Genomic DNA, 61,197 nt, shown 5'->3' with positions numbered 1-61,197 from the left:
TTAATGAAGATAAACGCTATAGTCTAATCCTGGGAGGTTGCATGTCAAAAGATCCGATCGCACCGAGTTATACACTCTGGGAGGCACGAATCAACCTTTAAGGACAACACTCTTGCGTGATTCTATAGCACATTGTGAGATATTTTCATACTCTATTTTCATCTCTTGTATTTTATTTATTTTATTGTTAATATTCATATTGTAATTATTTTATATCAATGAGAATTTGTGCACCATCCAAAATTATTTCCAACAGGCTCAACTCTAAATAGCAGGTCATATAGAAAAGGAGGTTCGAGCATATATATATGCTACAACATTTATGGATATACTTTGGTGTTGATTAGTTATGCAAATGAGTGGAAAGGAAAGGATGCAACACAGGAATTTGTGAGCATGTTACAACACATAATAATAAACAATTTTTTGTTTAAAAAAAAAAAAATTAAGAAAAGAAAAAGAGAAAGAAATCCTTCCATATTCCATGGGCAATATGGGAATTGAAGCCTGCTTTATATATATATATATATATAAGGAAAAAAAAAAAAAGGCTATAGGGAAGGATCTTTACCACTCTTGATCCAAATGGAAGAGAGAATGGGAGATCCTGTGGACATGCTTCCAAAAACAAGATTGAAAGCGACCCATTTAGCTAAAACATGTGCATGTCAATTGGCATATCTAAACACTTTCAAAGCAAACCAACTTTGAAAGGATGATAAATTCAGCCTAATATCATAAGCAATTGAAGCAAAGTTCCAAGACTCAAAAAGCGAAGGATTGTTAATAGCCAAGGTAACCAGAAAAGCATCCCCCTCAAGATGGAATCTATCACAACCTGAAAAAATGGCCAGTCTAGTTGCAAGAAGGGCTGCAGTAGCTTCACCTTTTAAGACATCCAAATTAGAAAGCTTCTGAGAAGCTGCAAAGACAATATTACCGGAGGAGTCACTAATGGTTGCAGTTGCCACAGCAAATGTGTCCTTTATGGCCACATCAAAATTGCCCTTAAGACAACCAGGCTTAGGAGGAACCCAAAGAGAAGATAGAGCAGCATCTTGGCATGCAGAGAGATGAAGATTTAAGGAAGAGAAAACAAGCTTGATCACTTTGGCTGGAACAGGTTGTAAAGCTTCATGAACCAATTTATTCCTGGAAAACCAAATATGATTCAAAGTGAGTGCAGCAAATAATTGAAAACTTCTAACTTCATCCTTAGGAATAGCCAGCCAATCAATTGGATAAATGATAGCAAGAATCCAATCTGAAATAGGCCTAGAAGAAAAAACAGTAGTGTTAAGAGGCTACGGAGAGGACCTCCATAAAATCCTTGCCAAGTCACAATCCAAAAAAATGTGGGACAAGGTCTCTTAAGGACCTTTACAAAAGGGACAAACCCAAGCATCCACAGCAGCCATGGTCACAAAACGACCAATATTGCCCCGAGAAGGAAGAATATTCCAAGCAATCTTCCAAAGAAGATGCTTCAGCCTAACTTGCAGCTTCAAACCCCAAAGGGCATGCCAAGCTTCTGAAGATAAAGGGGACAACCTACCACCAGAAGAAAAAGAGAGCTCATGGGCAGATTTAACAGAGAAGAGCCTAGCTGAGGAAGGAGCCCAAATCCACTTATCAAAAGAGCTGTTCTGCGGCAAATGAATGGATAGAATGCATTGAACAGAAGCCGAGTCAAAAAGATCCTGCAGAAGATGTTTGTTCCAAGACCTTTCTTCAGAGGAAATCAAATCTGCAACACGAAAATCAGGAAGCTCAACCAAGTTAGGATTCGGCTTGGGCTTAAAACTAGGCTGCAAAGGAATCCATGCCGAGTCCCAAATGCCAACATTCACACCATTGGTAATAGAAATACAAGCCCCTTTAGAAACCACCTCCCTATTTTTCAGCAACCCTTTCCAAAGCCAAGAAGACAGGATTAGAAGGGGCATTTAAAAAGGATACACCATTAGCAAGATACTTGCCCCTGAGGGCTTCAACCCAAAAAGAGGTTGATTAATAGTCATCTTCCAACCTAATCTAGCCAGCAAGGAATTATTCAAAAACTCCATAGAGCGAATCCCAAGCCCACCCAGAACCTTGGGCTTGCAAATATTCTCCCAAGAAAGAAATGAGAGATTATGTTTCTTATCTTGGGGAAAACCCCACCAAAATTTTCTCAAACCTGCATTGATGTCAGAACAAAGGGACTTCGGCAAGAGAAAAAGAGACATAATATAAGTGGGAATGGCATTGGCAACCAATTTCAACAGAGTAGTTCGAGCAACTTGAGAAAGAAGTCTAGCTTTCCATCATGAGATCTTAGCAAAAAACCTATCTTTAAGCTCAATAGAAGTATCTTTCTTCTTACGATTCATGAAAAGAGGAATACCAAGGTATTTGGCCCTTGCTAGAATAGGAGCAAGATGAAGCACACCATTAATAGAAGCTCTAGAGGCTAGCCGACAATTCTTGCTAAAAAACACTGTTGATTTAGCCAAGTTAATACACTGACCAGACCACCGAGAATAAGTAGAAAGACAATTAAGAATCACATTAGCTTCGCGAACATTGGCTCGAGAAAAGATCATCACATCATCCGCAAACAAAAGATGTGAGATAGGAGGGCTCAATCTAGCCATTTTGATACCATGTAAGTGACCCAAGTGCTCTTCCTGTAAAATTAACCTAGAAAGAATCTCAGAGCCCAAGATCTCCTTGCCTTAAGCCACGGGAGGGAAAGAATTTCCCATAAGGAGCACCATCCAAAAGAATAGAGAATGAGGAAGTGGAAATACATTGTCTAATCCAGTGGATCCATGTACTATGAAACCCAAGTAAGGAAAGGATTTTCAGCAAGAATTCTCATTCCATCGAATCAAAAGCTTTCTTCATATCTAATTTCAAAGCCATCAGCCCACCATTCCCCTTCTTCTTCTTCATAGTATGAAATATCCCATGAGGTAAAATAGTATTATCATGGATGGACCTTCCCTTGAGAAAAGCTGACTGAGTAGGAGACACAATCTTGTGTAAGAGAGGTTTGAGTCTATTGGACAAGATTTTAGAGATAATCTTGTAGTTAAAGTTGGTGAGACTAATAGGCCAGAAATGGTACACCAAGGAAGGATTATCAACCTTAGAGATGAGAGCGATGTTAGTATGATTGAATTCCTTAAGCATATAACCACCCCTAAAAAAGGATTAGACCGAAGAGATCACACTCAATTTCACAATCGGCCAGTAGGACTTATAGAAAAGCCCAGTCATCCCATCTGGACCCGGGGCCTTATTGAGACCAAGATCAATGATAGCAGAGAAAATCTCAAATTCATCCGGGATTAAACACAACAAAACATTCTCTTCCTCAGTAATAACTTCTTCCACCAGCTCTGTTACGTGCTAAAATATTCATATTTTTAGCCCTTAACTTACATGTTTTAATCCTTTAGTTTTAGTTAATTAAGTCATTTTAGCTCTTTATTGTATTTTCCTTTATTTTGTAGGTCATTGGAAGAAAAAGAAGAAATTTCAGAAGTTTTGGACTTAAAAAGAGCTATTTTGAAAATTGGAAGGCTCTGGTAAAGCGATTGATCGCATGGGAGCTGCGATCGAGCGCACAACAGGCGATGACCACAATGCACAAGGCAACCACGATCGAGCGCAAGCACAAGGAGGATCGATCGTAGACCTGCGATCGATCGCACACGGGCTGCGATCGACCGCACCCGTGCGTGATGGCCAAGTCAGCCACCAACCTTAATAAGGAAATAGTAACTTTTAAGGTTTTGTAGCTTAGTGCGAACTAGGGCTCAAACCCTACGATTTTTAGGGGTTCTACAGTATTCCTAAAGGCCTATAAGTAGACCCTTAAGCCTCTAGAATAGACACACTTTCCAAGGAGAAGAATTGGAGCTCTTCAAGTTCAAGTTTCAGGTTTATTCTTTTCCTTTCTCTTATTTTATTTATGAAGATGTTTAACATCAAACTTATGTGTAACTAATTTATTTAGTAGGGCTAGATTGAAGCCCTAGTTATGTTTAGTTGATATTCAATATTAGCGCCTTTGTGATGATCTTGTTGTGATATCTAAATTGATTAATTCCTGTTTTTATGAATTTCTCATATGTGTGTGCCTGATCAACATATGCATGTGATATTGACTAGTTAATTAAATCAATTTGGATGACTGAGTCCAGAGTTTAACATAAGTAACAAAAAATATCCACACCGGATTCTTGGGTTAATTAACATGGGGAACCGGGAGTAGACACCCATGCCCTAGGCCTCATGTGTTTGTCGATTTCCACAGTTTTATGCTTTCTTAAAAAATAACTTAGTAGACAACCATGCTAAATCCTTTAAGAAATCAAAGAATTAGAGTAGACACCCATGCCTAATTCGTTGCTTAGGAAAATCAATAGCTTAAGGAGTAGACACCAATGCCCTTAGTTGACAAACATTAGATATTCATAACATGATCAAAACATTGCCATATTGATATATTAGCTAAATATAATTAGTGGTGGATATCAAAGCCCTACCTTTTTATCATTATCAACTCAAATACAATCTTTGTTTTATTTTACTTTTGGAATTAATTTTAAGCAAAATTTAGCAATCCTCATGGGAATGACCCCGTACTTGCACCCTATACTACTGTGTTGACCTTGTGCACTTGCGGGTAAAACATCCAATTATTTGCCTATTAATTTAGGTAGGTAATTGTGACAACAAGTTTTTGGCGCCGTTGCCGGGGATTACAGCGAATTTTGTTTAAGATTATTTTCCTTTAGTTGTGTTGTTTTAATTTTCAATTTTAAATTTTGTTGTTATAAAAAAAAAAAAAAAAAAAAAATCAAAAAGATTTTTCGTTTTTCTTAACTTTTATGTTTTCTGTTTCAGGTTGCGAACTTGCAATTCTGTTACTACAATCGAACATCAGCTAAGTGCGATCGAGTGCATTGCGATCAAGCGCACCAACCTATGATCGAGCACAGTTCCAGGGAGCATCCGAACAAGCAGCACTGAAGCTGCTTTAACTAAAGAGGCAATTCAATTGATGCAAGGTCGTCAATCTCAAGATTCAACCGTCATTCCACTCGATCCTGAAATTGAGCGGACAATTCAACAAAGACCTAGAAACAAAGAAGAAGAGGAAGAAATTGAGATGGAAGATTTATAAGAGAATCCACTAATAGTGCCGAGACCACTAGAGGCAAATCCACCACCAGTACGGAGACCGATGAAGCAGGCGTTAGTCCCAACGAACCTCAATCAACCCTCATGCATGGCATATCAACCGGAGGTGGAAGGCAACTATTATATTTCCCCTCAAATCCTCAATGCATTGACTCACTTCAGGGGCACAGCTACTGAGGATCCTAACTTGCATCTTAAGGAGTTCTTTGATCTATGCAAGTTGTAGCACATCCAAGGCTTAACTCCAGAGAGGCTCAGGTTTGTCCTCTTTTCCTTCTCTTTGAAAGATAATGCTAAACTGTGGTATAATTCTTTGCCTGTAGATTCTATCCATACTTGGGGAGAATTAGCCACCAAGTTTCTGAAGAAGTTTTTCCCAGCCCAAAAGACAAGACAGCTTAAAAGGGAACTTCAAATGTTCCAGCAGAGAGATGGAAATCTTTTCTTTGAGGCATGGGATCACTTCAATTTATTGCTTCTAAAGTGCCCACATCACAACATCCCTCAAGATGATCAGGTACAAATTTTCTATGAAGGTTTAGATGATACTAACAAAGGGATGGTTGATTCAGCTTGTGAGGAGCACTTATGGAAAAGAGTAGTGAGAAAGCAATGGAGCTTATTGAAACATTAAGTGAGCATTCCTAACAATTCTGCTCTAGAGGAAGGCGAGGAGTAAAGAGCAAGGGTATGTATAAAGTGAATTTCAATGGGGGATCTCCAAATCAGATGGCTGCTGTGGAAAAGAAGTTGGATATGATTGTCAAAGCCATGACTGCTCAGAACGTCTCACATGTTCAAAAGGACACACCAATTCAGGTATGTGCTATATGTTCCCATTTAGATCACACTATTGAAATATGTCCTTTATCTCCATTTGTAGAGCAAGAAGAGGTGAATTATGTGGGACAAAACAATTATCCCCACAAGAACAATCCGTACTCCAACACCTACAATCCAGGGTGGCGCAACCATCCAAATTTCTCATGGAGTAACAATCAAGGACAGCAGAAGGGTCCCCAACAAGCAAGCCAGCTGACCCAAGTGTCAAAGATGAACCAATTAGAGAATATGATACACAACCTGGTGACTTCACAACAGCAATTTATGACTGACCAAAAATAGTTCAATACAAGGACCGATCAAGCCATCCAAAGACTGGAAGTGCAAATGGGGCAGATGGCAAAGGAGCTGAGTGAAAGAAAGAAGAAAAAGTTTCCAGCCCAAACAATACCTAATCCAGGGGGTCATTACCAGCTGAAAGCAGTCACAGTTCTCAGAAATGGCAAGGTCATTGGAACTGAAGAGCCACCTCAAGCATCTCCAGATGAAGCATCAACTTCCAAGGTAAACAAAATGGAGAAGGTAAATGCACCACCCTTCCCTCAAAGGTTAGTTAAACCAAAGAAAAAAAAAAAGCAGCTTATGGATATTTTTGACATGTTAAGGAAAGTAGAAATCAATATTCCTTTATTAGATGCAATTAAACAGATTCCTTCATATGCTAAATTTTTAAAGGATTGTTGCACTAACAAAAGGAGGTTTCAGGAGCATGAGACAATGGCCCTAACAGAAGAGGTAAGTGCAGTTTTTTTGAGAAAATTACCACCAAAGCTAACAGATCCAGGTAGTTTTACCATTCCTTGTAGGATAGGAGATCATCTATTTGAGCATGCATTGCTAGATCTGGGAGCAGGGGTCAATTTGCTACCTTACACCGTATATGAAAAGCTGGGTTTGGGGGAGCTTCAACTAACCTCAATCACCTTTCAATTGGCAGACCGAAGCATCAAAAGACCAAGAGATATACTTGAAGATGTGTTGGTAAAGGTAGGTACATTTATTTTACCTGCGGATTTCATTGTGTTGGGTGTGGAAGAATCCCCTATGCCATCACCCTTGCCTATCATCTTAGGAAGACCCTTTATGAGAATTGCTGATACTATAATAGGTGTGAAAAAGGGTACTGTAAGTATGAAGGTGAATGGTGAGACAATAGAATTCAAAATATTTGATGCAATGCAAATACCTCTAGATGATTTTAAATGTTTTGATGCATGTATGATCCAACGTGTTAGTGAGCCAATTTTGTACGATTCACAAAAAGATCCAGTAAAAACCCCCTTCACTCACAAGTTCACAAGGCAGGACATTAGGCCAGTCTATGCAGCTGTTACTAATGACATCTGTAGAGCAAGGCACCCTCTTCAAGCCAAGAGAAAGCGGCAGTTGCATGAACGGGATGAATTGAGGTATGAAGCAAATAAGGGCACCAAGTTCCACAAGAAAAGACCAAAGGACCATCATCACAGAAAGCATGTCAAGAAGGAGTTCTATGTGGGACCGAAATTGTTGACCTATAAAGAAAGTCCTGTCCCTGCACCACCTAGGGCACTTGAGCCACATTCTGTGGAACTCAAGTGTAGCTCTCAACACTAGTAGCACTACAGCCACAAGTAGAAGCGTTTGAGCAGGCCAGGGGCTCAAGTGCGTCTACTTAGAACAGTGGTACTGAGGCCACTAGAGACGGTACACTTTTCCATCTTTGTTTCCCATCATATCAATTTCCTTACTTTACATTATGCACTAAAAAAAAAAAAAAAACTTTTTACATTTTGTTACTACGATCGATCGCAACCTGTATGCAATCGAGCGCAGCAATCAATTTTTGGCATGGTAAATTCTGTTACCACGATTGAACGCACCTTGTGTGCGCTCGAACGCACATCACCCACTCATGCATATCCTTGCGCGAGTGCAATCGAGCGCACCATGTGTGTGATCGAGCGCACTCGGGCAGCAAGCCACGTGACCTATTTTAGGTCACTTTTTTCCCATTCCCCTTCGCACTCTCATTGCGCCGTACAGTCCCCATCACCTGCACCCACACTTTCACCGGCGCACCACCACTTTTCCTCATCTCCACCGGCTTTCAACCACCACCATCGCACCGCATCTGCACTTGCACGACCCCATTCTCCCCTGCAGCCACCACCATCATCAAATATCACACACACGTCACCCATCAATACCCCAACTCCGTTTAACCCCCATCCTCCATTTTTTTCATCATTTTCTGCAATTGTGGGTGTTCATCCACCCACATTGCCTCTCTGTGTTGGGTTTTATTGTTTTACAGGGAGTTTTGGGCAGTTGTTGCCGTGTCTTGGCAACCTTGGTCGTCACAAGTGCACACCAGGTGTTTGATAAAAGTTCCCAATCAAGCTCATCATGCCAAGAACTCGAGCTTCATCTTCCCGGGGCTCAGATAACCAAGCCATTTCTCCCCTGCCCACTTTTAAGGAGCAGGAGCTGCTGTTTGAGACCACTTTCGCCATTCGTGAAGATTTCCAAAACCTTGAAGTGACTCAATGGGCGGTCGCCAAATTCAAGCGCCGGGGGCTCAAGAGGATTTTCAAGCCGATCACCTCCACTGCATACCGAAAGTTGGTGATCGAGTTCTATGCCCACCTATCCCATGATGGCGACAGGCCGGCTGCCCTCTCTTCCAAAGTGCAAGGCCGAGCTGTTGACGTGACAAGGGCCAACATTGCCGCTACCCTTCAATGCAATGATGAGCACCCTCCAGAAACAGCATAGCTTGCCGAGCAACCACCCAGATTCTATGTGGCGGAAATCATTGAGGACATGTTCCAAGGGCAATATGCCGGTAGCCGATCCAAGCTACCTCAACGGCTTTGGTTTGTGGACTTCATATTGCACCGAAATGCTTTTCTCTTGGGGCACAAAACTCAAAGGTGGGATCAATTTCTCCAAACACTCTACGCCTTCCATAAAGATGCCTGGTATTCTATTCCCGATATCATCTGGAAGCAAATTCATAAATTTTGGAATGGAGTGCACTTTGGAGGAGTGGAGTCCACACACTCATGGGGGTTGCCTTTCCCATACTTAATCACCTACATCCTCCGGAAGAAAGGCATCAAGGGCATCGCAGCTAATGAGCCAGTCACTACTACTCCCATATTTGGCATTTGCCAATGGAACAAGAGCTGCTCCCATATGCCCCGGGTACCTCCAGCACCAGCAGCTGGTGCGGAAGAGAGTGAGGCCGAGCCAGTGGCCGAAGATGAACCCGCAGCTACACCAGAGGCAGCAGAGGAGGAGGCCATGATCATCTTTCATGTAGCACAGTATCACTCACTCAGTGAAGAAATGTCAGGCCTTAGGAGAGAGTTGGCGGATCAAAGAAGGGAGGCTCGGGAGGATAAAGTCTTGACGGATAAAAGACTAGCTGCCTTAGAAGAATTGATGCATTCCATTCTTAGCCGGTTGCCACCACCATCTAGAGCATCATCTTCTGGACAGCACTGAGCAGGGACCACCGTTTGGCTGAAGACGTTAAACTTATCGCTCATTGGAGGCACCCTATAGTTTATCTTTTTATTCTGTCTGTTTAGTGTGTTTTAAGTTAATCTTTTTAGTTATCTTTAGTTTTGTTTCTTTTTACTTATTTTTGCATTTTCTTATTTTGCAGGGATAAGTGTGCTTCAATTCAAGTTTGGGGGTGTGCTATGAGCCATGCTTTCCAAGAGTATGTCGTCCATCTCCCGGGTACACTCTTTCCTTAATTTAGACACATTGGGGACAATGTGCCATTTAAGTTTGGGGGTATGGGCACACATGTTATTCGCACACATTTTGTCCCAATTTCATGTTTTTTGTCTTTTGTGTTTATTTGTTTATTTGAAAAAAAAAAAAAGATATATAAAATAAATGATCATTGATAAGCTTTTCACTGAGTAATTGGACATCTTGCCTCAAAGCATTGAGTGTTCATGTCAAAAGGTGAAAAATTTGGATTTGATCAATGTCATGGTTAGTTTGGTGTTGTAGCCCTTTTGACTTGAGTTAGTAGGTCCTTAGGGGTGTCTCTACACCTAATGTCCTAAAACCATCTGGTTTGGGAGTCATTGACTTAACACTCGCTACATGGGTCAATTAGAAAGCTTAAGGGAAGCAAACATTGCACAACCTGACCAAAAAAAAAAAAAAAGAAGAAGAAATATGCCATGGTTGTTCATTCTAATAGGGATTTTAGTGAATTTTGAGATATGGAGACATTACACATTGGAAACAATTGGAAGCCTCATAATTTTGTGCTAGTTCACCTTCCACTATTTTCAAACTTGTGATGTTTTAGCATGTCCTTTGTAAGTAATTGAACTTTGGGATTCCAATTCATTGTGAAGATGGAGTTCATCTTTTTAAGCTTGCTAATGAATGAAAATCATGATCTTGAAGTGATGCTTTAATTTTTAGAATAACATGAACTGTACATGATGTTTGTGAGTAACTGTTGTTCACAATTACCTACCTAAATTAATAGGAAAATAATTGTGTGTTTTACCCGCAAGTGCACGAGGTCAACACAGTAGTATAATATGCAAATACAGAATCATTCCCACGAGGATTGCTGAATCTTGCTTAAAATCAATTCCAAAAGTAAACTAAAACAAAGATTGGGTTGGGTTGATAATGATAAAAGGGTAGGGCTTTGATATCCACCACTAATTATATTAAGCTAATATATTAATATGCCAATGTTTTGATCAAGTTATGTCTATCTAATGTTTGTCAACCTAAGGGCATGAGTGTATACTCCTTAAGCTATAGTTTTCCTTAAGCAACGAGTTAGGCATGGGTGTATACTCTAACTCTTTTCTTTTCTAAAGGATTTAGCATGGTATATACTAAGTTGTTAATAGGCAAATAATTGTGTGTTTTACTCGCAAGTGCACGAGGTCAACACAGTAGTATAGTGTGCAAATACAGAATCATTCCCACGAGGATTGCTGAATCTTGCTTAAAATCAATTCCAAAAGTAAACTAAAACAAAGATTGGGTTGAGTTGATAATGATAAAAAGGTAGGGCTTTGATATCCACCACTAATTATATTAAGCTAATATATCAATATGCCAATGTTTTGATCAAGTTATGTCTATTTAATGTTTGTCAACCTAAGAGCATGGGTGTATACTCCTTAAACTATAGATTTCCTTAAGCAACGAGTTAGGCATGGGTGTATACTCTAACTCTTTTCTTTCCTAAAGGATTTAGCATGGTATATACTAAGTTGTTCTTTAGGAAAGCATATGTTCTATGGAAACCGACAAACACATGAGGCCTAGGGCATAGGTGTATACTCTCGGTTCCCCATGTTGATTAACGCAAGAATCCGGCGTTGATATCTTTTGTTACTTATGTTAAACCCAGGACTCGGTCATCTAAATTGATTTAACTAACTCGTCCATACCACATGCATATGTTGATCAGGCACACACATATGAGGAATTCATGCAAGCAGGTATTAATCAAGTTAAATAGCACAACAAGATCATCACAAAGGCGCCAATAATGAAATATTAACAAAATATAACTAGGGCTTCAATCAAGCCCTACTAATTAAATTAGCTACACATAGAGTTGATGTTAAACATCTTCATAAAAGAAAAGAAAAGAAAGGAAAAGAATAAACCCGAGACTTGAACTTGAAGAGCTCCGATTCTTCTCCTTCCAAAGCCTATCAATTCTACAGGCTTAAGGTTCTATTTATAGGTTTTAGAAGTCCTAGACAAAGTAGTAAACCTAGGGATTTCGTAGGGTTTTGAGACCTATTACAATTGGGAGTTGGAAAACCCTAATATGGAAAGAAGAGCATTCTGGCCGCCACTTGGTGTGTCTCATGCGCACGGGTGAGATCGGTCGCAACCCGTGTGGGCTCGATCGTAGGTCTGCGATCGATCCTTCTTCTATCATGCACTTGATCACTCCTGGCCTGGATTGTGCTATGTCCTCTCTGGTACTGCGCTCGATCGCAGGTAACCTACGATCGATCGCAGTGTCAAGAAGCTACAATTTTCTCCATCTTCTCTCTTTGAGCCCAAATCATCTAGTTTTACTTCATTTTCTTCCAAAAGCCTACAAAATTATGAAAAACACAAAAAGGAATTAAAATGGCCTAATTAACTAAAACCAAATGATTAAAATATGCAAGTTAAGGGCTGAAAATATGAATATTTTAGCACTTATCAGTAACGTTTCTGGAAAACCCTCACGAGACTTCACTCGTCCTCTAAGGAATTCCTAGGGAGGCTTGTTGCATATGCTAAATGCAATCATATATCCCATGAAAGATGGATTTATCTTTTTGTTCTCTGTTTTTCATTTTTGTTTTGTTTTGTTTTGTTTTTTTTTTTTTTTTTGTATTGCTAAGGGACTAGCAATATGTAAGTTTTTTTTGGGGGGGGGGGGGGTGTTAAATACTAAAATATTCATATTTTTAGCCTTTAACTTACATGTTTTAATCCTTTAGTTTTAGTTAATTAAGTCATTTTAGCTCTTTATTGTGTTTTCCTTTATTTTGTGGGTCATTGGAAGAAAAAGAAGAAATTTCAGAAGTTTTGGACTTAAAAAGAGCTATTTTGGAAATTGGGGAGCTACGATTGAGCCCACTATAGGTGATGACCACAACGCACAAGGCAACCACGATCGAGCGCAAGCACAAGGAGGATCAATCGCAGACTTGCGATCAATCACACACGGGCTGCGATCGAGCGCACCCATGCATGATGGCCAAGTCAGTCGCCAGCCTTAATAAGGAAAGAGCAACTTTTAGGGTTTTGTAGCTTAGTGCGAACTAGGGCTCAAACCCTATGATTTTTAGGGGTTCTAGAGTATTCCTAAAGGCCTATAAATAGACCCTTAAGCCTCTAGAATAGACACACTTTCCAAGGAGAAGAATTTGAGCTCTTCAAGTTCAAGTTTCGGGTTTATTCTTTTCCTTTCTCTTATTTTATTTTATGAAAATGTTTAACATCAAACTTATGTGTAACTTATTTATTTAGTAGGGCTAGATTGAAGACCTAGTTATGTTTAGTTGATATTCAATATTGGCGCCCTTGTGATGATCTTGTTGTGATATCTAAATTGATTAATTCCTGTTTTCATGAATTCCTCATATGTGTGTGCCTGATCAACATATGCATGTGGTATGGACTAGTTAGTTAAATCAATTTGGATGACCGAGTCCTAAGTTTAACATAAGTAACAAAAGATATCCACATCGGATTCTTGGGTCAATCAACATGGGAAACCGGGAGTAGACACCCATGTCCTAGGCCTCATGTGTTTGTCGATTTCCACAGTTTTATGCTTTCTTAAAGAACAACTTAATAAACACCCATGCTAAATCCTTTAAGAAATAAAAGAATTAGAGTAGACACCCATGCCTAATTTGTTACTCAGGGAAATCAATAGCTTAAGGAATAGACACCAATGCCCTTAGGTTGACAAACATTAGATATTCATAACATGATCAAAACATTGGCATATTGATATATTAGCTAAATATAATTAGTGATGGATATCAAAGCCCTACCTTTTTATCATTATCAACTTAAATCCAATCTTTGTTTTATTTTACTTTTGGAATTAATTTTAAGCAAAATTTAGCAATCCTCGTGGGAATGACCCCGTACTTGTACCCTATACTACTGTGTTGACCTTGTGTACTTGCGGGTAAAACATCCAATTATTTGCCTATTAATTTAGGTAGATAATTGTGACAACAAGCTCAGAGAGACTATCATCAAAATTTGGACTGGTAGAGGAAAACAGAGTACTAAAATGATTCACCAGGAATGAGCCAATATTATCTCTACCACATAGCCTAGTACCATCATAAGCTTTCAAACTAGAGATAGAATTATACCTGCGACGGCAAGCAGTTGAGGCATGGAAGAATTTGCTGTTGAGATCAGTACAAGTTAACCATAATTCCCTAGACTTCTGTTTCCACAATACTTCCTCTCTCAAAAGATGCTCTTGAAGAGACTCTTGAAGAACCACCTCTCTCGCAGCATTGGCAGGGGAGTAAGGATTAGATTGAATAAGACTAATCTCAGACATTAAAGATTTAATCCTAGACTGAATGTATCCAAAATGTTGCTGATTCCAAACCTTCAATGCACTTTTAGTAGACTTCCACTTCTTGCTTAAAGAGAAAGCTGGAGAGCCTTCCACCTCACCTAGCCAAGCACCAGCAACAACTGAGTAACTAGATTTATCCCTTGTCTAGAAAGCTTCAAATCTAAAGGGCTTAGGCAGGTTTTGATATGACCCAGTGGTAGATAACAAAATCAGACAGTGATCTGACTTGGTAGCAGGGAAGTGATTGATGAGAGAATTGGGGAAAAGATGCACCCAATCTTGATTAACTAAACCTCTGTCAAGTCTTTCTCAAATATTAGCCAACCCAGTTCGGTGATTACTCCAAGCGAACTTATTGCCTACAAAACCCGGATCAATCAAAGCATTCGACTGAATAAAATCCACGAAATCATTTTGAGAAGAGGAGCCAAAAGCACGGCCTCCACTCTCTGAAGGAGAAAGCACTGAGTTGAAATCACCCAATAACAGCCAAGCCCCACTAAAGGAGTTCCCCAAGTTCGTCAACTCAGACCAAAAAACTGACCGCCTCTCAGCAATATGAGGTGCATAAATAAAGGAGAATAACCAAGGGCAATGAGAGGGATGAGAGAACACCAAACAGGAAATACAACTTCTATCAAGCCTAACTGGCTCAATCTCAATACCATGCTTCCAGGTTACAAAAAGCCCACCTTTTAATCCGACTGGAGGGATTTCTAACCAAGCAAAGAAACCCAAATGAAGAAAAGAGGGCTGAAATCTGGCAGAAGCAACTTTAGTCTCCGACAGAAAAATAAGATCAGGTCTGTGAGTCCTGATAAATGCCTGTAGAGCACGAATTGTCGGCGCATGAGCTAACCCACCACTATTCCAGGACAAGACTTTCATTGAGGTGGTGGGGGTAGATTAGGAACACCATCAGAAAAAGAAATACCTCTCACAGGATGATTGCAACCGGCCCCCGTAATCACACAAACCAGCCATCTCACCCACATGCATCGTCGAAGAAAACAGGAAAATCCAGCTGGCCATACAACAATCCAAAAAATTCTTGTGGAAAAGAAGCCCACCGAGGAGTGGTTGTAAGGAACCAGAAAGCTAAGAAGAAAATTGGATAGAATACCAAATCAGCGAAAAACAAAGCTACAAAGAGAAGGTTTAGAGACTAGGTAACAAGAGAGAAACCCAAAAAACTAATCTCACAGGAAGATGGATAAGCCGCACTAGGAGGTGGGTAGGCCTCAAAAGGAGGTGGTTATGCCTCACAAGGAGGTGGAGGAATGCCGGAGCAGAAGGCTACAATTACGTAACCATCTACAATTTACGTAACCATCAATTTATATACTTGCAATGATGAAACTTGGATACTACTTTGCTGGTTGGAAAATGATGTCAGCTAAAACTATTTCGATCGAGAAATGCTACAAACACATTCAACTGCTCACTTCTTGATGCGACATTAAAAATTATTATTGGATGCTACATGTATTTTCATTTAATAATGATTTTCACTATAACATAAAAAATAAACACTTGAAAATATATGTAACACTCATCATTTCCACCGCATCCCATTCTCTACTCTCCCATTGACAAGTAGTGGAGAGAAAATAATACAACCAACCTATTTTGTATGATTTGTGACAACCAACCAAATCATCCCTTAAGCTTGGCAGAGTAAATGGATACTTAAATTCCCCCTCTCCCCTTAAAAATAAAATAAAAACAAAAGAATGAAACAAGGTCTAGGAGACAAGTATTAACAAGTGGGGTTGAAGATTTGGACAAAAAAAAAAAAAAAGTGGGGTTGAAGAGTGAAAATAAATACTTGTCCAGACAATAAACTCATATAGCAATTAAAAAAAAAAAAATGCTTTTAGTTAATCACATATGACATATCTAAAAAAAAAATAAAAAAAAAAAACTTGACAGAAGAAACTCATGATCATCTAGTGTATAAGTTAATTAGTGTGGATGTACTACAAGCTATACTCCAAATTAAGTAATTTAATTAATTAATTAATTTTTGAGACGTTACACACATTCATAGCTAGATATAAGTGAAGAATTTTGTCATTGCTAATAAGAATTATCAGCAAGGACTACATGAGTCGTCTCTAATGTGGATGGTCTACGAGATAGTTGCGCTACTTATTAACGATGACTTAAAGACCTTTAGCGACGACTTTTACTGGTCTAGTATACATTTAGCTGACATATGAAAGGTCAAATTTAGAAATATGTTGTTCATTTCCTTTCTTATTATTATTATTATTACTTTTTGTGATAATGAATATTAATGTATGATTGCTAATGGCTTTATAGAGGAGAACACCCAACAAACATGGAACCCAAGGTCACTTCTTTTGGTTTTAAAGTTAATCTACTAGGGTGGACATGTTATGGATGTAATTTACTGTATCAAAATGTATTTTATCCTTTATCAAAGTAACAAAAGAAATTATAAAATAAAAATAAATAAATAAAAAAGAGTAAAAATTTATAATGGATAATGGATCAACGACTTATTTGTGGAACTAAAAATATGGATAAAACCAGAAAGATCACAAAATGATTAATCAACATAAGGCAGCTGAAAATTTACAATCATCTGTCCAATAATAAATAAATAAAAATGTCTGTTTTGGCTGGTATGCTAATTATTAATGGAATACAAGACAACATACTAGCACAATGAATTAGTTAAAACCAACGTTCCATTTTCCTATCAAAGATGCTTGATCCATAAGTTGAACTGATCATGCCTATCATAAAGGGGAATTTCATCGATACAAACAAGGTGACTGGGACACTAGCCAAAAAAATGATCGGATTGACAAACCATGTTTGTCCACGTAACATAAGCAAAAGAGTAGAACAGAAGGCTACCATCATAAATGCTATAGAAAAGATAAGAGTGCAAACTCCGATCATCATCTTTGTTGGCAAGACTTTGAGGAAATCTTCTTCTTCATAACTCGATGTTAGGATCACTAGGAACATCAATATTGAAGTTGCTGAGGAAAAGAGCGAAAGGGAATCGGATACTATGAAGAGCTTAAAGAATTTTTCATTTAGGAATATTGGCAAGCCTGTGGCTTGGTCGTTGCCACCTGGAATGGTAAAAGTTGCAGCAAACATAATGGTGACAATGAGAGCGCCTACCACTGTACAAGAACTTGCTGTATGCTTCATTTGTTGCTCTCCCGCTTTCCTCATGTCCTTGTGCTCGCGGGTAAACAATTCTCGAGGAGTCAAACCATCTTTGTTTAAAGCTTCCTTAAGATGGGGATTAACAATACTCTCCACCTCCTGCATTTGTTAATCAAAGTATTAGAAGGAAAAAGGCTACCAAAAAGATATATACATTGTATATCAGTCAAAGAGTGATGTTTCCTCACTCCAAAAACAATTTTATTTGATGAAGATCCGTTCATCCACTTAAATGCAACAATTCCAATTACTATTTTGAACCTGGCCTCAACCATTCCAAAAAAATATCATTATCAAAAGCTTCAAAATTTTCTGCTTTCCAAACGGTCAAAGAAATAAATCTCACTTTTTTAATCCTAACCAAAGCACAGATACACAAAGGAACATTTTTGACTCCTTTATTCAAGTACATCAAAGTTTCATGCCGCGTTAATAACCCAATCTGCCCTTAAAAAACTTAATTTTAAGTTAGTTCTTTTTCTCTTTTTTTTCCTATAATTTGTCAATTACAAACCTTAACCCAATGTTCCATCCTTCGAACTTAAACAATTTGTTCAGGACGGTTCATTTTGTAAGTTTTTTTTAAACTTGAACAAAATTTAATTACATGATGCATGTAGCATGCTTGCTAGATGTAATTTATCTATGTATACATACATATACGTACCTATTTGTATAAGTGTGTATTGGACATTTAAATATGTGCTAAGGATTTTAATGTTATATAGTAAACAAAAAAGAAAAAAAAATAAATTCATATATACAGATTTTATAAAAGAAATGAAACAAATACACGTACAATTAATTATGTAAAATTAACTATTATACAAAGATTCATACATGTTGTATAGATTTAAAATCTGAAAATTTGAGTGAAAATAGAATATATATGATTAATCATAGAAGGGATCAATCAAAGTGGCTGTGGCTCATAAAACCAATAAGGGTAGTTTATTATGTAACACACACATGACACATATAACTCCAAGGTAGTTTAATTGACACTTTTGTCCCAAACTTTCATAAAATGACAACTAAATCATAAATAAATTATGAACACATTTTAAGGTATTTAAATGAGGTACTCCTAATTAGGAAAAAAAAAATTGAGCACTCCTCTAATTAGGGTTGTAAACTGCACTATATGGGCTGATAATACTTTTATTCATAATTTACATTTGCACTTTGCGGATAACGAATTTTAGCACCTGCATCCGCATCCACACTTTGCTAAATCCGCCCATAACCGCACAGCTATGGGCCATTTTTTTTTTTTTTGTACTAAACGCCTGTAACATCCACAATGAATTTTTGGCTATTTTGAGGTTTTTTTTTTGTTTTGTTTTTTTTTTTTTTTTTTTAAAAAAAAAAAACTATGAACTCAATTTATATGGGGGTTGTTGATCAACTTGATGTTGTTGTGGTACGGTTCTTTCTCTGGCGACTGGATGAAACTATAACACCTATAAGCCTCTATGTTGTACACATGGAGTTTTAATTTGTGAATAAAACCCACTAATTTCCTTATTAGTTTTCCCTAAATGATGTTTTAATTCAATAAAACCAAACAATTTTTTTTTTAATAATGTACGGGTATGCAGAGGTGGATAATCTGCCTCTGCCTACCCATATTCCGCTATCTGCCCACATATGTGCAGATAGCAAATAGAGTATCCCCTCACTTGGAATTAGGTGCTCAAAATCTGCCTACAACCTATACAAACGGGCAGACAGTGAATGTAGAGTGGTTTTTAGCTGTCCATTTGAAAGACCCCTACTTCTAATTGCGACGAAAAAGTAAAACTTTTCCACCTAAGTGCATTATAAAGGACTGGATCCCCTCTGGTCCAAACGGACTGGAGAGGGTCCTTCTCTTGGATCCGAATTCGAACTGGAAGGGTCTCCAATTAATGGCCAAGATGGCCCTAGGAGAAATCTTAGGGCTATAATTGTGTCACGTGTCCCACCCACTGAAAAATAATAAAATATGATTTAATGTTTTTAAAATAAATAAATAATAAAATAATATATTTTTTCTTTTGGTTTTTGATATGGCCCTTGGGTGACCAGACCACCCCCAATGGCCAGCGTTTGTCCTTGATGCTGCAACCGGTGGGATCCTTGATGCTGCAACTGACGGTCTCTCCCTCCATAGTCAGCATTCATCAATCTAACTGATCATTCAAATAGCAGGGAATAGAGATCCGATCACCTAACAAAAAACAATCAAATCAAACAAACATGGCTCTCAAGAACACCCCACCACTATCGCTTCTTCTCTACGCTCAGTCCCCAGTCTCTTCCTCTCACTCACCACCCTTCTCTTCACCCTTTCCCTGATCGTCTTTGTTAAGAACCCTTTATTTTCTATTATTAAATAATTATTCCTTTCCTTACTAGGTTAGGATTTATTCTCCTACTAGGATTAGGGTTATTAATCCTATTCCTATTAAGATTAGGTTTATTTTCTACTCTATAAAAAGCAATGTAAGTGCCTTTAGGCTGGGCATCCAATAACAATTTCAATCAATTGCTACAAGCAAATTGTGGAAGCTAGACACCCTCGAAGAGGTCATATCCTTTTTTGTTTTATCTTTGGTTTTTCTCTGATTTTAATTGATAAGAACTACGGTTCTTACCATTTAGTATCAAAGCAGCACTTTCTTGGGCGATTTTGCTGTGCCGTGTGGGTGCTGATTGTGCAGCAGTGGGCTGTTGCTCAATCGTACTGAGTGTGTGTGGATCGGCGTCAACGTGGGTGGTAGACGTTCATCTCTGTTCGATGGTACAGTGGTTGTTGATTCCTAAGTGTTCCAGTGAGCGGTTGTGGGAGTTGCAAAATTTTCTACAACTTTTGTTTTGAAATTTTGCTTCATATGTGTTTATTTAGGGAAGAAGGGGCTGTTTGGTTGCAGCAATTGGTGGAAATCCCTATTCTAGTGGACGGGTAAGCTAATTTCAATGTGAGAATTATCTTATTCTGGTTTAGTGTTGGAAGTTCTGACTGTTTGGTAACAGAGTTAAGTTAGCACTTTCCAGCTTATTGTATTCTTATCTAGCCTAAGGGTTTTTTCAAAAAAAAAAGTACTTTATGCCCTTTACAGGTAATCAAAAAAGAGAGCTTGGTATTACCGATTTAAATCAATACGCCATGGTTGGCACTAGCAATGTTTCATTTGACGAGGTTTTTTTTGAAGCAAGAATTATCCTGAAGATTGTGGAACAATTGAGGGGATTAATGGAAGAAGTCATAGACAGTCGATGTGTGAACTCTAAGTTAGGTAAAAATCGAGAGTCATCGGAAGTTCGATCGTCATAAGAGGAAAACGCGAGATCAAACAAAAATCGAGAGTCACTAGAACCTCGATTACGAAGGGAGCAAGAGTATGGAGCTCCACGTATGAAATTGGAGTTTCCGCATTGGGATGATGAAGATCCACCAGGATGGATATCCAGAGCAGAGCGATTCTTCAAATATCACCACATACCTATTGATTCAAAGGTGGAGATAACATCAATCAGCTTGGACGGGGATGCCATACAGTGGTTTGATTGGCTAGTGGCTTGTCGTGGAGAACCAACATGGGATGAATTTGTGGAGGGACTTCTTCTTTGATTCGATCCTTCAGCATATGATAATGTGGATGGAGAGCTTGCGAAGATTCAACAAATGTCTACTGTGAGTGAATATCAATGTCGCTTTGAGCGCCTCTGCAACCGAACTCGAGGATGGTCCGAAAAGCAGTTGGTAGGGACTTTCATTAAGGGACATCGGTCAGAGATATGACGAGAAGTCAAGGCCCAACGACCAAGGACAATCACAGCTGCATTTTCAATTGCAAGAGTAGAAGAGGAAAGGCTGAGCGAGGAAAATTGCAAAACAACTAGAGTAGTGAGCAAGATGGTTGGTGGAAGTACTGGTGCTCCAAATTTATCTCGAAAACCTTCCGTTACTTGGTTGACACAAGAAGAGCTGAAGCAACGGTCAGCTAAGGGGCTTTGTTGGCATTGTGATGAGAAGTGGCACAGAGGACACCAATGCAAGCAAGGAAAATTGTTAATGATTGAACCCGTGGAAGTACTAACACACTCAAACATTAATAGTGGGGAGTCTGAGTCCGACAATGAAGAATCTGAAACTACAGATAATCTGCTGGCAGTTACCGTTCATGCATTGGTCGGCTACTCCAACCCGCAAACTATGAGGGTTAGCGGATATATCAAACGCCAACCTGTCACAATTTTTTAGATCAGGATGTTGCCAAAAGACTTTCACTTCCAGTGGAGACCTGTGATAAGTTTGAGGTAAAGTTGGTAGACGAAAGAACCTTGACTTGTGAGGATAAATGCTCGAGAGTAAAACTTTTAGTGCAAAATTATGAGTTGCGAGCCGATTTTTATCTATTACCATTGGGTGATTATGAAGTAGTGTTGGGAATTGAGTGGCTACGAACTCTGCGAGATGTACTCTGGAATTTCTCAAAGTTAATTATGAAGTTCATGTTAAATGGGCAGAATTTGACTTTTCGCTGCAAGTGAGGAGGAAATGTTACTACTGTTGGTAGCCACCGAATGGAGCAAATTCTCAAAAAGGAACATCAAGGATGTTTATTTCAATTAAAGCACGAGGAGGCAAAGGTCAGTAAACAAGAGAAGCCAGAGATAGAATCACTTTTGGAGGAGTTCAGAGATATATTTTCAGAGCCCAAGACGTTGCCTCCAAAGCGAGCCTATGATCACCATATTCCTCTCTTACTTGGAAGTGCACCAGCCAATGTTCGGCCATATCGTTATCCATATGTTCAAAAATCCGAGATTGAGAAGATTGTGAAGGAGATGCGAGATTCAGGTATTATCCAACACAATGTTAGTCCTTACTCTTCTCCTGTTTTATTGGTTAAGAAAAAGGATGGGTCGTGGAGAATGTATGTTGACTATAGAGCATTAAATCACATCAGTGTCAAAGATAAATATTCGATTCCTGTCATTGATGAGCTGCTTGATGAGTTAGGAGGTGCCCAACATTTTTCTAAGCTAGATTTGCATTCTGGATACCATCAGATCCAAGTTCATGAGGATGACATTCCCAAGACAGCTTTTAGGACTCATGACGGCCATTATGAGTTTTTGGTGATGCCTTTTGGATTAACCAATGCGCTGTCTACTTTCCAGAGTCTGATGAATGATATTTTTCGACCATATCTCCACATGTTTGTATTAATCTTTTTTGATGACATCCTTATTTACAGCTTAAGTATGGAAGATCATTTGGATCACTTGCGACTTGTTTTTGCTATTTTACGAGAGCACTCATTATTTGTTAAGAAGTCCAAGTGTAGCTTTGCGAGAGCGGAAGTGGAGTATTTAGGTCATATTGTATCACGCAATGGTGTGGCAGCAGATCCATCCAAAATTCAGGCAATGGTCAATTGGCCAGTACCAAAAACAATCAAAGCCTTACGAGGGTTCTTAGGGTTGACTGGGTACTATCGTAAGTTTGTAAAGGACTATGGTAAGATTAGTGCACCTTTAACGGCCTTATTGAAGAAGGATGCATTTCGATGGCATGATATTGCAGGTGACAACCAAGCGTGCACCTTTGCAAGACTCAAACAAGCCGTGACAACCACTCCTGTTCTTACATTACCAGATTTCAACAAAATGTTCATTCTTAAATGTGATGCGTCGGGATTAGGTATTGGGGCAGTGTTAATGCAAGCAGGTTGACCTATTACTTTTACCAGTAAGGCATTGTCTCCTTAGCACTTAAGCTTGATTGTGTATGACAAAGAGATGTTGGCTATTATCCATGCAGTAACTAAATGGAGGCCTTATTTGATCAAGCGGCATTTCTAGATACGTACTGATCATCGAAGCTTGAAGTACATTCTTGAGCAATGAATTTCATCCATGGAACAACATAAATGGGTTACCAAATTATTAGGGTATGATTATGAGATTGTTTACAAAAAGGGAGCGGAGAACTTAGTAGCAGATGCCTTATCACGGATTCTGGAGCATTCAGAGGTTTTTGCCATTTCTATTCAAGCATGTGCTACTCTTGATCAGATTAAAAAAGAACAACAAGAAGACCCTAAATTAAAGAAAGTCACTCAGAAGCTTGAGCAAGATCCTTCCACTGTTCCCCATATCTCATGGCACACAGATCACTTGCGGTATAAGGGACGAATAGTTTTGGCTTTTCATTCTTCCCACAAATCAATTGTTTTACATGAATGTCATGACTCACCCAGTGCTGGGCATTCCGGATTCCTTCGTACTTACAAACAAATTACTCGTGTTTTTTTATTGGAAGGACATGAAAGCGGACATCAAGCAATTTGTCGCCGAATGTGAGACATGTCAGCGTCAAAAGGGAGAAACAATAGCAAGCCTTGGACTATTACAGCCACTCGTAATACCAGAGGAAGTATGGACAGACATATCCATGGATTTCATAGATGGATTGCCACCATCCAAAGGTAAAACTACCATTCTTGTGGTTGTGGACCGACTCACAAAATATGCTCATTTCTGCCCATTAGCACACCCTTATACAGCGATCACTGTTGCTCAAGTATTTGTGGATAATATTGTGAAGTTGCACGGGATTCCCCAATCTATCGTAAGTGATCGTGACAAGGTGTTTACTTCAAATTTTTGGAAGGAGCTATTTCGATTGCAAGGAACTCAACTAAGGATGAGTATGGCCTATCATCCACAGATTGACGGACAAACTAAAGTAGTGAATCGATGCTTAGAGAATTACTTGCGATGTTTTGTTGGAGATAAACCTTAAGGAGTGGACTCGTTGGCTTTCATGGGCGGAATGGTGGTATAACACTACTTATCATTCATCAATTAAGATGACTCCGTTTGATGCTGTATATGGGCGAGCCCCACCGATCATCCTTACTTATAATACAAGATCTTCATCGATTGATGAGTTGGACCATACCCTTCAAGATTGCACTAAAGTCTTGCGAATCCTCAAGGACAATCTCTATGCTACCTAAGCCTGAATGAAGCAACAAGCTGACAAGCATCGAAGTGAGCGTGAGTTTGAGGTAGGGGATTGGGTGTTTTTTAGATTGCAACCCTACCGACAAATCTCTGTTAATGTACATCCCTCCAAGAAGCTTTCGCCTCGATTCTATGGGCCTTATAAGGTGTTGGAACGAATCGGTTATGTTGCCTACCGCCTTGATCTGCCTCAAGAATCCAAGACTCATCTTGCTTTTCATGTTTCTTGCCTCAAGAAGAAGTTAGAAGAGCGAGTCTTTTGTCAACGGCAATTACCTGATATTACTTCCATGGGGGATGTTCGTATTCAGCCAGCTGCGATTTTGGATCGAAGGATGGTCAAGTGGCATAATAAGGTTGTTGTCGAAGTTCTTGTCCAATGGGCCCATTTACCCAAAGAAGATGCTACCTGGGAGCCATATGAGACTCTGAAGGCCCGTTTTCCCGAATTTATTAATCATCAACCTTGAGGGCAAGGTTGTCTTCAAGGGTGGGGGAATGTTAAGAACCCTTCATTTTTCTATTATTAAATAATTATTCCTTTCCTTACTAGGTTAGGATTTCTTCTCCTACTAGGATTAGGATTATTAATCCTATTCCTATTGAGATTAGGTTTATTTTCTACTCTATAAAAAGCAATGTAAGTGCCTTTAGGCCAGGCATCCAATAACAATTTCAATCAATTGCTATAAGCAAATTGTGGAGGCTAGACCGCCTCGAAGAGGTTATATCCTTTTTTTGTTTTTTCTTTGGTTTTTCTCTGATTTTAATTGATAAGAACTACGGTTCTTACCACTCTTCTTCCTCTTCTCCAACCCCAACACCCAAATCACTCCCCAAACTACAATTCAACAGCCTAACACTGTTGGCGACAGTGGTTGAAGAATCTGGTGATGGGGATTTTCCGAACTAACACTGCTGACAGCTCGTGAAACCAAAATCACTGCATGAGGTGAGTGGCTTGCTGGGGTTGCCAAAAGAATAGGCTTTGTGGGGACTGAATTTTCGTTTGGATTTTGAATGGTAGTGACTGCCGATTGGATGGGGGTGATTGGGATTGCTACTAGGTTTTCTAAAAGGGTCGAATTTTCTGATTGGGTTTCTTGTTCGGTTTGGATATTAGGTTGATTTGTTTTGATTGGGGATGGTGGAATGATTGGATATTTGTTTTGATTGGTTGCTTTGTTCTTGAACTCGATCCCTCCGATTTGCAATCTAGTAAAGAGGTCCCTGATGAAAAGCACCAAGTCTTCTTTGGAAGAACAAGGACCTGGGTGAGAGAGAACGATGGCGTTTGACTGGTAGAGGACCCTGGATCGGAGCAGCAAGTCAAGGTCGTTGGGAGGAGAGGAGGATGGTGATAAGGGAGAGAAGGGTTTGTGGTGAAGAGGAGGGGGTATGGTGGTGGCGGCGGAGGTGGCAGGATTCATTTGGGTTGGAGCTCAAGTGGTGGTGGCGGTGAATACATGTGAGAGAGGGAGGAAGGGGGGAGGGGTTTGCTCAGGCCAAAAAGTGGCCCCTGGGGTGGTCCGGCCACCCCCAAGGGTCATATAAAAAAACCAAAAAATATATATTATTATATTATTATATATATATATTTTGTTTTTTGCAAAAGGTAAATAATATTTTTTTTTATTTTTTCAATAGTGAGACACATGGCAGCATGATGACCCTTGAATTTTTCCTAAGGCCATCTTGGCCATTAACCGAAGACCTCTCCAGTCCAACATGACCAAAGAGGATCCGGATCCCTCTGAAAAAGAGAAGAAAACTACCTCAGTATCAGAAATGGGCTAAATGCAATTGGCGTTAAAAATAAAATTTTTGACATAACTCTCTTTTCTCCCTTCTAAATTTCTAGAATTTGGAACATTATAGGTAGTAGTGCCTAGTATACCAAAGAAATATAAAGCGAGAGAAATTACCTTAAACCATTGCAGTTCTCGTTGCATCTGCAATGCTGCACATGCGATGCATTTAAGCTGGGCAGAAGCATCTAACATTCCTGCCACATGTAATATATTGTTGTTGAAGCAATCTTGAGAGTATACCTTCGGGAGCTTCACATGAAGCCTGTATATAAGACTAAAGATTTTAGTTTGGCGATATAGGACTGCAGTTGGAAATATGGTTCTGCCTTTGTCATCTTTGCACCATAAGAGATCTGGATTTGCTTTCACTATTTTATAAACAAACTCAAAATTCCCTTCCTTGATAGCACGTAAGACAGCTGTATCAACGCAACCAATCTTTCTCTCTTCATCATTTGAGATTGTTATCACATCGCACATGTACCACATAAGTTCACGGCTCTGGGAATCGGCCAACGCCATTTCATATAAATCCTTGATTCCTTCACAAATTAATTGTCAAAATAATTCCTTCGCAAATTCAGCTATATATAGCGGGAAAAAAACAAAAAAAAAAAACAAAACAAAAAGCATAATAAAGAAATTCATTAAATTCATTGAAAAATGAGATTAATTGAGTGGATGTAGTATACCGAAAACTAGGTTAAGGAAAGATGACACTAGTTGGCGCAATTCAGCTTGTACTGCAAAGTAAAAAGAACACTTAATTATCAGCATTAGAAAATTATTGCTAGAAATAGAACAAAGAATTTACGAATAAAATAAACTATATGTATGTAATTAATAAGCAACTCAGTAGATTCAGCTAAATCTACAATCAACATTATAATCTACAATATGATTGGCTTCCTTCTCTAGACAAGAAAAGCACCACCAGTTCCCTATCATTTATTAGTAAATTTTGTGTAGTTCTAATCAGTAGTGATTGAGTTTTTAGCCTCAAATTTGTTATCAGACACAAACCCAAAGACTTTTAGTTACACGGCCAGAGATGGCTTATCAGATGGATTTAGAGTGCACTTCTGTGGCAGATTTGAGTTTTGAAAATATACTGAATTATGTTTTTTAATGAATATGAATAAACAAAGGAAGGAAGAAAAGCAACAAAAGAACAGTCAAGCAACCCTCCACAGAAACAAAAGAAGCACAGTGCCTTAGAGCACTACAAAGAGACAATCAAGGCAAACAAAAAACAACAAACAAACAAAGAAAACTCCATGTAGGGAGAACAAAACATATTAAAGCACTAACTCACACCAAAAATACTATCCAAAATTCCCCAAATAGCACATAACCACCTATAGAAAGTAGAAAATCGAAAGCCAGACAAAGGAGTGACTCTGAGCCAATAGTTCATCCCGACATGAAAAAGGGTAAGGCAAATTATACTTAGCAAAGAGAAATCATGAAACCGTTGCAGAGAAAGGATATGAGAGAAGAAGATGATAAATGCTCTTATTGGCCTTAGAACATAAAGGAAAACTGAGATCTAGTGAAAGGCCAAAATAATTAATCCTATGATGGGTATTGAGCCTTTTTCTTACTACCAACCAACGAACCATAGCATGGTAGGAATCCAACTAGAGAACTAAATTGTTTTTATAACAAGAAAAGAGGAATCCCTTTTTCCATTTTTTTTTTTCTTTCGTCTTTCGTCTTTCTTCTTTCTTCTTTCTTCTTTATCCCTCTTATTTTCTCACGCCTAGCTCCCTTTCTTCTTTCTTTCTTCTTTCTTCTTTATCCCTATTATTTTCTCACCTCCCCTCCAGAACGCTGTCATAGTTAGGGACGTTGGGTTCTATTTTTAATTTCCCGATGTGGTTTATTTCTGTCATTCTTCTTGTAAAATTTTCTGCAAGTGAAGGTTTTTGTTTCAATTGATTCAAATTATGTGGAAGGATTTCCAGAGGACCCAAAAGATGCTACGGAAAAGGTGAGGAAACTCTTTGGCTATCTTAGCTTGCTTATTGTTAGTATTTTTGTTGGCTCAATTCGGTTCCAAAATGCAGAGGCTACAGTTCACAGGATCAAACACTAATATACAATGCTTAGAATCAAATCTCCACCGTTCATAATGTAGACTCATGTGCCATGAACGTCGCTGCAAACTTTCAGCTCAATCGGACCACAAACACCCATCGATTGAGTCTGTTGATCAAGGACCAACGGAATTTCCAGATTGTTGATTTTCTCCCTCTGTAGTCCCTGTCCGGACAGGCCTTCCCCCTATTCGGACAGTAGTTCTAGAAACTCTATTTCTGCTTCACAAGGCCCTATCCGGACACCCCATTAGCCTGTTCGGACACCCCATACCTATTATGCCCAAAAACGTGGTTTTAGTGGGCCCATGTTTAGGGTTTGATGTACTAATATATATACATCATTATAGAAGAAAGAGACACGAATTTTAGAACCCTAGAATTCCTGTGAGGTTGTACTTGAGTGATTATTTTGTTGTGAGCCAAATTGATTCCTCTTAGAGGATTTTTGTTAGTTTTGATTGTGTGCTTAATTGAAGTCTATCGGAAAGATCTGATAAAGGAGAATCACGTTGAAAAAGATTGTGAGCGAGGAGACAAGCTGGAGGTTTGTCGATCTTACAGAACCAAGGTCTTGCAAAGGGTTGTAAGTGTTCCTAGTATCTGTAATCTCTGGATAATCTTTTGATAGTGATTCCCTAGGTTTGGCCGCCTTGGACAGGTTTTACTTTTAGAACGTTTTCTAAAAAGTTTCCTTTTCGTCACCAAAATCTTTGTGTTTGATTTTACTTGTTTTTTGTGATTGTTTGCTTAGATTTAAATATCAGTTAATTCCGCATAAATTGTGATATTTAAACCTATTAAGCGTTTTTCAATTGGTATCAGAGCGATTTCACTCTGTGAAGTATTAAATTCCCAAGTGTGATCTTTGTTTCTTGTTTAACATGTCTCAAACCCTTAACACTGTGCCTAGTTTTAATGGATCAAATTATGGCTATTGGAAGTCCTGTATGAGATTTTTCTTAAAATCTATAGACATTTGGCATGTCATTGAATCTGGATTTAAAGCTCCAGATAAGCCGATAGTCGAATGGTCTAATGTTGAAAAACAAACTCGTATGGCGAATGACAAAGCTATGAATGCTCTATGCTTGGCAATTTCACAAATTGAGTTCTCCAGAATTTTAAATTGTGATAGTGCCAAGGATGCATGGGAGATCCTAGAAACTACGTATGAAGGAACTAATCTTGTTAAAGGTTTAAAACTTCAAATGTTAGCTTCTCAGTTTGAGGATATTAAAATGTTAGAGGATGAGACATTCAATGAATTTTTTGGTAAACTTAGTGAAATTAGAAATTCCATGATAAATCTAGGAAAGAAAGTTTCTGACACTAAGCTTATTAGAAAAGTTATGAGATCACTCCCTGAAAGATCTAGAATGAAGGTAAATGCTATTGACTCATGCACTGATCTTAATACCATGAGGATAGAAGAGTTAGTTGGTGCTTTTCAAACTTACGAGTTTTCTTTACCTCAACCTAGGAAAAATAAGGATATTACCCTTAGAACTCTTAGTAAGAACTCTGATGAGTTATCTGATGAGGATTCTCCAGATGATGAGGAACTTGCCTTGATAGCTAGAAGATGTTTTAGGAATGAACATAGAATTTCCAAGAAATTTGGAAAACAAAAAGAGAGTACTAAGGATAGAAATGAAAGAGACCCATGTGGTCCAAAATATTATGAGTGTTCTGGCTATGGTCATGTGCGAAAGGATTGTGCTAACCTCAAGAGTAATAAGCCAAAAGATCAAAAAGCTTTCAATATTACCTTGAGTGACACTGATGAGGAAGAAAGTCCTAATTATGTAGCATTTGTTGCATCCTATGATCCTATGATCAATCAGATCTTTGAATGATTCACATGCTGTTTGTAATTCTCTCAAATTTGAAAATCATGTGCTAATTGCAAGAAATAAATCCCTTCAAAATGATCTGATTGCATCTAGAAATCACTTGAGTAAATTCTCTAGTGAAAAGCTTGATAAAATGTTGCATATTGAAAAGCATTCTAGTTACAGATCTGGCTTAGGATTTGATAAAACTGCTTCTTTGTCTTCTAACCGTGCTTCTACTTCAAAGACTGTTTATGTTAAACCAGTGAAAGTAGAAGAATCTTCAAGTGAAGAAAAGCAATTTAGTTACTCTGACTCCTCAAGGTAAGAAAGGTAAGAAAATCTACATTGAGCCTCATGCATCTTACCCTACACCTAGAGTCGTGCATTCTCTAGGAGTGTCAAACAATACCGGGAAACCAGAACCGGAACCGGAAAACCGGGAAACCGGGGAGCCAGTTCCGGTTCCGGTTGCAAAAAAAAAAAAAAACGGGGACCCCGGTTCCGGTCCCGGTTTTTGGCACCCAGTAAAAACCGAGAAACCGGAACCGGGTGATATATATATATAAAATAATATATTTTAATAACATATTCTCTCGATTCTCTCCTTTTTTTTTTCCAGCATATTCTCACCCTTTCCTATGCCTTCCAGCTGTTGCACACTTCACATTGTTCACAATCATCCACACCACACATCAGTCTAGGTCTAGGGTTCACACAAGTGAAAAAACACAAATCTCTCTTCTTCTTCTAGCATCTTCTTCTACTTCGTTGGCTCTCTCACTTCCACCTCTCTCATTCTATTTGAGTATTTTCACATTTTCTGAGGAAGAAGTGGTATTTTCCCATTTTCTGAGAAGGAAGGGGTTGATTGAAAGGAAGAAATCACAGGCAAAAAAGTATTGCATATCATAATTTCGTGTTCTTCCAAAGAAGTATGTCACCAACTGCGAAATCAACCTAACTTATAATATGAAGCAAATCTCTTTGGTGTTTATATTTGTTTGGTTGATGAGAAAGTGTAGGAAAAAAATAATTTTCTTAAAAAAACCGGTTATCCGGTGCGGTTCTCGGGTGCAAACCGGAACCGGCCGGTAACCGAGACCCGGTTTCCGGTTCCGGTTTTCAAAAACTAACAACCGGGGTACCCTGGTTCCGGTCCCGGTTTTGGCCAAAAACCGGGAAACCGGACCGAGTTGACACCCCTAGCATTCTCCTAGGAAATTACCTTCTCAAATGTTTGTCCCTACATGTCATCACTGTGGAAAAGTGGGTCACATTCGACCTCACTGTTTTAATTTGAAACCACATGTGCATATAAATGAAAATTCATATTCTAGGAAAGAAAGTGAGGGTTTGGTCATAATGATGAGAGAAGTGCTATCTAGGCTAGATAAGTTTGAGCAAAGTCATAAGTCTAGACCTAAGATTTCTCAAGTTTGAGTTAGGAATGATGATACCATTCACCTCTTGAGGGGGAGTGGTGATGATCTCACCTTATGTTAGGTGAGTCATTTTGTCTATGCTTTATCCCGTGTCCACATTTAAGTTTAAATTGAGGTTTTGTTTCACTTTATTTGTGATGTATATTAGATAACTAGATGAGGTTTTGACTAGTCGTATTTTTTTCAAAAAATATTCTTGTGACGTTTTTACTGGTGGTGACGTGTGAACAAGGGGCACGTCACTATCCCCTTGTTTACCACCAGTATATATCCTTATAAAGGATACTGTTCACCACAAGCCTTCACTTAATTTTTTTTTTTTTTTTAATTTTTTAAAGGATAGTGACGTTTTTATTGGTGGTGACGTGTGAACAAGGGGCACGTCACTATCCCCTTTTCTAGTCTTAATAATTACTGTCATTTTGAAATAGTCACTAAACCACATCACTAATCAGCCATATGATAACGTTTTTTGAGGTATGCTATAGTGTAATAAAAATTCCATTTTTAGCCCGTAAAAGTTGAAGGGGCAAGATGCCACATCATTAATTCTCATGTTTTTTTTTGCCCAAAAACGTCACTAAAGCCACGTCATTAATCCCATTCATTTTTGTAGTGGTGTGAGGATTCTTAGATTCTATAGATTCACTAGATTCTACATATTCGAAAATATTTAGATTTGGTTCTTCAATTTCAGCACTTAATTAAACAACAATGACCGGATGCATGTTAGTGTTTTTTTTATTTTATGTTTAAATGTTAATCTTTTCCCAAATTCTTTCAATATTTTGTAGAGGAGCGAAGAAATTTTTGGCCTGATGTTGTCAGCATAAAAAATAAAAGTCGTTACCGGATTACTGTTTGTTGTTTTATTATTTTATCACAACGGAAAAAATGAAGTTGCCAAAATTACGATTCTCATTTTAACCACCCAAACATAAGGGAGAGAAATTTTGGGTAAAAACATACCGGATCCTTGGCGCCTTTCTACTTCTTCAATATTCTTCAAACGAAATATATCCGCCGGGTGAATGCGTATACCTTTCAGCAAAAAGGGTGAATGAAGTAAGAATTTGATTGTAGTATTAATTAGTAAATCTCGCACGAGCAATTTTCTTTAAAGTAATTTTAAATAAAAAATATACTTTTTTTGGAAAAACTTATATAAAATATATTTTATATTTGGCCCTATCCTACCCTATATATGTATATATGTATGTTGTGCAGTGTTCGAAAGGTAACACAAATGCGAGCAAGACATCGTTTTACGAAATAAATTCAGGTTTCGTGAATTTCTTATTGACAAGATACGCAATGCATATATATATATATATATATGAACTACATGCAATTCATGCTCTTGCCTGCTTCATCTTTTTGTTTTTCTTTTATCTTATTCAGTGATTACTATTTTGATACAAAGAATCAGATATAATATTTGAAGAATATTTTGGGAATAAGATCGATCATGCATAATATTTGAAGATATTTATTTGTGAATTTAATTTGTTTTGTCTCTGAGTTAATTTAGAGATATTTTTGGATTTTTATTTCTTTATATTTCTCCAACTATTTTCGAACTTAGCCTATATAAATGGCAGGTCTATATTCTTTTGAAATTAAGTTTTGATGTATTAATTAAATTTTAGGTTTTCAGAGTTATTTTTTTGTTTGCTTATTTTGAGAATTAAGATGTTTTTCTTCTATATTTGTTATTTTCTTTCTTCCTGAATTCCATTTTTAATCTTCAATTCATATATAAATCTTAGTTTCAGCTGTTATCATACGCTGTCAAAATAATCTTAGTTCTATCCGGTGTCATATATGTGTTTCATGTAATGAGGCTACCTTCTTATATTGATGAGATAAAGAAATTAATGAGAAACCACTCTTTATATAGATTATTTCAGTTTTAGATTTGTGCAAAGTTGTGCCCATATGTATACAAAATATATGTAGCATTACTGATCATGTGAAAAGCAGATTTTTTAGTTTGTTTATAATTTCAAGTATATCTTAAAACATCCTCATTAATTGCCCCAACAATAACCGGTAATTATAGTTTATATAATTTGTTTTTCTATTTAACATCAGCATTTGGATTCACTTATATTTGTAGAAGTTTTAATCTTCACATCAAGTCGATAATTAAAAAGTTAAGAGTACTAATAGTAATAATTTAATCATGTTTTATGCGTGTAGTACTGTTAAAATTGGCGATCACATCCTTTTATATATATTTTATAGCATATGAAATTGTCAAAAAAAAAAAAAAAAAACAAATAGCATATGAAATTATAAGAATGTTTTAATTAATTTTACAGTATGAAGTTAATATTATTTTTGGGGAATTTTAAACCGGTGTCTCAATTCCTCAAACCGGTATACCTCTTTACCCTTCACCCTGTGCAGCACTGGTAATAATGGGTAGTCCTTTTTTTTTTTTTTTTTTTTTTTTTCCTTTCTTTTCTTTTCTTTTCTTAAAAAAATAAATAAATAGAATGTGTTAAATTACCAATTATCTTAAAATTTTAAGTTGATAGGAAAATATAAATTTTATAACTTAATCATTACTTTTACACTCTTCACGTGTAGGGCTTAAACTTCCTTTTAATTATAGGTCAGACTTAACAGGTGAAATATTTAATTTAGATGGAGTGATTTAAATTATCAGTTATCCTAAAAGCTTAAGTTGATAGGAATAGGTAAATTTAATCACATAATCATTACTTTAATGAAAAGTGTAATAGAGATTTTGTTTGGGTGTAAAACCTTTTACAGAAAACATTTTGTTCAATTTTGGATATTTGGGCCAACATCTGAATATTTGGATGGTGTTATATGTAACGTACGTAATCCTAATTATAGAATTAAATTAATATATATATATATTCTATGTGTGCATGCATAATACCAGAGCAATTTAATGAAAAGAAACAAGAGAGCGATACTAACGAGAGTAGATCCATCGTTTCCAAAACACAAGCTGATTTTCACTTGGGAATGCGTTAGGTGTAGAAGCCAAGGCATACAAAGGGGAGACCTTCTCTTTGTTTAGAGCAAGAGCCAAATGCATATCATTCCGGAGTAAATTCAAAGCAATAGCTGTTGTGTTGTAATAGCGTAAGTATAAAAAACAATAAAAAGAAAATCATAAATAACGGCCATCAATGGATAGTTAAAGGAGAAGTTGTTAATTACCTAACGTCCGGGTATATATAGCCTTCGTACAAAGTGTAGCAGCGCTGATGCCTTTTAGATCTTCCGGCGGAGTGAGAGAATAGAGATAGCAAGCCAATTCTTTATGACCACCTTCAATAGCAACAACAACCGGAAGACGTCCATCCACGTCTCCAATGCTGGCCAAGTGCTTGTTCTTTGTAAGCATGCACTTTGCCATCCGGTAGTTACCAGCAAAAGCTGTCTCAGCTAGAGCTGTCCAACCATCATTATCTTGTATTTCCAAGCTTTCTGTCCACATTTTATCTACCAGCTTCTCCACTAGATCATCATGTCCCGAAGTAACAGCAATGTGAAGAGCTGTCTTGCCCTGAGCTGTGATCTTCACATTCAATGTGTTGGGATAATCCTTAAGGAACTCCCTTTTATCGTACCAATCTCCACGTTGCACATCCTTAACAAATTCTTTATACTGATCAAAATGTCCATTGTTGTCCCTCCCTGCCAAGTTTCTCTTTGTTGTCATTGAACGAAATGAAAGGAAAGGATGATCTTTCTGTTGATTTTAAATTTCAGAATTAACTAAAAATATACATTATATATAGAGACCATCACAATTTGTACCAACGTACCTACGTATGTACAAGATGAAGAAATTCATAATACTATGAATATTAAATGCGGAAATAATCTAATGAAAAATAAATAAATAGCAGAATTTAAATAAAAGAGATACAAAAATTTTACGTGGTTCAGTCAACGACCTACGACTACAGATAAAACTCAAATGGCTACATTATGTTCTTATTGCTTAATTTCTTTCACAATACATCATACTCCTATTTATAGGAGAATTGAGGTAGATAAGTTTGGTAATCAAATCAAAGGAATTTGATTACCATGAAATCTAATTTCAATAAAATCAATCGGATTTGATTTATCATCAAATCTAATTATAGAAGATTACAATCAATTACAATGAAATCAAATCTCCTAATATTCTCTATTACAAGAAACATGCCACGTCAAGACAAGCATCTACCAATCTAGAACGTCGTCTTTATAACATGCTCAAACTTGGATGGCAGCATCTAGTTGTAGAAGTAATATATAAAAGGAACCATCGTTAAATTTTAATAGCTTCTTTAGTGATATATGCTATCCCTCCTTATTCTTCAAACTTGGATGGCAGCATCTAAAAAAGACAAAGTTTTTCTCTAATAGCATAGATAAGGTTTGAATAAATTTTATTAAAAAGTTATGTGCATCTTACATACTATTAAAAAAATAAATACATGTTATTTTTATAGATTGAGTTGAAAGAAGATTCTTCATTCAACTCAGTTTGAAAGAAAATTATATCCTTATTTATAATTAGAAATATTATTCGACAAAATTTTCTACATCGTTACCTAAAGTTTGAATCGATTGTACATGAGGACTAACCTTCAAATTTATTATTAGCAATTGTGCTTACCAGCCACTGTTTAGAAAGAAGGTATTATAGCTGGTTGCCCCAAGCAACTCAGCAGTTAACTCTATAAAATCTCTTTAATTAAATGATGATAACCCGATTTAACAAAATATCTCCTCTTTTATTTTTTTCAGTACTGCACGGAGCCGTACGAAGCCTTGTGAATAATCTGTGATGGGGAAAACTTTCTTATGGGCAATGATTTTGGGGAGCGTTTCCACAATTATAATTTCCTCCAGCTTTTTCTTGAATTGTGAAAAAAAAAAAAAAAAAAAAAAAAAAAAAAATCTTAAGAGCTATAACAACTACAATTTTACTGCTAGCTTTTTACATTTTTATTAATTAGTTGTTGTCGTACATACAGATTTTAATCTTATTGTCCGATTAAAATGTTTAGGCATATGCATTGTTCAGAGAGAGAAAGAGAGGTGGAGAGACACCTGTGTTAATATTGTTGGGCATCTTACGCTCTTCTACCAATGTATTCCGAGCAATATTTGAAGAATTAATCTCCTCAATCTCAATAACTGTGTCCAGCCCGGACGAATTTTGAATAACCTGTGAAGCCATAAAATTCTTGTTGCTCTAATCCTTTTAAACAGCTTCATCATCTTTTTGCTTATGAGGTTCAGTGGTGAATTCAACATTGTTCCAAAGATCTTGAGCCATCGAACAGGATTTTACCCGATCACTTTAATCCAGATAATTATCTTTCTCAAGAACTGTTAAGGCAGCCTCTTTCCACGTTTAATCTGTCATTATATCCAAATGCTGTTAGGAGCATGCAGGTAAAACAGAACAGAAGGAATATCAGTTATGGTAATAGATAGTAGGAATTCCTTCATGGACTTCTCTAAACTACTTTTAGACTATTAATTTACCTTTAATTATCTTGTACCTCATAGTTTTTTTTTCCTAATGAAATAAAAAGCATATAACCAAAGTCCATGATTACAAGAGACGTCCTTAGAGGTATAAGGGAAAACAAAAACCAAAAACGTCAATGTCTACATTAGAAAACCTAAGAAACGAGGAAAAATAAATCACATTTGGCTACATGTAAGATGGGTTTGCAGCCTTAATCCTAACAACTTGTCATGAGGATTAATTTAATTCGCCTATCTATAAGGTTGAGAAATGGTGAAATTAGTTTCCAAAATATAGATTTCAATATAAGTGATTTCCAGAATTCCAGGATGAATAAATTAAGGATTTAAGATTTCTATTTTTTGGTTGAGTCAAGGAAATTACTTCTATTCTCGAGGAGGGTGGGCCATTATGGATTTTATTAAAAAAATTTACATCTTTCATGTAATTTATTTTATAAATGTAACACCCTAATTTAATACTTGACAATTATGTTAAATAATCATTGGTTTAAAACCACGAGAATTTTTAATTGATCTTAAATTTTATATATAAAAATTTCCCTAAGACGCATATATAAATAAAAGTGTTTTTTAACATGTGTTAGGAATGTGTTTTATAATTATGATCCTTAGGGTTTCTTCGACCAACAATCGATTGGTCCTATAATGATTGATTGATACACGTGTGTTGAAGCTAATATTCAGTCTCACTCAAACTCAGCTACTAAGGATCATGTTGAAGCTAAAGTCAATGTTAAGATGGTAGTAATTAACATGAAGAGCTCAAAGGTTGTGAAATTCAAATACTTCACGTTATTGCCATCTCATTATTGACTTTGGCTTCAACATTATCCTTAATAGCTGAATTTGAGTGGGACTGAATATTAGCTAGCTTCAACAACTTGGCACATAACGATTAATGGATACTTTTCAATGATCGATAGGTGCCCGCTTGCATGCTTTTTAACAACTTTTCCGGCACATGATTCATGTGAATGGTCTTATTTAAGGATTTAGGATAAACCATAGGTCCCATTTCACATTTTCCCATAAACCTAACCCTAGAGAGAGAGAGAACCACCTTGGAGGTATTTCTCCTAAGGGCTTGGAGAAGCTCTCACCCTGAGGTAAGGAGGCTTAACCCAACTCTTAATCTTGATTTATTATGCATGTTTTACACTGGTTTTCGTACTTAATCATGCTTAGTCGTGTATCATTTCACAAGAGTTAAAAGTTGACATTTTTATTAAAGGAAAGTTTGATTCTTACATGTAAAGCATGTACTTTAAAGATACATTTCCTTTTTCCGTTAAAACAATATGCATCCATCTTTCAACACTTTAAAGCAGTTTTCCTCGATTGTTTAGCATTGGATTATGATGATAATGAGAATAAAGTTAGGATCTATATATAAGTGAAGTTTTTTCAAAAAGAAAACTGCAAAACAATAGAGGAAAGAAAATGTTTAACGTTGTCTCTTTTTTACTTAACACAAAAAAAAAAAAAAAAAAAAAAAAAAAAAACTTATCGTTCTAAGCATCGATCTTGGGTAGATCCAAATGTGTGCTTTTTTCTTTCTTTTTCTCCGATTTTTTATTTTTTATTTTTTATTTATTTTTTTTTTAGTTAGACTTTCCATTCAAAGTAGATTGGCGACTCCACAAACAAAATCCTAGGTTCGCTCGTGGGTCCGTAGATTTATGTTTATTGATGTTTAATGTCTTGGGTCCAATATTTAGAGGTGACCAACGTAACCATGCATGCATGTGGGTGATGGTCACAATGAAACAACGTCGGGGTGAGCCACCCCAACCATGAGTTAGAGGAGGCAAAACGGTAGTATGGTGGGAAAGAGATTGGTGGGGGAAATGGATTCTAGGCATAGAAAATTGTAAGAAGAAATGGAATCCAGGCAAAGACGAGTGGTTCTATTTTTATGTTTATGTTTGGAATATGTTACTTATTGAGTTTGATTGGCAGTTGGGACTTTAGAGAATATTAGTGCTGGGCTTGGAGTGGATTAATTATGATGATTATTATTATTAATGGATATGCAAATAATTATTCTGGTTGCTTGTGGCATTAAGCATCTTAAACTTGAGTTCAAATTCTATATGGAAAGACTTTAAAACTCTAACAATAATACAATATAAACATTCTCATATAGTTAATCTGCAAAAAGTATGTTGTGTGTCTCCATGTAGTCTAACACGTGCTAATTAAATTCTCACTACCATTAATTTTTTTTTTAAAAAAAAAAAAAATCACATTTTAGGTTGCTATAAATGAAATAAAAAAATATTACGTCAATTTTTTTTTTTGGTGTCATTTTTGCTTCATGCATTTTTGTTTTCATTTAATTTGTTACTAAACATCAGTAATTGTCAAAAAAAAAAAAAAAAAAACAAACACTTAAAAGAAACATATATAGTTACCAAATCACTAAATAATTTTTTAGTGGTAGAACTTTCTAATAAAATTTTATGGTCAAAAATTATATTTTCCAATGCAAACTTAAACAAGCTCATAGTATAGTAGGTCATAGACTTTTCATTGTCTAGTAACAAAACAAAAGTTTAATCTATAAACATATATCACCGCTGACCAACAAACAAAAGTTTCAGGGCTACTTGCCTCCTAGCCCAAGGTGAAAAGGGCTTTTGCTATTGCCTCATGGATCATACGGCAGAACGCCTTTAGTGTTTCCTATGGTGATATGGGTTTTGTTTGGTAAAGCTTTTGTTTTTCTTTTGTTACTATTTATCACTGTTTTTCAAAAATAATTAACATAAAAACATGCTAACTTTTTTTTTTCGCAAACATAAAATTTGATTAAAAAAAAAAAAAAAAAGCAAAAAAAATAATAATTACTTACAGTTACACTGTCGCTTGAAAGTCCCAATGTGACGTAGAAGAACTTAAAGAAATAAAGCTACACCCCAAAATGAATGGATTATGGGCGGTTTGAAACTCCTTCGGCCCGTCTTCCTTTTATAATTCTCCAAGAAGAGTGACAATGATTAGATTCCGAAACACCTACAGGGGACTCAAAACTTTGGATCGATCCCACTGTGTCGTTTTCCTTGGCCCTCCATTTTCTTCATCTTATCCTGATAAGATTCCGAAACACATCGACCATATGTGTTAGGCAAACAACATAGCTGACCATGTTTGGCAAGGAAAACAAATTAGCTTAATAATTAGTATAGAAAGTGAAAAGGTAGTATTGAAAAGTACAAAAGTTTTGTTTTATAATTATTTTTTTTTATTTAAATAGTAGTAAAAAATAAATGATGTCATATAAAAATAATGATGTGGGAATGATATCATTTTCATTTCATTTGAACTAGAAAATATCGAGTTAATTATAGTGAAAATGTATTTGTCTCTTTTCATTTTTTGAGTACACAAAAATACACCTACAATATAACTAACTGGATATTCTCCAATTCGAATAAAATGGAGATGATCATAATTAGATGATGTGATAGAAAAGTGACAATGTTTTTATTTTTATTTTTTTAAGAATGAAGTGAATAATATTTGAGAAGGGGGAGTCTTGTGTAGTGTTGTTTAACAAACAACCCCATGTCTTTTACCTCATCCAATCTTAACCATCCATCTCCTTGACAAAGAAATATCAAGTTATTTTACTATGCCCAATCCCTTTTTATATGTATATAGGCAATGAGAATATCTATTCCTCTATGAAACCTATTCATCTAAAAAAGGAAATGAATAGCTATTCTTTGATGAATGGAATAAGTTTTTTAAAAAACTCATTATTATTATTTTCTGCAAACCTAAAAAAATAAACTTGGAAAATAAAATAAATCATTCAAGAACTAGTTGAAGTTGTTGTGAACTAATACATTCAAAGAATACTATTTTTAATTTCTAGGTTAAAACTAGAAATAGAATAACCCAAATCTACACTAAAACGTATTGCATCTAGTGTGTGCACCGCACGCAGTGAGGCGTGTGGATCACACGCGCTATAAGGTATCCGGTGCATGGACCAGCGTGGGAGGTGCTACCAGGGCGTACATCTCGTGGTGAGAACCTCCCGGCGCGTGGAACACCATGGGAGGCGCGTGAAAGACTAACATAACCTTTCGGAGGCGCGTGAGAGCACGTGGAAGCTTGGACGACTAAGGTCTCTTCGGATCTGGACTCAGAGGTGTCTGATTTGTCGTTTGGAGTGGAGCGTGTAGATTCGGCACTGCTATAATGAGGCGTGGAGGCGATTGCTGGTGCATGGAACCCCTGAAGGCGTGTTGACTAACAGATAGAACCAGGGCTAGTAAAACAAGTACCTAACACGACTCGATTACAACCTGCGAGGACCCGTTACACGATCAACTTATATACGAACACGACCCGTTTAGCTAAACGAGTTAGCGGGTCTGACATGATTATAATACGGAAAATAGTCGGATAACCCAACACAACCCGTTTAAAATAACCGGACCATATCGGGTAGACACGACCCGACCCGTTAAAAACACTATATTTTTTTTTAAAAAAAAAATGTAATAATAGTAATATATTAATACCAATGCAATTGTTAATAAAAACATTCAAAAAATTAGCACTTTTAAAAAAAATTAATTTTCAGATTGTTATTATTTTATTTCTATAAGTATTTTGTGTACGATCCAAATTATTTCCAACAACTTAAACTATACAACTTATTCACATCAAACCACTAGTTTAATTTGAAGGAATTGGACCCAATGATCACAAATGTCAACCACATAGAAGGTAGCTCTTAAGCTTACGAATCATACTTGAAGTTATTATTATTATTATTATTATTATTATTATTATTATTATTTTATTGGCAAAAATCGAGCTTGAAGTTATATTGATAAGGTTAACTATATTTGGGTTTGATCTCATTTGTTAAGTCATCCATCTTTGGAGTACATTTAGTACCCAAAATGGCTATTCTATTAAAAAAATGAATAATTTGTCCACCACCAAATTATCTTACAACAATAAGCCTAATGTAGAGCGAGAGCGAGAGAGAGAGAGAGAGAGAGAGAGAGAGAGAGCATCACCTGGGATGCTTGATGAGTTGTGTGGTTCATACATTGAAGCCAATTTATCCTAGACTTTTTTGGCGGAAGTGATTTCCCTAATCGCCGGTAGTATGTCCACCTCACATGAAATTAGAATTGCATGTAAAGCTGTAGCGTTATTCTTTGTCCATGCCTTATCTATCACTTTAGGAGGTTCATTCACAACATCCCAAAGATCTTGGCCCAAAAAATAATTTTTCATCCAAGCACTCCAATTCGTATAATTGTCATTGCTAGGAAGTTCAAGAACAATTGTGCTTGAGACCGTATTTGTTGTTATTCTTAATCTGTCAAATTACGAAACATGTTGGGTTAGACTTGGAAGAGAGATACGTACAGACCATATGGTGTATCTTTGGTTTTCAAAGCAATTTATTTATTTCTTTGCGTTTTATAAAAATGTAAAAGAAAACAAAAAGTGCTTTCAAACTAAAGAAGCAAAATGATACCCGCGGCCGTTTTCAAACAGGGCAAGTATAGTGTGTAGAATATACAAAAAATATATATATTAGAATATACGAAAAATATATACTATTTTTCGTATATTCCATAATTACGTTAATATCAAATATTCTTTATTTATGGGTGATAGAATGAGAAAAGAAAACTAATTTTAAGCATACTATCTTCGCAAGATGCTAGCTTGTTCTTTTTTAATATCAAATATTTGTTTTAAGCATACTGCTGATTGTTCTCTTTTTTTCTTTTTTCTTTTTTCTTTTTTTTTTCTTAATTATTATGTTGCCTAGAGATATACGAATGACATAATTGATAATGGTGAGGGGTACAAATTGTGAAAAATATGACCGTTAGGAAAAAAAATTGAAAATATAAGCATTAGAAAAAGACAAATTTTCAAATAAATGAATATTGTTTGAGAAAGAATAAAAAACCATTCAAAATAATGCTTGTAATGTTTGCAATTTTCTAATAATTTAGAAGAACATTACAAATTGCAGAATAGTTTGAGTAAATACTTGTATTTTTCCCTAATTACTTTGGACACATCCTTTTTTAGATCAATTTTCCATATTTAAAAAAAAAAAAACCATATAACGTGATAATTACTCGGAAAATGTACACTCTCTAAAAATTACTTACGGTGTTGGACGAGCTGTGTTCCAAAACTGCCGCTTGTAAGTTCCAGTATGCAGAAGTGCTATACCCCTTGTAGATGAACGTAAAGAAGTAAAGCTTATACCCCAGAAAGAGTGGCCGGTTTGAAAGTTATATATAGTTCCTCAGTACCCCTCACTCCATGATCAATCCCTTTCGTCATCTTATCGTTCTCCAAAATCTTTGCATCAAGTGATTAAATGTCCTTTTGTCCATTTCTTCTTCTTATCAACCTTTGTTTTCTTTGCATGTAATACATGAGAAGACTTGACCTTTTGACTGATCTTCCCATGTCACAAGAACATTAAATGTGTGAGGACCATTCACATGCATTTGTTCACACAAAAAAGTGAACCAAAAATTGTAAACCTTCCAAATTAAATCCTGTCAGTCTCACACTTTAATATCTTCCAAAAACATAAGATTTAGGATTCCTTAAGTCCACAGCTTTTTCAATACCAGCTTATGCAGCCTCATTTTATTAGGCTAATCTGAAGATCAAAGACTTGACCAATTGTTATGACTATCTCGCTTGGGAAAAATTTTAACTCTTGAGAAATAATTCATAAATGGGAGACTAGGTTAGAAGTCTACTCTACTACCATGTTAAATTAAATCTCACTTCGAAAATTTCAATTGATAAAAAAATTATAAATTTAATTATTTAATTAATAATTTAACGTACGTACAACACAGAAAGAATGATATTAGGATATGTCATAGGATACAATGCTGATAATAGAGCATAAAATTCTAATGTTTCTTAAATGTAGACTCCACAGATTCTAAAACTAGGTGACAAACTTACAAATGAAATAATTTGATAAAACCTATTAAGACGAGAGCATATCGCAAGCTTAAAAGGATTACAAAGTTCAGATGCAAATCCAATATTAGAGCTAAAAGCAAAGCATTCCAACAAACAATAAATCACTCCAAAAATAAAAGAAAACAGAAAAAGAAAGAAATTCGAAGAGGTCATGTTAATTTTTTTCTTTTTTTTTAATAAAAAAATAATAATTAATTTTTTCTTTTAAATTTATAAAGATATTTTTATCTTATTAAAAAATTTAACATCATTTTTGTGTACGTTTTTTCGCTGGCCTTGGAGCGAAATTGACATTGCTAATTAGGTAGTTAAGGGGGATATTATTAACATAATTGGTAGTTTGTTGGGGGGGGGGGGGGGGGGGGTTGACTTTGACAATAAGGTAATATTTTGAGGGATTTTTTTAGGGTGGTGAAATCCGTTACTAGTATTTTATGACTTTATTTTGTCATTTAATGTTGGCTTAGTTTGATTTACCCAACCGTCCTCATAGGACTCACTTTTTTTTTTTTTTTTTGTTATTAATATTTATATGTTTTGTCATTCTTTTCTAAAACTATTTTTCAAAACAAAAAAATTTGAAATTAAATTATTATGTAGTCATAAAGACTAGCTTGAGAATTAGAAGTGAAATTGTTAAGTTATAAGTTAAAGGAACTTTCTTAAGCCCAAAAACTTTCATTACAATAATAAGCATCAACACTAATAATACACTAAAAGTAATAATATTATCTCCCCAATAACCAAAATTAATTAACATTTTAAATGATTTTAAGATTTGTTTAGTATTCTTGCTATTACCATTTGGATTAGGTATTAATTCAAGATTTATGACCTTTACCTCATTAATTAGAGAATATTATCTCCCGAATAACCAAAATTAATTAACATTTTAAATGATTTTAAGATTTGTTTAGTATTCTTGCTATTACCATTTGGATTAGGTATTAATTCAAAATTTATGATCTTTGCCTCATTAATTAGAGTAATTTAAGGTGGCCTACTTGTGTCCTACTAAGAATGATGTGACTATTAAAATCATTTTTTGATCAAAATTCAATAATGATCAATCACAAGCCTAATAATGATTTTAATAGCCACATCATTCCTAGTAGGACATAAATAGCTAGGCCACCTAGAATTACAACGAGGATGCAAATCTGAATTAGGATTCGAAATGGAGAAGAGCGGGTTAAATTAAAATTGGAGAAAAAAAATGTCTCAATTTAAAATCATGATGAGAACAATTTTTTTCCAATATTAATATTTTTGAGACTAACAAAAGAAATGGATAGGATCCATTCCTTCAAATATTTGGTGTTGAAATAACACTCTCCATCCTCCAACAAACCAATAAGTAGATGATAAACGCATGGTTCCAACTAATTCTCTAATGAGTTTGGAGCTAAGAAAAGTCGGCCACTAATTAAACGCCGCTCTAGCCCCGAAAAATGCCATGAAATAATTTTTTTTTTTTTTTTTCTTGCGTAAACGTATTTTCGTAATAGGATAATTTATTATAGGCTGTAAATATATTTTGGTGCTTAAAATTCGCACCCGATAAACGTAATAAAAAATGCCGATAAATCAACGTAATTTATAAACCGACGTGACATATATAGGTATTCACCAACAAAGTTTCCGACGTATATAAAAACAACGTTAATTTATCATTCAACGGTCTTTGTTTATACGCCATTAATGTAACGCAAGACTGCATATTTACCAGCGTATATAAGAAACAAAATATGTCGGCATTTTCCCTAAACGCCGTCTTTTTTTCCCGCTGCATGTAACTATTGAAAGTTTTACTTGTTTCTCTGTTTTTAAAAAATGGCGATATTGGTTTTAATAATTTTTTTTTTTTTTTTTTTTTTAGCTCCGGTATTAAAAAATTGAAAAAAAAATTTGTTTTTGTTCGTTTGGTAAAGAGAGAAAAAGAAAATTGTAGAATAAATTTCATTGCTATTTGTTTTGAAAATTTTCTTGTGCAGGAAAATTAAACTTAGGATTTCTCTTCATGGATGTTCTCACGCATGTGTATTTATTTATGGAGTAATGTTATATATATATATATATATATATATATATATGTCCACACAAGAGAGGGGGAGAAGAGATTCGAACTAGTAACCCCCGGTTCAAGAGGCGTGGTCCTTAGCCAATTAAGATACTTCTTGGGGACGGAATAATGTTATATATATGGCACACCAGTACTATATTCTATCACTATCTTATTATACTAACGTAACATTGTAAATCTACCATTCATTTTTGCTTATAATTTAATTAGGTTTACATTGACATTTTTTATATTTAACGGGTTATAAAATATGTGAATTAGTCAATTTTTTTATATTTTCTTAATTATATTTTAAGACATATTTTTGAACTTAAAGAGAAAGAAGGTTAAAAAACCTATAGTTTCATTTTTCATAATTTCATTTAACTTGCAAATGAGAAAGTGAAAAAATAAAAGTCCATTTTTTGCCTGCTCATATAGGCTCATGATTCCAACTCCTATGGAATCCAATCTTCTCCATTTCAAATGGAAGGAGCGGTTGGGATGGGCTTAAAAACATATAAGGTCTATAACTGCCACTTCATTTAAAAATCATTCTCTCTATTTCCTCCCTCTTAAAGTTTTTTCTTGCCAAACTTAATGAACGTTAGACAAGTTGGAAAACAAAAACAAAGCGGAAAAGACAAAGCAAGGAATATATATATATATATATATATATATATATATATATATATATATATATAAGGAAAGACAAACCAAAATGCGAGAAACAATCTTCAAGGTTTTGTAGATGTTAAATTTACATATTCCTATATATCACCCTAAACTTTTAGGAAAAAATGTTATTTAACATAGTATCAGAGCTAAAGGTTCTGAATTCGAATCTTAACTCCGTCAATTCACCCTATTTAAATTAAATATTCCACAATTACTATGAATTGACTCTAGGGTTTTCTCACTTTCTCTCTAGCGCCGCAGCCTCAGGTAAGCCTCCTCCCCCATGGTGAGGGGAGGAGGGATGGCCATTTGCTGCCTCCCTCCTCCGCCTCGCCTGCCCTTGCACCGAGTGCCAGTAGTTTACTTGATGTCCCTGGCCCGGATTGCCTCCTCCCTACCCTTTTTCTGCCGCCCCCTCCTTTTTGTACCGCTTTTGTCCCTAGCGGGGGCTCTCTGGTTGTTTTCTACTCCTTTCCTTTCTGTTTTCTTGCTGTGTTTTTGATGTGTTGTTCTTGTAGCCTTGTCTATGTGCCACTCGGTGTGGGTGCTGATTTTGGGGGTTTCTTTCAAACTTTCCCCAGTTTTGTTTTGTGTTCGCCGCCGATCTCCTCCGCCCGCTCTGCCGCCCACCGTCCACTACTGGGTCTTTCCTCGTGCCCCTCCAGCGATGAGCTTCAACGTCCCCTGCTGCAATGGTTTTCCGACCAGCTGGCGATCGGCTTCGCCACCCTCCGTCCACTGTTTTGGGCTTTTTTCCGCGTCCCCACCATGTCGAGCTTCTATCATTCCCTTTCGGTGTCGGTTTCCAGCGAGTGCACAATCGGCATCCATGCTGTGTGTGCCTGTTCTCGTTTGTTTTATTTTCCTTGTATTGTCTTTGTTCATATTTTTTTCCCTGTGTGCATTTCATTCCTGTTATTTGCTTGTAATAAGGCTCTGCCTCTTTGGTTCGCCCACGTTTTATTCCAGTTTTCTTGCTTCTGTTTGTAATAAGGCTCTAGGCCCTCGATTTGCCTGATTGGATGTGAACTAAATTTTGGTCCAGATCTTTAGGTTGTGGATGTGATTTTTAGTCCAGACCTTCGAGTTGTGGACGTGAACTTTATCCTGGCTTTTGGGTCGAGGAGGAATTTACGCTACCTATGCATTGGATTGCGTCTGTCGTGTGCAGATTTGTTATTTCAATTGAAAACTAGTCATAGGTTAGCAGAGGTTTTAGGTGATGTAGTATCCTTATAGCTTCGGCTATAATTTGCATTTTCAGGGCTTTGTGCTCCTGCAATATAAGAGCTTTATACTCGTGATTATTATCAATGAAATTTGAATGTATTTCTTTAAAAAAAAAAAAAATTAAATATTTCACATGTTGGGCCTCACATATTAAAATGAAGTTTAAGCCCACATGTGACGTGAGAAGGGGTGTTTAAGTATTGATTAAGTGATTAAATTTACCTATTTCTATCTGCTTAAACTTTTAGGATAACTGATGATTTTATAGTTGAGAAAGAAGTTGCACATGTAAAAGAAATGAGAAGTTATAGAGGAAGGCAATCTAGAGGCTATTAAGCCAGAGGGAAACCAAACTTTCTAGAGAGAGAGAGAGAGAAAAGCGATTCATTTGGGTTAATTTTCACATATATTGCTCTTTGCTGAATTTCTGTTGGGGAAGTATGATAATAATTGGGAGATGAGAATTATGGAATGTTATAATATATTAGGAGATTTGATTTTAGATATTTGTTGTAATTGATTGTAATTTCCTATAATCAATTACACCACCAATCAAATTTAATACCATCAAATCAGATTGATTTTATTGTAATTAGATTTGATTATCATACTTATCAAAGGATTTTATTGTAAAGGTTTGGTTTGTGTGGTGAATGGGTAGTCCGCTAGTGTATTCTCTCGGCCTCAGGAAGATTAAAAGTTAAAAAGTAAAAATAAAAATAAAAAAGGCGTAGTTGCCCATATTATTTTAGCTATTTATTGGTCCATTATTTGGTGGTCATACTGTTGATCTAGACCCATCTTTTTGAAGCTAAAAAGACTTTTGTTATGTGTAAGTTTTTAAAAAGCATGGTAAAGTTCACTTATCCCCCTCAAACTTTCACTCCAATGATAATTTACCTATCAAACTATCAATTGCGACAATTTATCCCCTAAACTACCAAAACAATGACAATATACCCCCAATTTTTAAAAAATAACGAAATTACCCTTACTAAAATAAAAATAAAAAAATACTAAAAATTAATTTTTTTTCAAAATTTTAAGGGTGTTTTTGTCTTATTGAAAATTCTATAGGGGTAATTGTGTCATTTTGCTAACATTGGGGGGTACATTGTCATTGTTTTGGTAGTTTATGGGATAAATTGTCGTGATTGATAGTTTAGAGGGTAGATTGTCATTGGAGTGGTTGTTTGAGGGGGTTAAGTGGACTTCAGCCTGAAAAGTATTTATACTAAATAAGAATGATTTACTTCAATACTTTTTTCTATTTTTTCTTCATTTCATTCTACAAATGTAATATATCAACTATTAGATTTGTGAACTCATGTATGGAACAAATTCAATTGTGAATTCATCAACTCACTATAGAGATGGTTAAAAATAAAATAAATTCTATCATTTCTCAATACTAAAAGCAAAAAAAACATTTATTAATATTATAGAAAAGTATTTCGTGATCAAGCCACAAGATATTGCTTAAACTAAAAGTCACGTAAAAAAAAAAAAAGCATGTCCTATTTTCGAAAGTTCAACTATTATATAATACTTATTTGGAAAGAAAAAAAATTACTTTAAGAACCATCAATTCATAGATTATAAAAGTTCCCAAATGATAGTTTAATGGGCTAGAGAGCATGCCTCATGAAGCGAAGGTCAATAGATCCAATTCATATCACCCTCTATCGTCTCCTTATGTGGACATGTAAAAAAAAAAATCATAAACTATAAAAGATAGGGGTGACAAGGTATTAACCACCCACTAATTGCTAACCACATATATATATATATATATATATATATATGAAACAATGTCATTTTTGTGTTTAAAATTTTAAATAAAAGTGTATAAAAATCTAGAAACGATGTTGTATGTAGTATGATATTATTGCGATACAAAAAACCTGCCCTTTATTGACGTAGCAAACAGTAACTCATGTTTGCCACGTCAATAAATTTCGACGTGTCTATCAAAAAAAAAAAAATTGACGTATTAGATTTTAACACGTCAAAAATTTTTGACGTGCCAGTAAATTTTTGACGAGTTCTTTTAACACGTCAAAAGTTTTTGACGTGTCATTTCTAACACGTCAAAACTTTTTGACCTGTCTAACTAACACATCAAAAATTACAATTAATTATAATTATAATTAGGTATTAATTGGTATCTAAAATATGTATTAAAAAAAATAATATAGTGAATTAATTTTAATTGGCATGAAAAATTAATTTTATCATATTAGTATAAATTAATTGGTATATATGTATACATATATATCACATGCATGCCAATATATATATATATATTGTGTGTGGTCGGTGAGTGGATTATTGAACCCTTATTAAAAAATGGATTTAATTATCTGTACAACTAGAATATTAATTTATTTATTCTCTAATTAGTTTTAAGTATATTGTATAGATAATGTGTTATATAAAAGAAAAAAATGTTATAATAGAATAAATAAATGATATAAATTAAAATTTAAAAGTTTAAAAATTTAAGTTGTTATTTTTGACGTGTCAGATATGACACGTCAAGAAGTTCTTGACGTGTCACATGTGGATACGTCAAGAAATTGTGTTTGTTAGATATTGAAATTGTGTTTGTATTGGATATTGGAATTGTAGTATTTAATTGAAATATATATATATTTGACGTGTCAAACGTAGTGACACGTCAAAAAAGAACACCAAAATTAGTGCCACGTCAACAAAATTTTGAATCACCACGTTAAAAATTTTTTGACGTGTTTGTCTTCGACATGTCAAAAATTTTTGACGTGGCACTGTAAACACGTCAAAAATCTGAAATTTTTGATACCCCGTTTTAACCATTGAGAAACGTCAAAAGGAGTTTTTGACGTGTCAATACCATTGACACGTCAAAAATTCACTGCAACTTTGTAGTGTCGTATTACCATAAAAACGACATCGTTTTAACTTTTTTTTAAAACAAAATATATATAAATTTTCATTTATTTTAAAAAGCGGTTATTGAAGTTACTAACCGCTAATCGCCAATTAACCACTTAAGCGGTTAGCGGAGCCAATTAGTGAATTTTACTAACCGCCTATGCGATTACAATTAGCGATTTTAGCCAATGACCACTAATCGTAACCGCTTTTTCACCTTAAATTAAATGTTAAAAGTACTAAATATTTTACGAAATTGATGTGAAATTCATTGAAGAAAATTTATGATAGAGGGTTTGTGAACCTTACCTTCTAATTTAAACTTCGAAATTAAAAAAAATAAATAAAAAAATCGCTAAAGCGGGATAAAATCATCGATTGCTAAGAAATGTATTATAACATTTATGGTAGGAATATTGGAATTGCTTCTCGTCATTCACTTTGAAGTGCAAGCAAATAATGTTATCCCAATCTATAAATAATAATAATAATAATAATAATATTATCCCTACTTCTTTATTTCCTTTCTCTATAATAATACTAATAAAGAGAAGATAAGTTGTTGAAACCCGTTAAACTTAGGAAAGGAAACCTCCCATAACAACACCGAGTAATTTTAGGTAGTCTTCTTGTATCCTACTAAGAATGATGTGGCTATTAAAGTTACTATTGAGCTTATGATCGATCATTATTGAATTTTAATCAAAGAATAATTTTAATAATCACATCATTCTTAGTGGAACACAAATAGGACACAAGTAGGCAACCTAAAATTACTTCCACCATAACACCTAACCTTTGTAAAATAAAAAATAAAAAAATCTGTTATACACGAAGTGACAAAATCCAAATAACTATTTAAGGTTACTGGTTCATGAGTCATGATGGAAAAGTAACAAAAGCTATTTAAGACCTTTTGATTGATCTTTTCATGTCACAAGAACATTCAATGTCTGATGACCAATGACCATTCACATGCATTTGTTTTACCCCACCCAAAAAAGTGAACCAAAAATTGTAAACCTTCCAAATTAAATCCTGTCAGTTTCACACTTGGCTATCTTCCAAAAAGATAAGATTAAGGATTACTTAAGTACACAGCTTTTTCAACACCTGTGTAAGCAGCCTCATAAATGAGGAACGGTTCAGATCTAAAGTAACAAAAGCTATTTAAGACCTTTTGATTGATCTTTTCATGTCACAAGAACATTCAATGTCTGATGACCAATGACCATTCACATGCATTTGTTTTACCCCACCCAAAAAAGTGAACCAAAAATTGTAAACCTTCCAAATTAAATCCTGTCAGTTTCACACTTGGCTATCTTCCAAAAAGATAAGATTAAGGATTACTTAAGTACACAGCTTTTTCAACACCTGTGTAAGCAGCCTCATAAATGAGGCTGATCAAAAGATCAAGGACTTGACCAATTGTTATGACTATCTTGCTCCGAAAAAATTTGAACTCTTAAGAAATAATTCATAAATGGGAGATGAGATTAGAAGTCTGCTCTGCTATCATGTTAAATTACTTCTTATTTTAAAAATTTTAATCTATAAAAAATTATAAATTTAATCATTTAATTAATACTTTAACATACCAACAACACAAAAAAAATAATATTAGGATATGCCATAGGATACAATGCTAATAGCAAAGCATAAAAATCTAATTTTTCTTAAATGCAGACTCCACATATTCTAAGATTGGGTGAAAAACTTACAAATGAAATAATTTGATAAAACCTATTAAGACGAGAGCATATGGCAAGCTAAAAAGGATTACAAAGTTCAAATGCAAATCCAATATTAGAGCTAAAAGCAAAGCATTCACACAAACAATAAATCACTACAAAAATAAAAGAAAACGGAAAAAGAAAGAAAATTCAAAGAGGTCATGTTAATTTTTTTCGTTTCTTTTTTTTTAAAAAAAAAAAAAATATTAATTTTTTCTTTCAAATTTATAACGATATTTTTGTCGTATTAAAAAATTTAAGATCATTTTTGTGTACGTCTTTTTGCTAGCCTTAGACGGAAATTGACATTGCTTTGGTAGTTAGGGGAATATTATTAACACAATTGATAGTTTGTTCGCCACCTCGCGGGGGGGGGGGGGGGGGGTGGGGGGTTGTTGTTTGGTGGACTTTGACAATGAGGTAATATTTTGAGGGATTGTTTTAGGGTGACGAAATCCGTTACAAGTAGTATTTTATGACTTTTTGTTGTTGTTTAATGTTGGCTTAATTTGGTTTACCCAACCGTCGTCGTGGGACTCACTTTTTTAATTTTTTTTGTTATTAATATTTGTATGTTTTGCCATTCTTTTCCAAGACTATTTTGCAGAAAAATTTGAAATTAAATTATTATGTAGTCACAAAGATTAGCGTGAGAATTAGAAGAGAAATGGTTAAGTTATAAGCTAAAGGAACTATCTTAGGTGCAAAAACTTTCATTACAATAATAAGCATCAACACTAATAATACACTAAAAGTAATAATATATATCTCCCCAATAATCAAAATTAATTAACATTTTAAATTATTTTAAGATTTGTTTAATATCGTTGCTATTACCATTTGGATTAGGTATTAATTCAAGATTTATGATCTTCCACATATACGGAGAGTTGAAATTTGCCTCATTAATTATGAGGATGCAAATATGAATTAGGATTCGAAATGGAGAGGAGCGGGTTAAGTCAAAATTGGAGACAAAAATGTCTCAATTTAAAATCATGATGAGAAACATTTTGTCCCAATATTAATATTTTTGGCCCTAACAAAAGAAATGGATAGGATCCATTCCTTCAAGTATTTGGTGTTAAAATAACACTCTCCTTCCTCCAACAAACCAATAAGTAGGTGATAACGCATGGTCCCAACTGATTCTCCAATGAGTTGGGAGCTAAGAAAAGTCTTCATTTCACATTTTAGTTTTCTGTGAAATGAATGAATGCCAAAGGAAATGTTCCATTCAGTGACGTAAGAGAAGCATTCATCACTCAAATGTGAATGTTGCGTAAGGCATGAGATCATTTGCTCCTCCAACTTCCAACCACCTGCACCTCCCCATCAATGAACCATCACATGCATCGGGATTCAACTTTAAAGGATGGGCTTAATTAAGTAGCTAGTAATATTAGAGATCGAGAGAATAAAGAATAATTGATAACCTCACAGGAATGGCGAAATAAAAATTTTTAAGAAGGAAAAAAAAAAAATCCTTTTAGGAGTTTATCTTGTAAAAAATCAAATCTTAAGATGGGCTCTTGACCAGGACTTGTCCAGTCAAGTGCCCACCAGGAGATGATCAAGACCCCACCGGGAATTGATCGGGACTTGTTCAGGACCCCGCTGGGACTAGATCGAGACCAGACGTCAAAAAATATTTTCGACGAAAAATATTTTCCTAGAAAATGATTTCCTATAAAACATTTTCTGGTGTTTGGCTTGTATGCAAAATCATATTAAACTCTAAATTACAAAAAAAATCTCATATTCAGGTCCCGATATGGCCAATCTAGGCAGGGTCCCGATCGAGTCTGGGCGAGTCCCGAGCGAGTCGCAGGGGGGTCATGGCGGAACTCGATTAGGACACCTCCAAGACTAGGTCATAACACAGGTCATAACATTTTCGTAATTTAGAGTTTAATATGATTTAATGAATATATATATATATATATAATTGTGAACACCGTAAAATGTTTTCTAGGAAATCAATTTTTAGGAAAATATTTTCTGCTGAAAATATTTTCTGGCGAAAAGCATTTTATGTCGAAACAAACGGAGATTGAGAATGAAATTAATATTCTTATTCTTTAGCTTGGTAACAACACCGTCAACACATATGATCCTATAAGAATTATACCAAAATTACTAAAATATCCTATATATGAATATAAAACAAAATTACGAAATTCAATCCATCTCTCCATGGTTGGCCACCGGAACCCTTCCATCCAATCTACCAGTCTGATGTCTCCCCATCCAAACTAGTTTGGTTCCAATAGTTACGTATGCATAATAGGAACTAGTTTGCTGATTTTTGGTATCATTTACACCAGACGTTTGGCTGCAGATGCCATAATGTTGGCCACCCAAACCCTTTCACGCACTCCCGACAAGATGAATGTTGAAACAATGAACTTTACACGGATCATACATTAAAGAATTTAATAGCCCAACTTGAGCTCCAATTGAGCCTAACTCAGCTTGAATAACATTTTCAACGAACTCGAGCTTGTGCTCGAACTCGCTCAAGATTTAAACGAGCCGAGCTTGAACACCATTTGGTGTGAGACAAATTGCAAGATCGATCTTCTATTCTAAGTTTACAAGTATAGATTATGTGCTCTCTGAAATGTATCATCTTATGGATTAGATCGAGCAAGGGCTAATTCTTTAGTAGGTTTTATAATTCTATCTCTAATAAATGGTTGGCCAAGTCTTTTTAGGTTGCCTTTCTTTGTGCTGTATATATAAATTGGCCTTCAACCACTGGTTGTTGACCTTGTTGTTTTCCCTCCGATTAAGGGGTTGTGCAGGCTTACGAATGTAGACTACAATGCTTGGGAGTATATGAGGAAGACCCGAATGGATAAAGGTGTGAAGACGCCCCGGAAGATGGTGACTACGATCGATCGCACCTTGATTGCGATCAAGCACAGTTCTCCTGTTTTGGAGAAGGAAGTCCCTGGAACTGCGACCAATACCCCCTATTTTCATGCTCAAGCGCATGATCGAGTGCACAAGCCCCTGGAACTGCGACCGAACCTGTGAACGAGTGCAAGATCGAGCGCACAAGTCCCTGGTAGTGCGATGATCACACTATACCTGCGATCGAGTGCACTCGGGGCCTTCTATGTTATTTTTCCGTTGTTATTTGTTCTAAACCGACTTAGTTTACTTGTTTTACTAGGATTAGGATTGTGGGAGCCCTAATTCCATTCTTTATTAGCACTAGGGGTCTTGGGGCTATAAATAGATGATTACAGCCTCTTGAAAAGACAGTTTATGATATTTGATCAGTTTTCTTTCAATAAGAATTACTCAGAGGACTTTTCTTCATATTTTCCTTGAAAGTTTAGATAAACTCTATAGTTTTGAGAAGAATTCTCAGATCCTTGATCGACTCAAGATCTAAGAATTATTTATCCTTCTTCTTGTATTGTTTTACTCGTTTCCACTTTGTCAGGCTGCATCAGTTGGTATCGGAGCTCAGTCACTTTCCATGGCTCCAAACACAAAAGGGAGGAAGGGCAACCGCTTTGCAAGCTTGCACGACATGTATGAACGCGACAATTCAGTTCATGAAGAACATGAGGTGACACCGAAAAGGTGCAAGGAAGGGCAGATTGTGGCTATGAGGGATCAAATTGAAGCCCTCACCACCCAGCTAGCCAACGCACACCTCCATGACTGGCATCTACGTCGACCCCCACGACGCGTGTCTGAGGAGGAGGAAGAAGACGATGATGAGTATGGAACTGCAAACCCTTTTGCGAAGCACTGAACACAGGGCCGTTGACCCCCTGCACAAGCTCATGATAATCGATGGGAGAGCGGATTCAAACTTGAAATTTCAGAATTCCACCGGGGTCTTGAACCAGAAGAATTCCTGGATTGGGTGGCGGTATTTGAAGAGATTCTCGACTTCAAGGAGGTACTGGAAGATCGGTGAGTTTCTTTGGTCGCAACCAAATTTCGGGGAAGGGCTGCGGCATGGTGGGAGCAATTGAAGCAAGCTAGGGCACGCAAGGGCAAGAAAAAGCTCAACAATTGGGAGCAATTGTTGGGAAAGATGCGACCCGCCTTTTTACCCCACAATTACCTACGAACCATGTATCAACGGCTGCAAAATTGGAGTCAAGGTTTGAAATCTAAAGTTCATCACAGAAGAGTTCTACAAATTATTGACACGAGTTGATTTGTCTGAAACGGAGGAACAGTTAGTGTCCCGGTATATTGGGGGTTTGCAGCCACAAATTTAAGACACATTGAACCTATTTGACCCCGCCAAGGTGTCGGAGGCTCACCAAAGGGTGTCGTTAATTGAGAAGGCATCGACACGAGGTTCCTTCAACTCATTTGGGCGTGGCGGCGAAGGAAGCTACAACCGGTCAAGGGTTCCGTTCACAGCTCAGGAACCCCCTCCCCAATTGACTGGCCTAAGTAAAAACTCCACCCTCATAGGGCAGCCAAGCCGACCCGGGGTTGCAACTAGGCCAAGGTATTTTCGTTGTGGAGAGATGGGCCACCGGATGGCGGATTGTCGCAAGGGAGAGAAGTATAGGAAGACCCTAGTCGTCGATTCGGGAGAAACTTTTGATGAGTAAGGCGATGGAGAAGAGCAAGAAGCAAATTTTGACGACTTCGATGGGGCCGACAAAGAATTTGCCACTAGGGATGACACTCCTTTATTGATGGTGAGAAGGATTTGTTATACACCTCGGAAGGTGGAAAGAGACAATGGGCAGCGCCATAATCTTTTCCACACAATTTGCACGGTTGGAGGAAAGGGGTGCAAACTTGTTTTTGATAAGGGCAGCTGTTAGAATGTAGTGCCTGAAAAAGCGGTTCGAACGTTGGGCTTTGCGACAGAGAAGCACCCTACACCATACCGCTTGGAGTTGCTCAAGAAAGGGGACGAGGTAATTGTGTCTAAACGTTGCCTTGTGAGTTTTTCAATTGGGAAGAGATATAAGGATAAGGTGTGGTGTGACGTGGTAGCGATGGATGCATGCCATATACTACTCGGGAGGCCATGGCAATATGATAGGCATGCACATCATGACGGAAGGAAGAACACATACAATTTCTTAATGGACAATGTGAAGCTCACTCTCCTACCCAATTCGGGAAAATGACTCAAACCTTCAACCGGGGTGGGTCAAACATTGTTGGCCAAACATGAGTTCGTTAAGGAAATGTTAGAAGCGGATTGTGGGTACTTACTAGTGGGCAAAGAAGGCAAGAAGATAGAAGAGGTGCTGGAAGAAGCCAAGGGGTTAGTCGAAGAGTTTGTAGATGTATTTCTAGTTGAATTACTTGATGAGCTACCTCCTCTTTGTGACATATAACACCAAATTGACTTGGTGCCAGGATCGAGTCTACCCAACCGCCCACACTACCGTATGAGCCCTAAGGACCTTGAAGAGTTGAGGCGACAAGTGGAGGAGTTATTAGCTAAAGGACACATTCGAGAGAGCTTGAGTCCTTATGCGGTATTGGCTTTACTCACTCCTAAGAAGGATGGGTTATGGAGGATGTGCGTGGATAGTAGGGCCATCAACAAGATCACCGTGAGATATCGGTTCCCTATTCCCCGGTTGGATGATTTGTTAGATCAATTGAGTAGGGCAACGATATTCACCAAGCTGGACCTAATGAGTAGGTACCATCAAATTCGGTGCAACCAAGTGATGAGTGGAAAACAGCGTTTAAAACGCGGGAGGGACTCTTTGAGTGGTTGATAATGCCGTTCGGACTATCTAATGCACCTAGCACATTCATGAGAGTGATGAACCAAACTTTTTGGCATTTTATTGGGAGGTTTGTCGTCTTATACTTTGATGACATACTCATTTACAACATCTTAGAGAACTGATCAACTACGACAAAGATGAAATCATTACCTTTTTGGGTCCGTGGTAAACCCAACACAAAGTCCATGCTCACATTAGTCCATGAACCCTCCAGAATAGGTAGTGGCATATAAAAACTGGCATTTGTAGCCACTCCTTTTGATACTTGGCACACCCTACAGCAGTGCATGAACTTCTCCACCTCCTTTCTCATGTTTGGCCAATAAAACTTCTCCGCGACCAACTGGAAAGTTTTGTCCTGCCCTATGTGCCCTTCATTATGGCGCTCTTGAATAATCAGCAACTGAAGACTACCCTCAGGGATGCATAGCTGAGTGCCCTTGAAGAGGAACCCATTATGCAGCCCAAAATCACTTCGATTTTCCAACAACACATCATCAACAATTGGGCCAAAAAGTGGGTCAGTTGATAAAAAAATCCTTTAAAAGGTCAAAACCAATTACCTCATTTGCCATGGTGGCCAAGAGTGTCGACTTGCGGCTAAGGACGTCGGCCACTTTGTTCAAAGCTCCCGACTTGTGTTTGATGGTGAAGGAGTAGCCCACGTTGCATGCTGGGAGGAGAGTTTATCTTGACTATTGAGGTGCTTCAACGCCTCATAATCCGAGTACAAGATAAAGTCATTGTAGGCGTGGTAGGAACTACAATGCCTCAATGATTGCACTAATGCATAAAACTCCATGTCATAGGTGCTATAGTTGAGCCTTGAACCACTCAACTTTTCACTAAAGAATGCCACCAGTCTTCCACCTTGACTCAGAACCGCTCCAATGCCGACCTTGGAATCATCACAATGCAACTCAAATGGCAATTCAAAATCCGAAAGGACAAGTAGTGGAGCCGTCGTCAACTTGAGTTTAACTAACTCAAATGCTTCGGTAGCCGCCTCACTCCAGGAGAATTTCCCCGTCTTCATACACTTCGTGATTGGTGCCATGATGGTGCTAAAATTATGAATGAAACGCCTATAAAAGGACACCAAGCCATGGAAACTTCTTACCTTGTGTAATGTTGTAGGGGTGGGCCAATCCCAAATGGCTGCCACTTTTGCTTCATCCACTGCCAACCCATCTTTAGACACCACATCGCCAAGAAAAAGCACCGAATCTGTCATGAATGAGCACTTGGCCGGTGATGCGTAGAACTTCTCTTTTCGGAGCACTTGTAGTACTTCCCTCACATGTAGAAGGTGTGTCTCTCTATCAGGGATTCATTTTATTGCATGTAAAAAGACTGCCGATGCCGTGAACGTGGCGCAATTATATTTTCAAGAAGTATACCGCCTCCACAGCCTTCCATTGTCCATAGTTTCCGACCGCGACACGCGATTCTTTAGCCACTTTTGGCGGTGCTTGTGGAAGTTATCTCACACGAGACTTGATTTCAGTAGCGCTTACCATTCACAAACGGATGGGCAAACGGAGGTTGTTAATCGGTCATTGGGGGCGTTGCTGAGAAGCTTAGTGGGTGAACACCTCAAGTCATGGGACCAGTAGTTGTACCAAGTTGAGTCTGCCTACAACCGATCCATTAACCAGAGTACGGCCTTAGTCCGTTCACCATTATCTATGGGAGCAATCTATGGGCACCACTGGATTTAGCACCTTTTCTTGATTTAAAGTGCATACACACCAAGGTAGAGGACCTTATTGCACATATAAAAGAGGGCCACAAGTTAACCATCAAGAGCCTCGAAGACTCTACGGCCAAGTACAAGGCAGATGCGGACAAGAAGTGGGGTGCTGTGGAATTTGAAGAAGGTGATTTTGTGTGGGTGGTGCTCACCAAAGATAGATTTCCTATTGGCGAGTACAGTAAATTAACGGCTCGCAAGATTGGTTCGGTGTAGATTGTGAAGAAGATTAACCCCAATGCTTATTAGTTGAAATTGCCCAGCCAAACCAAGACATCTAATGTCTTCAATGTCAAGCATCTTGTGCCCTTTATGGAAGATTCGTCGAAGGAGAATGCAAATTCAAGGGCGAATTCTGTTCAACCTGGGGAGGATGATGTAGACTACAATGCTTGGGAGTATATGAGGAAGAACCGAATGGATAAAGGTATGAAGACGCCCTAGAAGATGGTGACACGATCCCAGACTTGCGTAGCAAAAGAAGCAGTCCCTGGAACTGCGATTGATCACACCTTGATTGCGATCGAGCGCAATTCCCCTGTTTTGGAAAAGGAAGTCCCTAGAATTGGGACCGATACCCCCTATTTCCGCGCTCGAGCGCATGATTGAGTGTACAAGCCCCTGGAACTGCGACTGAACCTGCGAACGAGGGCAAGATCGAGCGTACAAGTCCCTGGTAGTGCAATTGATCACAATATACCTGTGATCGAGCGCACTTGGGGCCTTCTATGTTATTTTTTCACTGTTATTTGTTTTAAACCGAATTAGTTTACTTGTTTTACTAGGATTAGGGTTGTGGGAGCCCTAATTCCATTCTTTCCTAGTACTGGGGTCTTGGGGCTATAAATAGATGATTATAGCCTCTTGAAAAGACCGTTTATATTATTTGATCAGTTTTCTTTCAATAAGAATTACTCAGAGGAGTTTTCTTCATATTTTCCTTGAAAC

General features: G+C 36.6%; 3 protein-coding genes across 3 annotated transcripts; all 3 read right to left on the bottom strand.

The window, feature by feature from the left end:
- Positions 1 to 668: 668 nt before the first annotated feature.
- LOC132181912 (uncharacterized) lies at positions 669 to 2,636 on the bottom strand. Its single transcript, XM_088512581.1, has 3 exons — positions 2,387 to 2,636; positions 1,379 to 1,909; positions 669 to 1,264 (listed from the first exon to the last, which is right to left on the bottom strand). Exons 1-3 carry the CDS (start codon positions 2,634 to 2,636, stop codon positions 669 to 671), a joined length of 1,377 nt encoding a protein of 458 aa, XP_088368707.1.
- Positions 2,637 to 13,762: 11,126 nt separating this feature from the next.
- LOC132181913 (uncharacterized) lies at positions 13,763 to 15,037 on the bottom strand. The gene is made up of 2 exons (XM_059595139.2): positions 14,491 to 15,037; positions 13,763 to 14,247 (listed from the first exon to the last, which is right to left on the bottom strand). The coding sequence occupies exons 1-2, from the start codon at positions 15,035 to 15,037 to the stop codon at positions 13,763 to 13,765; spliced, it is 1,032 nt and encodes a 343-aa protein (XP_059451122.2).
- A 1,748-nt stretch (positions 15,038 to 16,785) lies between these two features.
- LOC132171506 (uncharacterized) lies at positions 16,786 to 36,997 on the bottom strand. The gene is made up of 7 exons (XM_088512580.1): positions 36,670 to 36,997; positions 34,777 to 35,256; positions 34,531 to 34,680; positions 32,545 to 32,616; positions 26,889 to 26,939; positions 26,311 to 26,738; positions 16,786 to 17,461 (listed from the first exon to the last, which is right to left on the bottom strand). The coding sequence occupies exons 1-7, from the start codon at positions 36,797 to 36,799 to the stop codon at positions 16,853 to 16,855; spliced, it is 1,920 nt and encodes a 639-aa protein (XP_088368706.1). The 5' UTR covers positions 36,800 to 36,997; the 3' UTR covers positions 16,786 to 16,852.
- Positions 36,998 to 61,197: the final 24,200 nt, after the last annotated feature.

Source organism: Corylus avellana, chromosome 2, assembly GCF_965113065.1.
Source record: "Corylus avellana chromosome 2, dhCorAvel1.hap1.2, whole genome shotgun sequence".
NCBI lineage: Eukaryota > Viridiplantae > Streptophyta > Magnoliopsida > Fagales > Betulaceae > Corylus > Corylus avellana.
The sequence above is the reverse complement of the archived record's forward strand: the minus strand, read 5'-3'. Positions and strand labels throughout refer to the sequence as shown.

What these genes read in the sequence shown, in the direction of transcription:
- LOC132181912 (XM_088512581.1), bottom strand. Translation starts at nt 2,636, where the DNA reads ATGGCTAGATTGAGCCCTCCTATCTCACATCTTTTGTTTGCGGATGAT. An exon ending in AGCAAGGGCCAAATACCTTG is followed by an intron (nt 1,910 to 2,386) that starts GTATTCCTCTTT and finishes GGCTTTGGAAAG; the next exon opens with GGTTGCTGAAAAATAGGGAG. An exon ending in GGTTTGTCCCTTTTGTAAAG is followed by an intron (nt 1,265 to 1,378) that starts GTCCTTAAGAGA and finishes GGCCTATTTCAG; the next exon opens with ATTGGATTCTTGCTATCATT.
- LOC132181913 (XM_059595139.2), bottom strand. Translation starts at nt 15,037, where the DNA reads ATGAAAGTCTTGTCCTGGAATAGTGGTGGGTTAGCTCATGCGCCGACA. An exon ending in AGGCAATAAGTTCGCTTGGA is followed by an intron (nt 14,248 to 14,490) that starts GTAATCACCGAA and finishes GTGCTTGGCTAG; the next exon opens with GTGAGGTGGAAGGCTCTCCA.
- LOC132171506 (XM_088512580.1), bottom strand. Translation starts at nt 36,799, where the DNA reads ATGGCTTCACAGGTTATTCAAAATTCGTCCGGGCTGGACACAGTTATT. An exon ending in TATATATACCCGGACGTTAG is followed by an intron (nt 34,681 to 34,776) that starts GTAATTAACAAC and finishes ACAACACAACAG; the next exon opens with CTATTGCTTTGAATTTACTC. An exon ending in TTTCCTTAACCTAGTTTTCG is followed by an intron (nt 26,739 to 26,888) that starts GTATACTACATC and finishes TAATTTGTGAAG; the next exon opens with GAATCAAGGATTTATATGAA.